Consider the following 72,089-nt stretch of genomic DNA (forward strand, 5'->3'; position numbering starts at 1 on the left):
AGTGGTGCCCACTGACCCCCCCAGCTGGGGCCAGACCTTGCAGGTCACAGTCACTACCACAAATTCCACTTTTTGCTCAGTGTAGACACAGCCAGCAATGCAGACCAGGTGGTCTCGGGCTGAAGGAGGCCCCTGAGCACTGCTAAAGTCAGAAATAGAATGTTTGATCCTTCGATAAAGTCACACAGCAGCCAGCCAAAGGGACACGTGTAGCCCAGAGCAGCAGAAAAGAGCTATTAAAAGATAATTGCCTAATTAATTAATTGAAGACTTCTGGAACATATGAAGACATAAAATTGAAGACTTGAAGGTGCCCACTGAAGATCTGTAACCACTGTGGCTTTGCAGCTATGAAAGCAGAGCATCTCATACCCACATGAAGGAGCACATCCTGCTTCTTTCTGGCTGCTGGAATTCTCTGCTCCCGGAGGCCCTGCCACTGCTCACCCCTGGGAGCTCGTGATGAGCTCTGGCAGTTTCAATATTAGTCAAGCAGGATGTTCAAAGCCACATAAGGCATTTACAGGCCCAAATTCCATTAATTGTAGAAGGAACTGAATGCTCCAGAACCTTAGGGACCATCAAGCATTTTACCCTCATTTTCATGACTAAGCTTTCCTTTAAAGGAAAGCTTTTGGTAAGAGATGCCATGGGGAAAGCACTCATTTGCAGCTCTTGCTGAACTGATTACAACAAGCAATGAGTTGATGAGTTTTCTTTGTGGTTTCTTAGTCCTGTTCGCAGAGGTGATTTTTCTCAGCTCTCTGTTGGAGGTGACAGCTGCAAGGTGGAGTGAAGAAAGACGATCTGTGCAAAATGTGCTGGCAGAAGCTAACCCATAAAAGTTTTAAATCACTTGCTTATGACAAGCAGAAGGACTCTGTGGCTAAGGTTTACTGACTCTCTGACGCATCAGTTTATCACTCCTGGCCATTCAGTCTCTCTGCTTGCTTCTACCAGGTAAAGTGCTACTAGCAATGAAACAAATGACAGCACAAGCTCACACACATATTTTATTACTGATGGACCCAAGGCACTACCACAACCTTCACTTGTTTATCCTGATGATTCAAGGAACACAAACACTCAAGCCTCAGATTTTATTTCAGCTTGTTCTAAAGATGGCAATTAGCCAGGTAAGCATCATTTGCTGGGCCAGTCATAGGAGACTTCACAGGAATTTAGTCAGACTGTGATACTTCTGTCTGTCCCACTGCAGATGCAGAGAGATGACTCCTACACAAAGCAGGTCTTTCTGAATTGCTGTGCAGCCTGGCACACTACAGAGACCCACTGGAGGGCTCCTGCACTACAGCTCTGCTCAAAGTCTGAAGTACAAAGCTCTGTGCCTCCCCTCCAACCCTGTGGTCCCTCTCCAGGGTAATCTTCCCTCTGCCTGCAGGGATAGAGGATACTTTTGGTGCCAGCAGTCACAGGAGCTTGCTAAAGAACACAGCTTCCACAGGATTCAGCTAAGTGATTTTTAATATTCTACAGGAGACCAAACTTGGGATGTGGTTTGAAACATTTGTTATCCTTAGCAGACAGGTATTGAAAGGGCAGGAACCTCCTCCTGTCCCCTTCCTTATCCAGGTGACAAGAAATCTGCTCCCATGTCCTTCCTTTCAGGGTCATTTCCCTTGCTGCTTTCAGACAGTTTCATACATGGGCAATATTGAAAGGAAAGGAAAAAAAAGTAAAACTCCTTTCTTAAAGCATCTAAACAGGGATCTACTACAGAACAAAGTAACAAGAAAACTCCAGCTTTCTGCCACACAAGCTCTTTCTCAGGAAAAAGGATTCGAAGTACCTTCAGTGTCCTGGGTGGTTTTCAGAGTTCTCTACGTGAGAAATTACAGTCATTGACCATGTCAGTTCAGTGGTAAGGCCATGAAGTAACCCAAGAGCCTAATTCCTGAATGATGGGGAGAAAAATCTCTTCAAGGCTTTTAGGGCAGTGTTAAGATCAGCAAGAGGGATGCACTCACAGAGCTGTGGCCTGGCACCTGCAGAGATGAGACCCTGCAAGCCACACTGGCAGTCTGCTCTTGGGAAGGGGGAGCCTGCTAGGGCAGAGGGAAATAAAAGAATGAAACAGCAACCCTGTTTCTGAATTTTAGCTTTTATTTTTGAAGGAAAAGTCCTAATTTTGAAAGTCCTAACTTCTTCCCCAAGTCTGGCGGCAGCTTTATCAAAAATCAAAAGTGTAACACAGCCTGAGTTCATGGGGCCAGAGCACACCCTGCCAAGGAGGGGTTAGGAGGGACTCTCTGCTCCTGCACACACACAGACACCACAGGCTGGGCACATCCACCCTACCCAAATCTCACCAGGCAGCAGGAGCTGATTCCTGTTCTGTTTTCTTTGATTGGCTGAGTCCCACTCCCTACCCCTACTTACATCCTTCTCTGTTGTAGAAGTGAGGGATAATACTGACATTTGCTTAAAAATCATCCCAGTAGGAAAAATTATCCTGACACAGAGTGTGGTGCAGTGCCCCCCAGCTAAAAGGCAGCCTGTGAGCAGAACAGACCATCAGAAAAAATCAACTTTACAACATCATTCGGTATCAGAAACAATGAACAATAACTTCACATTTATACAGACCACCAAAGGGCCTATTCCATACTAAATATCACTTTCACATACACTGATGGACGCCCCAACATCTAATCCAAGTGATCAGCTGTGGAGCACGAACAGCAGGTTTAAGAGAAGAGGGGGAGATACAGTAGTAAAATATTGAGTGGGATATAGAAATAGAGCTCTCCTGCACATATCTTCATGAAAGGGAAGAGATAATCCAGTTAATGTGAGTTGGAAACCCTTTGCAAGCTGGTCAGAGGAAATGCCTGTGTGTGTGCAGGAGCAATTCATGCAAACACTGAGGAGCCTTTGAGACTCATTGATGCTGCCCCACTGAGGGACACAGGAGATCACACAGCAAAAGCTGTCCTGCATTTCAGCCTGGGCTCTCAGGCCTGAGCTTGGAGATCTGGAAATTAATTTTTAAGGTAAGTTATTTAACTGGGAGGGCTTTTTGACTTATGTCTTAGCCCATGCCCCAAGCTGCTGTCAGGGGCAGGATGACACAGACATGATTTTCTCACAGCAGGACAAATCCTGCATTTTGACACTCCACAGAAACTAAAGAGTCATGTTAAGGGTTGTGGTTATTAACTCTACAATATCACAGATAATTCACTTTATTTCAGCTCTGCTGAGCAAATGAAAATCCTGGGTTCTTCCCTTCTGGAAACCTAATTCCCTCAACCACTTTGGAGAGGCACTCTGCTGAATTAAAATCCTCCCCAGGGAGATTTTGTAGGTACAGTAACACTGTTTAAAGATTGCTGCCAGGCTGCCCATGCCATCCAAAATCCTTCCAGAACTATTTAAAACAAGCAGAGTGGAGAGGCTGAAGTGAGGGAAATGTGAGAGCTGTGCAAGCATGTGATAACTTTTCTGAGAGAAAAATGGTGGGGTGATTACCTGAGTCAAGAATCAATTTGTAAGACAGCAGTAAAAACAAGCTTGCTTTTTAATTTGTGATAGGAAGAAACAAAGCTATAAGGAAACTCTGATCACAATTTTATAATTGGATCTCTAAGAAATTCACTAATAAAAGTGTATTGAAAACACATTCTTAAAGTTTTGTGGTAGAGATTCAAGAGACTGAATCCAGGAGCTGGAGCAGAATCTAACACATTTTTATGAATTCATAAAATATTTTACAGCATCTCATGAACAAGACCCTGCAAATTTGGAGCCTGAAGCAAATTTTTTTACAGTTCACATGTATAAAAACATAACCAGAGGTTTTTAATGGCAGTGTTGACACATTGTTTACTATGCATAATGCTCAAAATATGAAAAACAGAGAGAGGAAAGAAATGAAAGAATTTCTGAGTACATCTCGGCTTTCTGTTATTTTACCTGGGAGCTAAACCATTAATTGAAACAAAGACAAATGGTAAGTCACTGCTGAAATCCTCCTTCATGTCACTGGAAATTTATAGTGCTCTTCACAAACTCCTTTGGATGAGGGCAAAGTTATAACCTGACTGAGCTGCTCCCAGCATTCTTTTGTTACCATTTGTTTCTTTGCAATGTACTGACATACTCCTTTTTTTCCTGACTGGAAAGGCAAGAGATTGGTGTTTATTAGATGTTATTTATGCAGCATTTCTTTAAAAAGTAAATTTTTTGTTTAAAGCCAAAAACTAAAAAAGGCATACAGATTCTATAGAGGAAGAAGACAGAGAAATCTACCTTATAATTAACTTTATTTTCATTTACTTAGGTTTTGTTAGTTTTCCTTTACAAATATTATGTGTAGGAAAACAACTGCTGTAAAATGAAATTACACATTAAAGTGGTGTCAATCCTTTTGTTTCACAGAGACAATCATGATTGGGTTATCGTGCTGAGAAGACAGAGAATTGATTGAACTGGGACCATTTAAATAAAAAAAAAATCACTTTCACCACCTTCCTCCTGCATCAGTCTTCATGTATTGTGCCTTGCCTGAGCTAATACCAGATTCATTGCAGCCATGCTGTAACTGATTGCTGTAACTTTGCATATTTTCCCAATGTGTATGTAGAAGCAGCACTGAGGCTTTCAGGATTAACAGATCTATGCCTTGAATTACTTCTCATTTCCATTCAAAGTCCATGCAATTCTTTACAAGGACTCTTCAAAAGAAGTTCAGGAAGTGCAGGAAACAAAGCCAGAAAATTCACAGTAGATTAAAACTCTGCAGGGGTGAATTCATATGTGGTGATGAAATGAAATACAATAAGAAAACTGATTTCACTTTTACATTTTTAAAAATGCAGAGCAATCACGACCTTACAGTGATCATAATTCTCACAGCAACACAAAATTAAGTGTCTCAAAGGCTGCCTGTGTCTCTTAATTTGTCTAAGGATGGCATGGAGATCTAAAACAGCGATTGCACAGGTCTGTTCCAGCTCCCAACAGGGGCAAAACAATGGAATCATTTAGGGTGAGAGGGACCACTGGAGTCAGGTGGTACCCTTGACAGAGGGCCAGCTCAGGCTGCTCAGACCTGGCCCAGTCTGGTGTTTGAGCCCTCCACAGGTGGAGATTCCCCAGCCTCTCTGTGGCCTTGCTGCAGCATTTCACTGCCCTCACTGGGCATGTTTTCCCTGGTCTCCCACAGGAATTTCCCTTGTTGCAGCTTGTGTCTGCTGCCTCTGTACTCACTGAAATTTTGGAAGTTTTCAAGATTGCCTTGGTGTATCTGGTATACTACAAAAAACAACAAAAAAAAGGATTTTCCAATACAATATTTTACTCTGTACTTCACTTTTATCCTGGTCTGTTGTTGTCTTCATAGAAACCATTTATCCAGGGTAGCTTTGGGAGACACAGCTGGAGATGTCCAGCTGAGGAAACAATCCAATACCTTTCTCAGGTATTTGAGAAAGAAAACAAGAATAATTACAGTAGGATATGAAAACTTGAGTAAAATCTGATGCCTCTCTGAATTCATTAAATGCCAGTCTGTACTGTGAGTTAAGTGCTTTAATTACCCAGAGTTCAAGCCCAAGTTCTTCAGCAGGCTGTGGTAATGATTGATCTAACGAATGGAATGTAATTGGCTGGCAGTTTGCTCTTAGCTCACCTCTTTGGGTGAGCCTCTGTGATTCTGAGGAATAATCTTGAAATTCCTTCCCAAAGGAGCATGCTGATATCAGGACTGGCAGTTCTTTAAACCCCTCTGTTCTGCTGTCTAAGAGGTTCACACACCAAGCCTGGCCTCACCATCCTGCTCCCAGCTCCACGCTGCTCCATGGAGTTCCCTCGACTCCTGCACTGCCCCAGCACCTCCACCCTCCTGGAGCAGCCCTCTCTTCCAGCAGCTCCTGCTGCCAGCCATCAATAACGTCCAGGAGAGAGAGGAGGGATGAAGATTTTATGAGCATTTTCCCTTTGGGTTCCTTCTTTTCTGAAACCCTGCCCTTAGATGAAGTTTACCCAGGGAGACAGGTTTTCCACAAAGCAAGAGGACAGACAGAAAGGGAGAGGAGAGGAGAGGAGAGGAGAGGAGAGGAGAGGAGAGGAGAGGAGAGGAGAGGAGAGGAGAGGAGAGGAGAGGAGAGGAGAGGAGAGGAGAGGAGAGGAGAGGAGAGGAGAGGAGAGGAGGAGAGGAGAGGAGAGGAGAGGAGAGGAGAGGAGAGGGAGAGGAGAGAGGAGGAGAGGAGAGGAGAGGAGAGGAGAGGAGAGGAGAGGAGAGGAGAGGAGGGAGGAGAGGGAGAGGAGAGGGAGGAGAGGAGAGGAGAGGAGAGGAGAGGAGAGGAGAGGAGAGGAGAGGAGGGAGAGGAGAGAGAGAGGAGAGAGAGAAGAGAAGAGAAGAGAAGAGAAGAGAAGAGAAGAGAAGAGAAGAGAAGAGAAGAGAAGAGAAGAGAAGAGAAGAGAAGAGAAGAGAAGAGAAGAGAAGAGAAGAGAAGAGAAGAGAAGAGAAGTCTTCATGTAGTCTTTCATGCCCCAACACTACTTTTTGCAAGAGTGGAAAGATATAGTCCAGTTGCCTGACATTTTCTCCTACCCAGAAGTTTCAAGTGGGTGTTAGGTTCTTATTCACTGAACTGGTGTCATTTAATGGTGTCTCAATTGTTAAGCAGTTTCTGAATCCTCTCTTCTGATGGATGAGGCAATTCTGTCTTTGCGTAATTCAGAGGAGCCACATGAGACAATTAATATTTATAAAGCATCCAGGATGCTCAGTTGAAAAGGGTGATGATATAAAAGCTCTATAAAAACACTCACAATTTTTCAAATTCTCTGATGTTGCAGGTCAAATTAAAGACTCGTTTTTCCCCTTCATTTTCCAGCAGCAATTGTGTCCCCTATGGGTTGTGGGGAAATAGTCAATGCCCAGAAGCCACTAACACAGGGAGTTTTAAAAAGTGGATAACCTATTTATACTTGCAAAGGATGGCAAGGCACAAACAGCAAAACCAATGAAATGTTGTTTCCTGTGAATTCATGTTCTGTCTTCTCTAGCCACCCCACCAGACATCTTCCCCCAGCCCTTTGCCATCGTGCCACAGGCACAGGGTGCTTCAGGCAGGAGCTGATGCGAGGGCACTGAGGGGCTGCTCAGGGTGGGCAGTTCAGCCTCTGCCTGCTGCATCCAGAGAGGGCTGAACTGCACTGTGGTGGCAGGAGAGCTCCTTAAAACAACTGCAAGCACCCAGGCTTCTGCAAGTTGCTTGGAAATTGTCTGGAAAAGAAGACAGACATCCCAGCTGTCTGAAGAACCTCATTCCTTAAAATTGCCAAGCACAGCCACAAGCAGATCAGAGCAGACTGAGGCTCTTGAGGCCTCTCAGTGATGTCAGGTTTCTACCTCTGCCTCGCTTGCAAACAGCTCCTGGTGCCAGCAGAGAAATGGAACACTGTTTAACTGAGGCTGGAGCAGAGTGGGAACAGTCCCACCCTGCTGCAGGGCACTACCAAAGAGATGCAGTTGGGGTCTCAGCAAAGGCACCAGACTGGAAGGGATGTGCTACAGCTGGCAAACACAAGCACCAGTCAGAGAAACATCCCAACCCACAGAGAAACGTGTTTATTTTTCAGGTCACATCCACCATGCAGAGGAAAATGATAGAGAGTGTGTTGTGTGTGTGTTTGCATCTCCATTCAGCTGTGCTGGAAAAGGGAAATCATCAAGCCCATGGATTTGTCTGATGTGGGATGATTCAATGGCATGTGGCATTATTCAGCAAGTAACCTGGGGCTTTCTGCCCCCATAGGCAGAGCTGACATCCTCCAGCCCCTCGGGAAAGGCTTCCTGAGCTCCTCAGGGCTCCTTGGGCTGTGGCTGCCTGTCCCCACAGCCTCCTGCTGCTGTGTGATCCCAGTGCTGCTCCCACCCCTCGTGAGGAGGAGATGAGAGGTGCATGAGCTGCTTCTGAGATGGAAATGTGGAAGTTGGTTTATTTCTTGACATACAGTGCCTACAGCTGCTTCCTGCAGACATTTGAATGATCTTGTCCCTGCTCTGTATCAAGTCAAGGGATCAGTGGACCAAGCTCCCAAACCACAGTGCCTTGGCAGCACACTCTGATTGAAGTGTGGAACACATGTGAGCCCATCCTGCCTTCATTTCCTCCCCTGGTGCCAGCTCCATGTTTCTGATCCAGAAACATGCTGCCAGTGACCAGAGATGCGTCGCAGGGAGCTGAGCTGGGACTTTGATGTGCCTGAAAAATAATCCATAAGCAAAGGGATGGAGGGGATAAAGGTGCAGAATTTCATCCAGCTGTGCTCCCAGTGAGGCCTCAAGCAGCTGCCCAGGAACACAGCACAGAAGGAGAAGGAAGTACGCGAGAGACAAGCACAATGGGACAATGAGCTCAGAGGGCTCAGCTCTTCCTTGCCCCATGAGTGAGATTCCCCTACCTGAGTTAAACCAGTGGGCTCCTTTTTATGGAGGGCAGTTTTTTAAGAGGGGCCTAGGAAAGGGGGGGCAACAAGTGCTTGTATGCTTTGCAATAATGTGAAGATGCTGTGATACTGTGATAACACCTTGTACCCATGCTCAGAAGTCTGGTCTCGTCAGAGGGGAACAAAGGGGGATAGTTTATTCCTTTAAAATGTGTTTGCACCAGTCAAGGTTAAAGGTAATCTACGGAAAGTGAAATTTCACATTTTCTTCAAGACTAGTAAACTCCATATGGTCTTTCAAGGTGGTGTTTGTGCACCTTGTCAAACACAGCCTGACTCCTGAGACTATAAAAATCAATCACAGCCACAGATAAAACCAGCTCCAAATGAAGTGCTTCCTATGTCCAGCAAATACTGCAGCTGGCTGCCAAGGAAATGATGTTTTGTTTCTAAGGGACAGCCCGGGGACTGAGGTTTGGGAATGTGGTGCCCGATCCCTCCAAGGGAACTGCAGCTGTAGATGAAGCTCCACCACCATCTGCTGGACACACTGGGGATGGAGCTGGGCTCATCCGTGTTTTGCTGTGAGCAAAATGACAATGCTTCTCTAAAGAAAAAAAGTTTAAAATTCAAAATCCTTAATCCTGTTTTACAGCCATCAGGAATTTTTACTACTCATGGACATACGTGGCAGCTACATATCTCCTTTGGAAAGCCTGGTTTTATTTAATTTTATGGTAGCTGTGCTAGATCTGAGATGCAATTTGTTAAAGTACAGCAGGAAAATGTAGCTGAATGTTAAAGCAGGAAAACAGTGGGGAAAAAGTGGTTTTTTTGGGAATTTAAAGAAAACCCTCTTATGTTGTTTACACAGCAGTGAGCAGCCAGACTCTGGGTTAACCCCTTGTGTGAGAATGAGCTGGGAGAAAGAAATCAGTGTACCAGGGAGGACAGAGGACATTGCTGCAGACACACAGGAGCAACAGGGAGAACTGAAGAAAGAGAGACTGTATTGAAGAAAATCACCCTGAGCTAGTTGGACCAGGAGTCTCACTGTGTCACTGTTACCTCCAGGAGGTCCTGCACACCCAAAATTTCCTGCACAAACCCACCTTAAGCTTAGTTGAATCTGCAGCCCAGCTCAGCACAGCAGGCAACTGCAGCAGCAACATCTCGGGCCTGCTGCATCATTTAGATCTGATTCTCGAATAGATGAAGAATTGTGGCTTTAATAAGAGATAAGGAAGCTCTGGACTGCTGTGCTCAGACTAATCTTTTAGTTGAAAGTGATAGAAAATCTGCTCCAGTTTCTTATCTAGCATTTTTCTTTGAATTATTAATAACCAATTTGTACTTAATTTACTTAGTTCAGAAAATTAACTACATGTGTCACTGATTCAAATATTTTTCATTTTTACTGCCATCTGCATTGACAAAGGGATAACTTCATATAAACCAGCTAAAAGACAAAGACACACACACACACAACCTCCTGCCCTGGTTTGCTCTCCCAGCTCTCAGGAGTATACCCAGAAATACCAGCTTCTAATATTTTCATGCTTCTTTGCTTCAAACTTCTGTGAACTACAACTTGGGTTAATGATTACAGCTGGTAAAGGGATGGAATTCTCCTAATGTGTAAACAAGCTTTCCTAGACTCTTGGACAAGAAGAAACATTTTGGAGCAAGAGGGACAGAATCTGCAGGTTTGAGGAAAGAAAGCAGGAGTTTTAAAACCCAGTACCAGAATTAACTCACATTACATCTAATGACTACAAAAATGTAAACACAAAACATGTTTAAACTTCCTCATCTCCTAGGAAAGGGAACATTCATTTTATTACACACAATGATTTATTTTGGGGAATTAAAAAACATTTTTTCAAGGATACACTAAGGAAATTGGAGGCTATAAATGGCCAGCCAGCCAGCAAGACAAAGTGAGAGATTTGCAGGCAAAGGTGGTGAACTATGGTAATTTAGTTTAATGAAGGGGGAAATACAAACACAGAAAAAGGCTTTTACTGCCTTCTGACAGGTAGTAGTTTAATTGGCCTTCTCCATCCTGCAGAGACAAGAGGAAGTCTGATTTTAAAAGAGCTAAACACTGTGGTTAAAATTAGGCTTCAGCTAAATCTAAAAATCTGCACATTAACACAGCTGTAAGGTGAGCTCCTGAAATCATCCACAGATAAGCAAAATGTTTAACTGGGAATAAAACCTCATCCCTTCCTCAGCCTAATCTGAAGAGGGACACCAAATCAAAGGTGAGACACTGGTTTTACAGACACGCCACAGTGAGCAGCCAACAAACCATCCCAGGTACCAATTAGACAGCACAGAGCTCTCTGAAAGAGGCTGCTTATGTACTTTTGGGGGGATCCTGGAAACTCTTCCAGTGAAAATGCATTAAAAGAGTGCCACTGTCAGTTCTGTGGCATTTATACATGTTGTTTTCTTTGTGTAGATACAATCACTAGAGCCTGAACTCCTGAGATAATGCAATAGTCAAGCCAGCAGTAAACCCAAAGCTCAGGAAATATCACTTGGCTTTCAGTATTTCCAAAGCAGTGCCAGAGTTAAACTGTAAACTGTTAACAGATTACAGGGTTAATTTGTAATTTATTATTGTTATCTGCCAGGAACACTCTGGAAGATGAAATGCCAGGGCCAGGACTCCTCACCCCTTTTCCAGTCACCAGGGATTTTACTACTGGCTGAGGCAGGAGACTCCTACACCTTTCTCTATGAAAAGGCTCACACAACACAGTAAGACAATGTGATGTCTGATTTCTTCCCCAGTCCTTGCCTGCTCCCTGCTGGCACTCCATTTGTTTTCTGACCAGCAGAAACATTAAGAAAACATTTTTACAGAACAACCTTAATAAAACCCTCATATATCTTACTCCTCAATGATTACAGGGACGAGAAGTATAATTCATACTACAGCTGCTCCTGATCTCAAACACAAAGAATCAGCCAGAGCACCAGCCAAAGCAGCCAGAACAAACTGCTTCTGCACAAACCCATTTCTACTTTGCCCAGGAAAGATGCCCAGACCAGGAAGGCATTTGTCTCAGCACTTCTCTTTGCTCACAGTAAAAAAAAAATTAAATTATCTATCCTGGTTATTTTCAGTGCAACTGAAGACTAAATTCACTACTTTTATCCAATAGCCAGGGTGTAATCCAGATTCTTTTTTTCTCTGTATAGGGGGCTGAAAGGGAAAACCTTTATTTCCCCTTCCATCTTGCCTGTAGCATCCTTCAAACAGAACTCCTCAAACAGAATATGGTATCCCAGCTGAGACCTTATGGCCTGCCAAGTTTTGCCTTGTGTTTGTCATTCATGTGCAGGAGTAAGGGTATCATTAAATGACATCTGCCCTTTCCACGGCAGCAGGACCCTTCTAAGTCACTTTCTGCTTGTGGTCTGTCAGTAAATTGGAGTTTTCTCCAAAGAATTGCTACACAGCTGGTTTATTTCCTCTCCTGTGCCTGTACATCAGCTAGTCCTTTCTCAGATGTAATGCACTGTACTTCCCTGGCTGGAATGGCTTTCTTCTTTTTGCCTTCAGATCTTTCCAAAACATATCATTATCCCTGGGATCATGATGTCCTCCACTGGACTACCTGGCTCTCCCAGCTCTTATTGCCTACAAGTGTAAAGAGCAAATTCTCTTCCATTCCCAAGGTCATTAATGAAGATACTGAACAGACCAGACTCAGAACAGATCTAAAATTGTGTCCACTTCTAATAGTAATCCTTCAACTCCAAAACTCTTTCATTCTGACTTGTGCTTCAAGGAGAGGAAAAAATCTACTTTGTACCTGTACACATGTAGTTCCTCAAATTACTTCCTGATGAAAATAGAAAACAGCATCAGAAGTGATGTGTCTAAGGCCATGCATGTGTTCAGTGAATATTTAATTTATATCATCTGATCTCCATATCTGGGTTTCCTCACATCTCAGGGACTGTCACTCTGGAAAACATTGCAAATACTATCAGCTTAAAAACCAACATAATTACTGTGCTGGAGAACAACCTTTTCATGCAAATTACACACAGCAATTATGCTATGTGTCTTTTACTGTAATTTTGCACTGCATAATTACATGCACATAGATTTATATAACTAATGGTTACTCAGCAATTAATTAAATAGCTTTTGTTTCTCTAACTGCCAGTGCTTTATGACAGATGAAAGCTGAAAATGTTTTTGGGGTTTATGGTCTCTCAGGCCTGAACTCTGGCACAACACACAGTGATGAACATTTCCTACATGTTTCTTCAGAAAAGACAGAAAGTCCCTTATTCTAAAGATGGCATCAACTATGATAATACCTTCTGGATAATTACATTAACAGGTTGGCCGACTTACAGGAGAATAAATAAGGACAATAATTCTTGCCCAGCAGTGCAAAACACAAGGAACATCTATAAATAAAGACTGAAAAGAAAATCTTTCAAGCAGCAGCTCAGATCAATGTGGATCTTACCTTGAAAACACAGGGCTACTCAAAACACAACGTACCATAAGAGAACAAAGCAGAGAGCTCAAAGCAATGATGCTTCTAAATAAGCCTGACAAGCTTTTATTATATAAAAACTGAATTAAGCAAAAACTAGAGATAAGTGCTTTATCTGACATTTGGGATTTCAAAAGACTGAGAAATAGGAAGACATTTACAGAAATAACATATAAGGTCATCACCAACAAGAATTGGGTTTAATTCAAGATACTGACAATAATTGAATTCTAAGTTTCCTGCTTCAGCCTAGAGTTGTCAATTAATTGAGCCTTGCTTGCATGTGAACATTGCTAGAGGCCTCTTACAGAATCAGCTGATTAGAACTTTTTTTTCATGACAAGTGAAGCAGCATCCCTCCTTCTCAATTTAGGTAATGATCATCTGTGCAGGTTTTATTCTATTAAAGCCCCATTCCAATTAATTCACATTTGCCAGATGCTGTCACGATTGCTGACAGGTGTTTATTGCACTCCAGGTCAGCATGAAGTCACCATAAGAAGGGAAGTCTGCAGCATCAGAGCCATCCCAGGCTGCTGAACACACAAACACCCCCACGAGGAGAAAGGAACTGCAAAAGAACTCCATGTGCAACAACCTTGTGGGGATGGGGAACAGAGAGGCAAAATGGCACCTCCACTTTGCAACAAAACACTGGCTCAGGAGTTGGGATGTCCTTTCAACCTGCTTTTTAAGTGTCTCTGCACCAGCTCATACACTGGTAGAAATACATCTACAATGAGGGATTTTAATGGTTTAATTTCAGAAACTACCTGCAGTGTAACAAAATTATTGAATGAATTATCTCAGAGAGTTATTTTTAAAAAAACACAACAACAAAAAATAAATCAAAAGAACACTAGAAGAGCTTGTTAAATGTCATATTAGCAAACAGTTTAATTTATTAAAATGACTCCAGTACACCTCTGTGCTTCTACAACAAACACTCATTACACATAACAGGTAAAACACAGTAATAACATTCTCCAGTCAGCAGTTCCCGGCTCTCAGCACAGAAACACAAAAACAACAGTATCTTACATCACCTCCCAGCTCAACCTTCTGCCACGTGGTGCTTGGGGCACTTCTCTGAGGAGCAGGCAGGCAGCTGAATGCAAGTGTGTGTCTATGCTTCCTGATCAGAGGTGGTGAGTGCAGCCCTGTGCTGCCCAGAGCACGGAGCCAATGCCCTGCCCAGGCTACAGGCAGTGAGCTCATGGAACACGGGGAGTGCCATCCCACAGTTCCATCTCTCTAAAAATGGGACATCTACAGGATGGACGTGGAGAGGTTAAATTTCTCATAGCATGAAAAGACACTGGCCCAAAAATGTTTGCACACCTGAGTATTATGCTCATAAGAATGACGAGAGTCATGTAAGTCTTTATAAAGTCTAAAAATGCAGTTGTGGTAATTCAGGGCCAGTCCTTTCTCTTTTACTGGTTAACTTTACTGAAATCAACTCGACCTGGAATTTTAACAGCAAAGCAAACATGAAAAGTTAATAAAATCAGAAGACACTGAAGGTGTAAATACAGTGCAAGTGTTGGTTTTAGTCTTCTTTGACTGTTACAGCCTGATAATTTTACATTCTGTGCTTTAATTTTAGGGAAAAGCATAGATGTCGTGTTTCAGAACATACATACTAGCATATATACATGTATACATCATACACACTTGCTGCAGAATGCAAGGGCTTCCAGTGGCATATGATTCATAGTACCAATCTATCACATGCAGGTTTGTTTTTTTTTTCATACAAAACCAAAACAGTTCTAGAGGTGGCCCTCCCCCTGCATACATAAGTATCCATTAATGTGTATTCACATGCATTATTACCAACTCATTGATTTATGTTAACCAGATTTATTTAATTTTTTTAATGTAAGCTATAAATTATTTTAGTTGCAACACCTAGCCAGAACACTCCAGTGACCACAGTACTCCTGGGTTTTATGGTAACTAATACCTCCGTTGGCAAAACATTCTTAATAAAATGACTCAAGTTTTGTTTGCTTCATATTGCTTCATTTTAAAAAAAATGTTACGTACAAACATTGCTGTTAGTACACTTCAGATCTGCTGAAGTGCAGTAAACTATGAGAGCTCGTTATTCAGAAGCACCTAGACTTTTTTTGATATTAAATGGAAGCCATCAGCAACAAACATTGTATGGAGAATTCATCAGGTGGATGAACAGTGCACATCAGTGAGTATGAGATTAAACTGTTTTCTAAACAGCTGGTAGTCTTCACAAAACAAATTATGTGTGATGTAGTCAGTCCTGCTGAGACAGCAGAAGGACATAAGAACACAAGCGACTCAAGGGTCAGTGTTTATCCATATTAATGTAGCTTTGGTTCAGAAATTCTTTAAGTGTTGTAGAGCACCTGGTTTAGTGACAAAACACATGCATCTCACAGTGCTAACAGTATAATGCTAATAAACTGCAGCTTTCAAATATTAATAGCATTTAATAAAAAAATTTACAGAAATATTCTTGTTGACAAATGTGCAGTACAAATGCAAGCTCCTTGGCCACAAACTCTAATTGTTTGCATCAGTTTTGTGCTGGCATAACAGTGCAAGTGCTGGGATTCAAGTATGATTTTCCATGTTTATGTTAAGCAACAGAGATTACATGATGAAGTTTGGGGGATTTTCTGCTCACAAGGCCAGGATGTGAGAATCAAGCAAAGCAATGCAGCAAAGGAAATGTTTAATTTCCCTCACCTAGAAGGCATAAAGGAGGGAAAACACATTTCACAAGCAAACCAAGTTATTGCTTCAGCTAAATCAGCTGTACTAAAATACAGGACTACAGGTTGCAATGTAATCTGCCCTCACATGAAGAGAAGATGAAATCTACAGTGCAAGTCCTCCATGAAAAAGGATCAAATTGCAACACCAGAGTCCTGTTTCATAGGACAGAATTTATTCATCATTCAGTTTTGCTTGTGAATTGATTTTATTTGTAAGTCAGCTAGATCACAGTCTAAAGTACATTGTTTATATTTCTGTGTTTCTAGAGGTACTACTTCATACCAATTTAGGTCTGCTCAACAGAATATAATATGAACACTTGTTTCCAAAGAACTGACAAAATTATTGCTGAAATTTTTAAGGTCAAAATTAAAACTTATTTCACCAAATCAAGACTTTACTCCACTTAAAAAAAATCTGACATCCTATTAATTAAAAAAACCAACCCAAAACAAAACAAAAAATAAACCCTGAACTTATTAGGTTTTTTTTTCAATTAAATAATAATCTAAGATTTTACAAGATATTCACATTCAGGCAACTGTCTCCTGACTCATCTGGCTGAATGACAGATGCCATAACAAATGCAAGAACACTACTCACATTCTTCCTGACAGCAGTGATTAGTGCAATTTACCACTGCACTACACAGTTTTAATAGTGCAAGGTGTGCCTGCTGACATTTCTCACAATCACCTGCTACATGATCACTATTCTCAGGTGTCTGTACCTGTAATTTTCATTAGAATGTTGGCATTTATGTTAACACTTATGAAAAACTATGGCTTTATCCATGAAATATATAGCTTGCCTAAGGAAAATTTTTGAGCCATTTATTAAAACAATAAAACTGAATTGGAATGAAAGTTACTTGGTTAAGCCATAAGCTGTGTTGCCACTAAACTCAAGATCTCAGGGTTAGCTACAGAACACCAATATGTGTACTTGTGCATCTGTTACAGTCTTTAAAAGTTTATTTAAAATGTAACACTGATAAAATTTTTTTTACATCTAAGTCTAATAATTTATCTTATTTTTTGCAATATGTTAAATTGCTTGTATCGAAAGTGTCATCTGAGTACAGCCGTATTACAACAGGACTGGGACTGTAAGAAACCCATAAATGCACACGAAAGAAGGCACTTGTCTTCCAGTAGTTCAAGTCAGAGAAGGCCTTACCCAGACAGCGGCACCTTACAGTTTGAAGGATTAGCAAATGTCCCCAGGCTTTGCCACAGTCTCAAAACCTGTCCGCGTGTCCCTGGACAAAGGTGCTGTATGTGGTCTATAACACCATGAAGCTCATGACGAATTCCAGCAGTTTCTGCCTGTTGCTCTGAGGTAGGAACGTAGTGCCAAGTTCCAAAATGGTGTCTTTCCTCTGCTGAGTCTGCTTGAAAACCTGAAGCACAGCATGAACATATGTAAGCATCACCCTGTTAAAGGAATCTTCTTTCTTCTGAGATTAAAATGTTATGGTCTATACTATGTTTTCCCTCATTTACAAGACTTCTTCCTTTTCATTTCTTAAAGGCTTAGATGGCAATGCCTTGAGGTATTATTATAATTCACTCAAGGTTGAAGCCCTTCAGGGGTTATGGAAGAAAAGAAATTGAGAAATAAATACAGCATGTGATAAACAGCCAAATCTTAACAGTGAGGGACAAAACAACCAATCAAAGGCATCTGATTGAAAGTGGAAGTACTGTAAAAACAAGAATTCAGATGCTGTGCTGTAAAAGATGCTCAGCAAACACTATCTAGTTCCACTTCTCATTCTAGTTCATCTTGCTGTTGGAAAATGATGGATTCAGTATGTGCTTTCCTCACAGCTATTCAGTCTACAGAAAGATAGCTTTACTTGGCCAACTATTGTTGGATTATTCAATACATTAGAATTTAAAGGCAAAAACTTCAAAACCCACACCCAGCAACATTTTGCCTAAATGTCAATACTTCCCAAATTATAATGCTGTATCTTATGTGGCATTCAGGAATCCATGCCAGTCTGATGAAAGAAAAACAATTCACTTGCAAAATCTAGATGGGTGATTTATGATTTGAAATACTAGTAGTAAAGTACAATACTGAATATCTTAAAGAAGACCTGTAACCTCATGGTGAACACTGAAGGTGTATAAGGATGGTTCTTCTGCAGCATCAATCACTGCTAAGCCATAATTCAATAACTAATGTTTTTTTAAAGATTTAAGTAGACTTCAAAATTAAATTTAGCTGTTACTGAGCACAGAACATGCTCTCAGCCTTTCAATATTGTTCAATAGGACACAGAGTAGAACAGAAGAACTTCATTTGCTGTGAATAAAAATGTCTAGTCACCCATCCATCCAGACAGACCTTCCCAGGGGCAAGAAGTGCCCTGTTCTGCAGCTGGTGGTCTCTGTTACAGCCCTTAGCCTAAAGGAAACCAAAAGGCTCCAAATCCACAATACACTTCCATGGATACAATCACTGATTTTAAAATGACACTGAACAGATTCCATGAAATGTCCAAATTGTACTCATTATTGAAATGAAACTCAACAGTCCCCAGCTCTGAGCACCAAACACTTACTCCAATTTCCTTGAAGACTTTCACTGCATTTTTCACATGACTGTAGGTAGCACTCTCAGCTGCAAGAGAGAAAATCCAGAGATAAACAAACTGAAATTCAGTTAGGGCTACCTTGTGGTAGAAAGAACAGAATGAATCAAAGCCAGTCCCAAAACCAGTTTAACATACCATACACAGCAACATTCCTCTCTGTCCTGCTTATTAAGTGCCTGTGTAGCTTCTGAATATATTCAGACTCTAAAACAGGACCACTAAAATTGTGCACAAAGATGACAGCAGAGCTGTATGCCTCCAGTAGTGGTCCCAGTAACCTCTGCAGGAAAGTGATGTACTGCTGGTGCTCTTGAGACTGGCTCACCTAAGAAAAGGCAACAAAAGCTTCAGTGACAGAGACCAGTGGAAACCAGAAATGACCTGTAAGGCATTAACATGTTGAAACAGCAACCAAAATGAAAACAAAAGAACAAAAACCTGTACAAAAATAAGTGTAGGGGCACAGCACAAAATGGGAACATAGCAGAAAAAAGAGGTTTATCACAAGGGACAAACAGGCACTGAACATCACAGACCAACGCTATTTTTTCCTCCTCCAGGGTATTACTATTTTCCCAAGATAAAATTAAAGACATCATGCTGTTCTGCAGCCAACAGCAGGGCTGCCCTACATTCACAGAGACAGACAGAAGTTTTCATGTTTTAACAAGATATCCTAAGGTGTTTGAGTCAGCTCTGAGAAAACTAGTAATATATCTAAAATCAACATAAGCAATCTATGAAGTGAAACACAGGCTGAACATAAATACCAGCTGGATGTGCCTCTTTTAGGCTGCATGTAAAGAATAAACCCAAGGTACTTGAGTCTTTATCAGTTTTCAGGACTCTAACCCTTTGCTCCTCCACCTCCCTGTAAAGACTGTTTATGTTTCTTTAGCTATTTTCCTCATGTGAAGGAGACAAATGGACTGTACAAAAATACTAACATTGCAAACCAACAAAAACCCACCCACCAAAAAACTTATCAGTACCTGTCCTGAATAAGCAAAGTAATTTATAACTCTCACAAGAGGGTTCAACATTACAAGGAAAATACTACCTTCAGGTAGCAATCTCTCTGCTCCTCTCCAAAATCACTGTCTTCATCTTCCTCATCACTTCTCCAAGATAATGGCTCAGGGAGTTTTTTATTCCACTGCTGTTCTGTAAGACTTGGGCTAATATCCTCCTGATCATCCTGCTTAAATTTCAAAAACAAGGTGGTAAATAGGTAAAACTCCAAATCCAGGCAAGCAATAGGTTTATTTTATAATCTCATCTGACTTAATGCATTTATTAACCACCATTTAATGGATGCAGGTGAGACTCAATTATAGGCAGCACTGAGAAAAGGAGAGAGAAGAGACATTTGGTGAAAAAGACTGGGTTTTTTTCTTGCTTCTTCCTGGGTGCCAAGGTTTGTTTACTGTGCACAAAAAGTTTATGAAGCAAATATATGCTGAATCAGCTGCCTCCACTCCTAAGGTTTTCTTTGCACTGTGCACCTCTGGCAAACTGCACCCTACAGCCCTGAAACTGCAAGCTGAGGAGTTTTACAGTAATTCTGAGATCAATGCAAAGGAATTAAAGAATGACAAAAGGTCTGAACTCCTGACTCCTGCAGAGTGGAAAGTAAAAAATCCATGTAGCTATGCTACATTTGAAAGAGCTGCAATAATAAAATAAAACCCAAGTTTGAAGATACTACAAAAATAGGTGTTTTCCTTAGTAGCCTTACTGGTAAAATGAAATTACACAAAGAGCCATGAAGCACCACAGGCTGACTGTACCCAACTGTCTGACACTTAGGAACAGAGGAGTGAAGCAGTCTCAGTCCTGGGCACGTTGTACAAGCTTTCAGTAACAACATATACTTGGAACAAGTTTCACAACTAAGGAGCATAAACCACCCATAGTACAGTACACCATCCTATAGCATCTCTGCCACTTTACCTCAGCCACCAGGAGAATGCCATACTGGATCAGCCTTTCCACAGACTCGTGGCAAACTTGATAAATCACCTGGCAAGGCTGCACAACATAAAAGGAATGCAGTGAAAAAGTCACATCCATTACACCCATTACAGCAACATTATTCCCTGTTCAGTATGAATGTTTTAGATATAGCAGTATTATTTCTTATATGCAAGCTGTTAAACTTTTATCAGCATAATCCCACTGCACCACTTTTGTGTTTATCCTGGCAGACATTAAAAAAAAATTATAGCGAAATAGGATATTTAAAACATGTCCAAGATTTTTTCCAAAATGCCTTACCACTGGTAGAAAGCCACATTAAATATTCTCTCTTTTTAATAGCCCCTAAGCAAATCTGAGTTTGTTAACAGTTCTGGAATAAAATCATCGTAAAGTTAAAATTATTGAAACTCATAACAGTGATCTATTTGGAATTTAAAGGAAACTACACTTCCAAGAAATTCTCTTATGTGTTTTGAAACGGAATAAAAAACCCCAACTTCTTTTACGTAACTCATAATAATTTAGGAAATATTTTCTTAGTTAAAAAATATTAATCAATTATTAATTCTGAAAGCAGAAGGATAATACTACTGAAGAACTCCAGTATATGAGCTAACATTATTACCTAGACAAAAACACTAAATTTGGCTTATGCTTCTGTAAAAATGCACAAGTCAAATATGAGTACAAATGTAAGAACTAATTGAAGAATCTCTAGAATTTTAAGTAACTTCTACACAGAAGAAAAAATAACATCTAGCACTTAAAATTGGAAGTATGCAGTTTCTGAAAAGTGAGATAACATCAACTCTCGTCAGTGTTTTGTAACAACAAAAACTGAAGTCAGGCCATGTTTAAAATTTCCACTAAAGACCAGGTGTGGCACAACATGAGAACTGCACTCCTGTGCAAATAAGGGATATCTTTAGAATGTGGAGCCTTACTTCCAACACAATTTCAATCACCTGTGCAAACTCACATGAGCTGGGTACTCACAACGACTTTTGATTCTTCAGGTAAGAAAATAAATTAATAAATAGTTTGGGCAGAATGCAAATACAGCTAGTGACAGTGGACAGTGTACAGTGATGAGCTAATGACAGGAATGATACATAATATGTTAGAGAAGCTGCTCTCTTAGCTTCCCACAACACAAGGTGGGCTTCTTAATGCTGCCTTGCTCAGGAAAGGCCTAAAGCACAGCAGAAATGTCCCAGGCCCAGCCCAGCATCTCCCACTTCAGCACTGGCAGTAGCAGTAGGTGGCACTCAGTGTGTGACAGTGTGTGACAGCCACTGATACCCATCACCATCACACTGAACTGACAGTGAACAGACCAGAGCTGTGACACTTGTAGAAAGCATCCTGTAATTTTAAAGTAACAAGCAGAACAAAAACTGGACAATTAATGCAATTACTTACCAAAGACACAGTGAATTCATTGGAAAGCAAGTAGCACAAGCTGGCAGCTTTTCTGACCAGGTGCTCTTGACTGATTAAACTGGGAGAAGCACCACTGGTACCATTTCTGTACCTCCTGCTCTGAATCGCGTGAAGACTGCAGGCTGGAGCAGAAACAAACACAGGCAAAGTTTAATTTTCCAAAGAGCTTTATGGCAAAGGAAACATCAAACTTCTGTTTCATCCACTTCTAGGGCTAAAAGCAGTCAAATATTACCCATGCCATTCAAGAATAAAGACAGACTTAACCACTATTTTGTGTCCAGTAATGTCAGATCAAAACAAAATCTCATTAAAATACTGCTCACCAAAACACAGGTTTTGCCATGTTGGCTCAGAACTCTGATAATGCCTTGCCTATGGCAGTGACCAGTACACAAATACTTCCAATAAAGATAAAGGATGAGGGGAAAAAAGAATGGAAACGTTCCTCAAACAAAATACAAGTTTGCTTTAAAATTGTTTGTTAGGGTAAACATGAGCTGAAACAGGAAGTGAAAATTTGTATTAAGGTAAATAACATGAGAAGCTGATGGGGATTTTTCTGCAGATACTCTGACTTCAAGGGTTACAAGCAAGTCTTTCCCTGATAAACCCCAAAACATACCAATAACAGCCTCTTTAATGAATACATGAAGTATTCCATTGCTGTAGAAGTTGAGCTCAAAGACAGCAGGTATTGTGATGCTGGGAGTGACGAAGAACTCATTGTTTCTGCTTGTGTTCGTGATATTTACACAGTTCCCCAACAAGTGGATGGCATGCATGACAACATCATCTGAGTTCCCTGAAAATCCCAAGTCAAAGTCACGGGCTAGGACCTCCTCCTTCATAGAGAAGAAATCTTCTACCAGTCTGGAAAGATCAGTTCCCTACAAATAAACACAGAATCACAGAGTTAAACAATTTTTTTGCACAGGAATCTATCAGTAAACCACATAATCAGGTATATATCAAACACAATACACTAACTGCCAATAATCCAAAGCACAACAGTTGTATCAGAAAAACTGATTTTCACTGAGGTTTTGATGAAGTAGTTCCACATGTTTTGAATTACATGCAATTATATATTTTACCGCCATGGAACTATTTAGGAATGCAAGGTTTTTCTTTACTTCTTGGTTTATTTCACAGCCTGCAGAGACCTGAATACCTCAATATCATGTTAGAAGCATCATGATTCCATTACCTATGCTTTTAAGTGAATGATTAATTAGTTGGGAATATTGCACTTAACAGAATGGAACAACTGGTGTGGAACATGAGGAAAAGACTTTCCTCAGGCACCTCCTCTTCTTGTTTTCTCTCAAGATGGAGGCAGATCACATTATAAAATGCTTATTTGATTCCACTATTTTAGGAAATTTGAAAGACTAGACTGATGAGAATGGTAACACTTCCTCCACAAGCAGGATCATACAAGTGACCAATATTTTTCCATTTGTTCTCAATTTACGAGCAATAAAATCTTCAGACTTGAAGGACTTTTAGAAAAAATACAAAACAAACTTGTAGGAGGAAAAAAAAATTCTTCAAACTTTCATGCACAAGACTTCAGGTAAACATTAGTTTCATTCTGCTATTGTGATAGATTACTTTAGTATTGAGGAACAGTAAAATCAGTTTGGAAATTAATAGAACAGTTTCTAGAGTATTCAGTAGTGAATGTATTTTGAGATCTAAAAACCAACCCTAATACAATAAATGAAAGCCATGTAATCTTTAAAAAAAGGATAACATTTTGAATTACAAAGATCTATTTCCACATGAGCATTTATTATCATCCCATCAATAATGGCTTGTGTTCAAGCACCCACTGCTAACTCAAATATCAGCACTCAGACTACCTGAAATCCACTTTAATTTAAATGCATCTTTCTTTTTTTAATCAGTATCATGCAATAGTAAAATCTATACTTTTTTTTTTTTTAAATAAGTTAACAAGGCCAAAGCAATGTTTGGCTATTTAAGCAACACAGAAGCCTTACCTGCCTGTGTCTGTACAGCAACAAACAGGCAACAATGTGGGTAGACATCACAGCACAGGACTTGTCAGCAGCTAGAGGTGAACAAGATAAACTCGTTGAGCATCTGAGACATTCCAAACACCATTACAAATGAAAGAATACCCACTATTTAAAAAATAGTCACATGGATGTGGGCACAGAACTGTACCCACTGAATAAAATACAAAGTGTATTATGTGTATCTAGAGACAATATTAAAGTAATCAAAGTAACTTGGACCAAGAAGGCCAAATAAAGCTTAAATATTTACTAAGGTAAGCACTGCTTCCTGTGTATCTCTGGTACCACAAGCCATAGACCTACTGACTGAAGCATACATCACATAACCTGTAAAACCTGGCAACACTGGTCCATGCAGCTAGATGAGTTCATGTATGATCTTAAATAATGCCATTAAGACTCTCCAATAGATCCTTACATGAAGAGACAAGCAATGAGTGCATCAATATGACAATCAAGCACTTCGAAGTACAGAAAGTTTAGCGTACGAGTCCAACAAAAATAATAAAAAATCTTCTAATTGATCAGGAAAACAGTTTATTAAACTTTGAAGAGAATGGAGGGAGACAAAGGATGGACAATTGTCAACATTATGTAAACCATGAAATGATCACCTGGATGGAGACAATAAGGAAGTGAGAGATTACCACACAGAAATTCATGCTGTCAGCAAAACCAAACAGGCAGCTGACAGCAACCTGCTCCAGTGGAAGGTGTCACTGCCCATGGCAGGAGGGCTGAAATGAGATGATCTTTAAGGTCCCTTCCTATCCTCATCACCCTATGATTCTGTGGTGGTGATCCTCTTCAACACTTACTGAACAGAATGTGCTCAGCCAAGTTGGATATCAGCTCTCTTCTGAAGGGTTCACTGGTGATATCCCTGGAGTTGGGCAGAGAGGCTTCTGCACCTTCATCCACAGTATCATTAGGTCTGGATACAGAATAAAAATTAACATGATGACCTTTGGATTCTGATCAAAATGTAAAATAATATAAACTGATTTTTTTTAATGTACACTTAACTGAACTACAGCACAAAATACCACTACAGTCTGGTAAGGGCAGAAAATGTTACCAGCAAAAAGCTCTACCAACTTTTCCTGATTATTTCTTTGCACTGCACAACAATCCATGATAAGACTACCAGAAGAAAAATTGCAAGCTTCTTCTATGGCTACTCATGACTTTGCTGTAACACCAATTGCTCTTTTTTCTTCAACGAATATGGACAACAGTAAAAAAAACAAATTTGCCTGAAAGACAGAGTCCAGCTTCTCTACAAACTAGAAATGGTCTTTTGTATGGACTTACAGCTTTCTAAAGGTACAGGACTGACTTTGCCCCCACCAGGTTTGTATAACTTTGCCCCCATAGGTTTGTACAACTCCTAAAAAAACCAGCTAAAATGTCTATCTATGTAACAAATGCAGAACTAACCCTTGAGCAGTGTTCTGACAGTCACCTCCTTGAAAACAAGGAGTACTCTCTCACAGGTCCTATTTGCTTTGGAATTATTCCAAAAACCTTGTGAAATGTTTGTGAGGTTTAAAAACAAATCCTTTACTTTTCCATAAGCATGGCATTTTCCCCCCTAAATTATTGCATAAAATTTATAAACAAATCAACAGAGGTTACTAAAAAAAGACAAAAAAAGGGGAAAAGTCTACCTGAATTTATTTGAACAGAGCTCATCAGGAAGAATGTAACTCTTATAATAAATTGCAGTTAGAATTGCCTAAGTTTTGCACTTTTCTATAAACAATTACATTATCCATGGGGAGTTCAAGCACTGCTTGGAATGTAATGCAGAACACTAAGATAAACAAACAAACAAATCCCAGCCTGTCCTCCCTTTCAACACCACCCCAAAAAAATCTCTACCTTGATGGAAGTATAGCTGGTAACAAAGCTTGTTCCAAAGAAAAAGGAGCAGGCACAGGTTTTTGGCTTTGGCTGTTTACATATTCCTGTTAAAAAAAGGCTCATTATTTTTTGTACTTTTTCCACCTTATTCTTGCATTCAACTGATAATGCTGTTACAGGAAAAAGGCAATTATTCAAAAATATAACTGATTAAAAATAGCTCACACTAAAAAAGCAGTAATAAGGTCAGAGATATTAAAAGTTTTCAACAGCTTATTCACTTTTGACTTTATTTTATGCAAAAAGTAGACTTCCCACAGCAAGGAATCTGTACTTCATAAAAAAACTTGCAATTAAAACAACACATAACCTCTGTCAGCACCCTGCTGTGAACAACTCCTTTGAGATGAGTTCCACGATTAAATTAATGAGAACTGGCTCATTAACATGAATGAGAACAAAACCTAGCACCCATTTAGAACCAGCATGGAGACTGTAATTATTGCTTACTCCTGCCTTCCTCAAACACCATGAGAGAGGGAAACACTGCTGTACAAAACTCCAGTTGCAAGACAAAAACTAAACCCCCCAGGAAGCAGGCAGGGTACTGCATGCTTGGAATTCCTGAATCCCAAATTTCTCAAAAGCCTAACTCCTCTCCTTATAGGTTAAAATTTACACTATTCTGTTTTCAGGACACTGTGTTCCCTCAGTTTCTGTAAAGAATGGGAAACTAAAGAGCCACTTAACCTGCTGGTCAGGAAAACAGCTCCCTCCCAGGAAAGCTGCTTAAAAGACTTCCACAGCCTCTTTCACACACTCTTCTGCTTCCAAGCCTGTGCTCATAGAACTGCAGATGCCCAAAATTAACCCTCAAAGCTCACGTGCTTTAGAAAAACCTGCAGTGACACAACTACAATTACACTTCTGCAAATGTGAGCCAAGGCACACTTTAAGGATTTTTGTCATTTATCACCATTCTAAGGCACAATAAGGAACACAGGTACAAATGAGACCTGTCAGAGGCTGCTGGGAAGGTACAGAGTGATTAGCATTTTACTAGATTAAGAGGGCAGATAACCCACTTTTCCTTACACTGATCCAAGAAGAGTTGTTAACTCCCTACCAAGAATAGCCCAAGCCTTCTCCTTTGGAAGTGAATTAGTATCTTTCCCTACTGCACTAATTATAATGCAGTGCAGCCGGTCACAATAATTTCATGCTGTGGTAACTGAACCCTCCAAAGCTCTCCAACCCTACTGCTTTTTCTGAGAGAAGTAGGGCAGAAAGAAGAACACCTAATTAATTTGAATAATGTTCTAGTAAGTTGCTGTTGCAGTGCTTAATCTTATTAAAGTCACACTAAAAATAAGGTATACTGTGGCAGAATACAGATTAGTGAAATGGAGATTAGTACCAGCAGATTCTGCAAAGAGATCTGAGAAAATTTAGAGTAAAGACAGATACTGCCACAATACCCCATTCCCTGAGAAACTATAGAACAGTATACAGTAAAGTGCTGTACATAACAGTTGTGAACTAATAATGAATGATGACTTTCAAAGAATACACAGATTTTCATGATATATTACTCATGACACTTTTATAGCTACTAATTTGCTTAGCAATTTTAAAAATCCAGAGAGATAAATGCCCTTCCTCAACCATTGCAGATGTCATTAAATTCAACTGGAAAAAAGTATTCAGCTTCCTTCAACTCCAAATGTCTCTACCATGTAAAGAATTACTAGATAGTATAAGGATCATTTTAAAGATCGCTTGTTAAACAAATAACCCCATCAGTAAGAATACTTAAGACTGTTTCAAAACTAATATATCAACTCTGAGACTATTTCAGCTTAATACAGATGTGTTCAAAGACTCAAACACTCATCAGAAACAGGGATACTTTTGTTCTGCCAGAATAGACTGCAGCAGATAATGTTAGTGACGTTAACCCACAATGAGAAAATCGAAATAAATGTCCCCCCCTATTGAAACACCAAAAATGTCAAACTTTCAAAAAGACCTTCAAGGTGCCGAACTTACTCTTAAGGAAAATGGTTGTGCAAAATCTACTCTGACACACCCATAATTCTTCCGCAGCATTCTGAAGACTCCTCTAGCTATACTCCAAAGACTTTCATTCTTCTTAGGCTTGCCCTAGAAAACATAGGTGGTTGTTTTGCTTTCCTTCCACTTTGCAATTAAAAGGTTATGTGTAAAATTAAAATGCATGCAACAGCAGACAAAGCAAGCCCAAAGCTTTTGACACACCTTATAACTTCAAGTACATCTAGAGAACTATTTTTCTCTGTAGATATCCCCTGGAACATATTACTTGTCATGTCATGAATTTGCATTTAGAAGTGTGTCACCTGTACCTCAGCATCCCCTGTCAGAGACATTTTGTGATTCATGGCTCAACTGGAACCCTGAGTCCATGAACAGAAGACTAGCAGAACCTTTAACTACGTAACACGTTTTCCTGCACATCAGCAGAAAATCCCCTAGCCAAAACAAGTTGTTTGATTGCTCTTACCAGCTGCTCACTGTTATAGTGACCTTCAATTATGCGATCATAGGAGATTCCCACAGGTATAATTAGGACATCAGGAGTAGCATTTGAGAAGAGAGCATCCACCACCACCGACAGAAGACCTGCTCTAGCTCCAGATGTCTTTCCACTTCGAGACCGCGTGCCTTCCAAGAATATTTCTAGAAACTGCTGCTGTCTCAACAGTTCTTCTATGTGCTGAATACAAAAAGATTGGAAAAGAGAAAAAATAAGTATCTAATGATACTGGCATGCATATATATATAATAACATACAATTATATTTCAGGTGTATTGTTGGCAACCATTTCCTTTTAAAAGCAATGAAAGATCATGACTTGGCATGAGTACTTGTGGGAAAAAACCCCAGTAATTTATGCCTGACACAAGCCCAGACCTATGTGCAACTGAATTTGCATGAATATACAAGCAGTATAATGACATTTGTTCAAAAAGCATCTCTAGCAATGGTTGATGCAGTTGATTCACATTCATCTTTCCTTCTGGTTCCCCAGCACATCCCATCTTCCAAGATGCAAATACAGCTACTACACTGAATGGCACAAAGGATTACATCAACCCATCACGAACAGAGACTTTCATTGTGCTAAGTGAATCAGTGTAGAGATGCTTCACAACAAAAGACATCAGTGAAACAAGCATAAGTTAACTCAGAGAGCATTAATTCCACATTCTTTAATAAGGATTATGCAAGGTGGCTATCTGCTCATCCTCAAAAGAGCTGAGCATGCAGTTTTCTTTATTCTATAAATTCAAACCTTCGTACAAAAATGAATCCCCTTTTACAGCATAAAACTTAAGACAAATTTAAAGCAATAAATGCATCTCCAGAGTGATGGAAGCCACTTTTCCCACTTGCCACCCAAGTGAAATGCTACCTACAGAAAGAAAGACAAGAAATACACACCACATAGAGCAAAGCTCTGTACAGGAAATCCTTGCGACCGTCAGGGTTCTGATCCAACTTCCGACGAATGAAAAATCCTCCCAGCTTGCGGATCAATGTGCTACACACCAAAGAAGGATTATACTCATTGATTTCAGCTTGCAGGAAACTACTACATCTCCAACAAATAATTTCTTGCCCACAACAGGGATTCAAATTACTGAAATTCTTAAAGACTAAACTTAAAGTATTACACTACTTGCACATGATGGGACTGTACAAATATTTCTCTATTTCACCTATGAACAGGCTTCTTTGCACTGTCTTGCTTCACTTCACTGCTCTGACAGGTCACTGACCAGGAGATTCTTGCACACTGAGATGCTGGTGACCCATGTAAGAGTTCACCTGAGCTGGCTCCAGTCCATGCTGTGCTGTACAGACTGCACAGCCTGTATGCCCGTGGTGTGACGCACACTCCCCTCAGCTGCAGAATCAGCTCACACAGCTGATTTTAACAGAGCAATCTGCAGGCAGCTCCCACTTGGCACCAGCAATTACACCACCTGCATGGTCCTGCATTTATCTCACAGTGTAGCAAGAAGTTCTCATGAGGATATCCCTTCTGCTTGACAGAAGCAATGATGAATAGGGTTGTTTTCTTGAAACAAAATCCTTTACTGGCTCAAAAGACCGAAGAGGAGTACACCCTTCTGCAGACAGGATACTATGTGTGGATCATGGGCCTGCTGAATGCTGCAGAACTCGGGGTGCCCAGGGCCTAAAGTAATGTTAGATTATTTATGCTAAACTTTCTTTATTCTGTTGGCACTAAATTAGCATTTCAATTGCTAATTTATAGGAATGCCTTTTTCACTGGGATTATTACAGACCAGCACCTACAGGGTGTAAAACATCCTTGATGTCAAGGCATTCCCCATCTTTCCTCACCATTTTCTATACTATCCAGTCGTTCTTTAGATAGTAAATATGCCCAAATTCTGTCTCAGTGGCAAAACATGACCTAAAATACCTCAGGTTCTTCAGTCACCAGAAATATAATTTAAACACAGACTCAACTGGAATACTTTTCCACAAAGTATTATTCAACTAGTACTGTTGCTGCTTGTTAGCCAGCTCACTAAACTGCATGAAGAGCTGTCCATTCACAACTCTTTCTCCCATATCATCTTCCCTTAGTCATCTAACCACTTTGAGGCTCCAAAAAAGGAATATCCTTTCTACGTACCCTACTAAGGTTGTAACATAGCATCTCAGAAGGATGTTGTGATACTAACTCTCTGAACAAGTCATAGGAACCAAAGAAGTTATACATGATGGCCCAATAACAGTCAGATAATTTTACACTGAGACATTTTGTGGGATAGATCAGATCCCACCACCTCAGTCTTATTTCAAACAAGGAGAGGTTATTACCTGAAGATGGGGATGTTGAGATTGTTCCCTGCAGCTATGTAGGGTGCTTTGATGTTATGGCAGAAAAGAATGAATGTAAGCAGCAGATAGTCAATGTGGGATTTGTGAACAGGCAAAAAGATAAGCGGCAAATTCATCTGTGGTGGGGAGAGAAGGAAATAAGAAACAAGTCAGTTGGTAAGAAACATGGAATATTACTCCTTTTCTTAAATCCACTGTTGGGATTGCTAGCATCATCTTATCTAAACTGATGGTATTTTCCAGTTACCATAATTCAGTTTGTATACTTCTGATTTTTCTTCAGCTGGGACAATGAGAACATTTTAGTCAACTTGTCTTTAGTATTAGTTTTCATGGACTGTATTTTTCAATTGTATCCATTGCATTAACAATGTAATCATTGTTAATATAATGGATACAAATACTCCCAGTTTCTTCAGACTCCCAGCCCTGAGACACCAATCAAACAATTAAAGTGATGTGGTAAATCCTCACTGTCACCAAAGTACTGGTATTTCTATTAGATATAAACAAGGATGTTTGAATAGTGAGTTTCCCAAACACAATATTCAGAAAAACCCAGAAAAGAACAGGAACTTTTTTATTTGTTTCATTTATCTAATCAATATTGCTAAGGTAAATCCTGCAAGACAAGTTAATTCATTTGAGTATAAAGAAAATCGTAGCATTCAGGAGGTTGTTTGACCAATTTCAATAAATACTGAGAAACTGGAAACAGATTGCTAGTAAGAAATGGGAAAATGGGAGAAGATTTTTCTTGAAAGTTTTTATTCCAAATGAAAGTAAAAGTGAAAAATCCTGACTAGATCCACTAATTTATTGCTGGCTGCCTCAGCTCAAAAAGCAGAAATGATGTTGGATGCAAGGTCATCTGAGATAATCATTCAGCCTAATAGTTAAAATTTGATCCTGAATCAAAGGTAAACCCAGAGTTCACATAGTATTTTAGGTTGCACAACTCTAGGAGCATATATTTAATTAAGAACACTATTTTACAGTGTTCTTATTGTATTTCAGATACAATACAATTCTAAATGCAATTGCTTTTCATACTGACTTTAGCAGAACTCTCACAAAAGAGAAGTGCTGTAAATATTATTAGAAACTACTTCAGAAATCTACCTTACTGGATTTTCCCACCCTCCCTTACCTCTGTTGCTGCTTTGACCATTTCTATTTGACCTCTGTGGATCTGGATATTCCAGAAGAAGCTGTTAAACAACTTCAGTAACACCCAGCCAGTCAACCTAAGGGAAAAAACAAACACAACTCAAAAAACTTCATTTATTTCTGCCTCTTTTTTATATTGCTTCTGTATGACTAAAGGCAAAGCCAGTTAATCTGATAATTTATATTCAAACAAAAGTACTATAAAATCCAATTGCTAAACAAGGTTTTGCCTATAGTTAGTAGCCTCATTTCAGCCTCCTGCAGTTATGACAGATCTCGTATCAACCTCAGTGAAGGCTGTGAACTAGGAACATGACAAAATCATCCTTAGTAGTAAATGTAGACACCACAGGAGAAGATTTTATCTAAAATAAGACTCTCCCTGGGATATTTATATCTACAAATTATAGCACTGAATAGGCTAATGGAAAAATTATCTTTTGGTGTGTGATGCTGCAGATAGCTGTTCTTGCCCATATGAGCCTGAAATAACAAATGATGCCAATACTGGTCCAAGCATTAGCACCAAAACTAAGTTTGTGAGAGAAGGAAAAGTTTGTATTTAATCTTATCAAAAAATAGATTCCTTGTAAAGGCAGAGGACTTCTGCTGCATCTGAAAATGAAGAACAACTACTATTTTTGCTGGTATTATGCAGAAAGAGCTTGTCCATTCTTCCACTCACTGATAATATTGATGAGACATTCTTCTTACCTGATTAAAGCAGGTGATACATTTGCTACCATCTCCTGAAGAATTTTCCTAGCTTTTTTCTTCACTTTGTTGATAGCTTTAGGATCTGTCTGAACAAAAGTGCCTGGAGTACTTGGCTCAGAAGCTTCATCTACAATGGCCTTCTGGACTCTAACATTAAAAAGTAAAGATCATGAGACAGCCCCACAACAGAAGAGTCCAAAACACAGACAACAGCTAGGAATGAGCTACATATTATTACAGGAGTAACTTGCAAACATAAAAAGCATCCACACTAAACTATTGTGTACTCCAAATGCATTAAACTTGATTCAGTTTTATAAGCTCTAATTTAAGAGGCAGGTGATGATTGAATGTGCTCAAAGGTGACTACATGAAACAACACATACACAATTCACAGGTACTAATATTAAAATATTAAGGACTGCCAATTTTATGAAATGGTTAATAAAGTTAAAAATTCAGGGGGAACAGGTGCAGTCTCATTTTTGTTAATGCTTTCTTTTTCCTGCCACAGCAATTTCACATACCTCGTTAGACAGATTTATGCAGTTGCTATTTTGAACTTCTAGTTTATTTTTGCCCTTGAATTCTCAGTTTTACCAAGTCTTACAGAATTTTATAAGGGCTATTTTCCCCCTTTAAAACATACCCAAGAGACAGTAAGTGGCTTTAGACACCCTGACTGTAGCACAACACAGTCTGCTTTACTTTTCAAAAGTAACACTATCATCTTCAGATGTGACTCAAGCTTTAAAAATTCAGGAGAATTAGGAATGTTAATGTAGGCAGTGTGTGCCCTCTGACAAAAGTAGCCTCAAGGAGCAAGCAGGTAAGCAGGTGGTTGAATTTCTTTGTGTCCAAAGAAAACCGACACCTGAACAGCTGATCAGGGGCTCAAGATGTCATTTAAAGTGAACCATATGAAACAGAAAACAAGCTCCACAAAATTAAGGCTGGGTACTCCATCCTACAGACTTTTTCCATTTTTTGCTGCACTCTCCAGGTGTACAATCAGGGTACTCCAAAATGCTGCTTTCCTATTACTTCTGAAATATTGACAATTGCTGATGACTGCAGTGGTAATGACTTACATGAATTAGATAAACAGAAGTTCAAAGAGCTCTCATGTAGCAATTTATTTTTCTGCATACTGTCTGCTGCTCCCCAATATACACCATTCATTTAAAGACCTGTAATCCTTAAACCCTCCTCTTTTACAATTCCAACAGAAACTGCAAGCTACATTCCTGAATAACTGTGCTAAAGATTCTGCATCTACTAGTATTTTAAATAGTCTGATTTTCGAAACTTGCAGTTTCTAAATTAAGGTATATTTTAATGTACTAGAAATTTTTAAAAAAATTAATTTTGTGTTATCTTACCTGCTGCTATTCAGCACATTTTCTGTCAGATTCTTGGCAAACATACCCTTATGAACATCCCTCTCTTGCACAAAAAGGATGTAGCAAAAGCGTCTCGCAAGCCATCCTCTGTACCTACAAAAATATGAATGGTATTTCAGTATGATCCTCAAAATATTTTGCTTCCAAAAACAATAGCATTAAAAACAACTAAAATACAATTAAGAAGCAAAAGTAAGTAAAATTTTATAAATGGTTGTCTAAAACCTTCTGTATCTTCCAGTAAATTGCCAATATCTTCATGTTATAGACGAAACAACTGATGAATAGCACAAAACATCTGAGCCAACATCTGCACCCCGTCAACTCAGGGTGACACTGGCCTTGAAACACCCACAGAATCACAGGAGTACAGTGACCAAACCAGCATATACATTTTGTCTGTCCCCTGGAACCAACTCGCCAGCTCAGCGAGGCCAAAAGAAGTGATAGTGTTGATTTCCAATTTGGTGCCCCTTTCCACCAAGGAAAGTAAATGCCCAGCTAAGAGGTTTGTCAACTTCTTCAAGGAACACCAAGTCCTCTTGGGAAAGCTGCTCACGTAAGCACAGGGTAAACTCTCACAAACACTTTTGAAAATATGTTTGCATTAGCCATCAAAACTAAACCCACTTTTTCAGTTAGCTTTTCTTCCTTCACAGTGTCTTCAAACACCCAGTCCTATGTGTCTTCTCCATTACTTCTCCTAGCAAAGTTTTAGCAAGAGTATAAGGACAAAATAATCAATAAATCTCACTACACATTCAAGTGTTTAAGGTAACTTATGAAGACAGTCCCTTGTTTTTTAATTAACCTTGTCCTCTACTCTCTCAGTCATACAAGCAGAAATCACTTGAGAAAATGTTATTTGGAATATCAAACATCACAGAAGATGCCTGTGACACAGGAATGGCTTACACCCCTTCCCCCACAGGGGATATTCATCACTATTTCTCTCCTCACCTCTCTCATTCATCAGGCCAGCAGTGGACAAGCCACCACTTACACAAACCCAACACCTGGGACCCCCAAACAGCAGAGCTGATGTGATGGGGCAGAATTAACAGCTGGATGAAAAATTAAATTCTGGCAATTTCTAAGCCCAGAGCAGTAAGTATTATGCAAAACTCCTGTCCTGAGGTCTGCTGGTGCAATGCCTGGCTGCTGTTCCAGTGAGTGTCCCAAACTGAACCATGAGTGACAAAGCTCATGGTAGTTTCCATGCTGGAGCCCTGCCAATGTCTCACCCGTTGTCATCACTCGAGTTACTGATCTTGGCTGTTAAACCTCCCCACCACACTTCAGTAAATTTATACATGTGTTAAAAACAGCGAGGAAAGATGAGACAGAACTTTTACACTGCAAAAGGCCAAAGCCTTAGAGTGAACTGTAATTAAGCTGGGTGCATATGCACGAGCCATGGGCACAGAGTGGCATGGAATGATCACACAACTTTCAGACTAGCTATTTGTGCTGTCAGAGAAGAAGACTGGTGACCCTATTTGAATTGCTTTTTTCCTTTATCCTCCTTCTCTTTAAAGTTTGAGAGCCTTACTGATTTTTCTAGAAAGCAAAGGACATGCTTTCTGACAACAATATTTTTTGGTAACTATGAACGTATCGGAACAGCACACAGCTATTGCAGGGATCTGTCAAAGTGTGAAAGATTCTACATTCATTTTACAGCTTAGACATAATGTAGTTTAATTGGAAAAATCTGGTTTCTGATCATGTAGCAATAAGAGAAGACAAAAATGACACAGAATGGACCAGTCAAGAGACATTTAAAACTGGCAGTCGTACCTCAGATAAAGGCTGTCAGTACAGTTACAGCCTGCTGGCAAGTTAGAGAACCCCTCTTGCTTTCTAAAGCCAGGAAACTGTGACTATGTAGCCCCATGAGACATCAGAACTTCATTAAAATTGTCCATTTTCACTCTATAATGACACTATATTTCTCACTATTCTGAGCTAGATGTGTTTATTTCAGAATAATTCATTAACCCATATTTTTTTCTCCTAATATTTCCAATTCAAGTAACTTGGACCATTCAAAAACATTCAAGCATTAGACTTTTGAAGCTGATTTTTAAAAATTAAACAGTATTTCTGTTATTTTTCTGTATTCAAAACTACAAGCTCAACTCTTAAAAACCTATAATTAATACAAATTTAATTAACAACAGCTTCTAACATTAGCTTTCTCCCTCTCAAGCACACACAATGCTGCCTTTCTTTCCCTCAGACACTTTGGCTCATTTCTTTCAGGCTGCTGGCCTCTCTTTGTTTGCTCTGACTCTACAACAAACACTTCAGGACCTACTTATGCTAATGATTGCTGCAAGAAAAACTTAGCAAGCATTATTAACTTTCCAAAGAACAGAATATTTTTGTGCAATTCCAGTATCTTCATCCCAGAACACAAGATATGATTCCAATAGCGCAAAGACCCATCTTCATTTTTTAGATTTTTTTCATTTATACCACACTTTTCAGAAGCTGCACTCTGCCACTGAGGCAGAGAAGAGACAGATTCATAAGACATATTCAGGTTAATTGCCATAAGTGGTAATAGTCAACACCTAACTTGTGAGCCAGATCTGCTCAGTAAATTAAAGGGCAGCCTGAAGTCATTCTGCATAAGAGAATAAATTGGGTGCCCTCAATATTATGCTAGAGATGCTGCTGCCACTGGCATGAAAGGAAAAAAATCTTTTTTTGTGAAAAAATTCCAGGTTTTTTGTGAAACAGGTTTGACCCCTACACTCCCTGTCTATAACCCCAAAGGACTTTGCCCAGTTCCCAAATACACACAGCCAGATTTAACAAGCATGTTACTGAAGTCAGCACCAAATCTCTGCATTTTAGGACCACAATATATATCAACTCATTCCAGATCATAATAAGGATTTCTCTGTCATAAAATCAGAGCACATTGAATTTTAAAAGCAAAAGAAACACTTGTTACAATACCTGGTATGTGTTTCATTGATATATATGACATTACGTAGACCCAAAGAAGGAATACTAGAATTGAAGAAGTTATCCTGTAAAACCAAGAAAAAAAAAGATTGATGGATTATTTCATTACATAAAAATAGCTTTGTCTGTTACATTCATCATAACATTTAAGATAATACAATGTTTTTCATTTGTACTATAAGCAAAGCCAAAAGCAGAGAAGTGTTGAACCTGCCCATACAGCACACAAACTTCTAAAATGAAAATGGAATTCTAATCACTATTCCCAAGTCCAATACTTTCAAAGCATTCTCTAGACTTTACTGTGTGGTTGTACTTGTTACACTCTCCAAGCCACAACACTTCAGCATATTCTGATGTAATATAAACCAGGACTTGTCATAATACAGAACTCATGTTTGAGACCGAACTTTATTAAGCCACACTGGGCATTACTGTGACCATGAACATTTGATGCTCAGTCTGTAGCATCCAGTTTGTCAACAAGAACAGCCCAAGGGTCAGGATATCCATCCATGGTTAGGTGGCAAATCTCCACATTCCTGCTCTGCCTGAACAACAAACTCAGTTCAGCCTTGTAGAGCCTTGTTACAGACTCCACATGCCAAGGCATTAATTGGGATGAGTTTAGGAGCACTTCCACAACAAATATTCCTCAGCAGGAAGACCTAAATTCTACTCTTCCATAGTCCAAGTGAATACCTTAGCCAAGAGGCTGATTTCTTTCTACCCAAATGATACAGAATTATAAAACTGGTACCTTGCTAGCAGTGAACTACAGCTAAAACTACTGGAACTGTACATGCCACAGAAGACAAAAAAAGGAGAGCAAAGGAGAAAGATGGTCACCAGCAACAGCAGAGCTCCAAAACAGCCTCACCACCAATTCTGCAATGGAAGTCAGGTAAGAATCATTTGTTTGTATTTTGTTTAGGACACACCATTTACCACAAAATTAAAATATATGACTATTAATTAATATATATGTCCTATGTCATTTGCAAATGAGGTAGAAATTATGTGATACAGTGAGAGCAGAGTCTTCTGCTCCCTGCTAAAGTACAACTGTGCTGTACAATCAACCAATTGTTGCTCTAAGGCCTTAAGAGGAAACTCAAATGTTATGCTAATTTCTTTGACTACACACTGGTGACTTTTTGTGGATGTGTTCTGGCAAAGAGAAGATGACTTGTTCTTTGTCTCCCAAACAATCAGCAACAAAGTACAGTACCACTGAATGCCAGTCTATACCTGTCCATACCAGTGCTCCAAGTGTCAGGTTAAACCTCACTATGAAACTCGTCCTCCAGCAGTACTGTTACACTTTAGGTTTTCCGTATTTAACTCCTCTCCAATCCTGTGTCAGGCAGAGCATGTGGTTCTGTGAAACCAACTGAGCCAATACAGGATCTCCCTGCTGGCACAAAGAAGAAGCCCAGCCCCCACCATCACACCCTGGCCTTTCCTGCTGATCTCTACGTCTCACCCCTCAGAACACCTCTAGCATTCATTACACCTTTAACATCCCAACTTCATGCAGACAAGACAAAAAACTAAGATAGACAGACTAAATTAATAAAGCAGGTAGTTTTCTGCTTGGTTAGTGAACTTGATCAGCCCTCAGGAGAGCAGGAAGGAAAACGAGAGGGAGAAGCAAGAGTTTCCACTCTCAGCATTGGCAAGTTGTTAGTATGGTCAGCACACTTAAGGAAATTTGCCTCATTTATTTATTTTCTTAAGAAAAATAATGAAAAAGGCAGCTCCAAAAAAAAGTATTTAGAATCTAATGAGATTATTATCTTTGTTACTGTCTGTGCAAGGATGGTATTTTCCCTTACAGCAGAAAGCAACAAAAGGCTTAATAGGTCATGCTCCTTTCTTAACTGGGATCTCAGGACAGTTAATTAGTCTCTTACTAAATGCACAAAATACAGAACCAGATTTTTAAAGCATAATTCCCAGTTTGAGAGGAACAGCCTAATTACTAACAGGCTAATTACTAAATGCATAAAGCCCTAAGCTGAGGATTCACACACACCTTTTTGTGAGTCAAAACACTTGACTTGTCTGTTTGAAGTAGTCTCAGTTTATCTAATTGTTTGTCTTGTTGCCCATATCATACACAGTACACTTGGATTTCTATATTTCTATATCACATTTGTATGTCAATGCTGCAATTTTCTGTTCTGGCAGAGGAACAGAGTGAAATAACTTTTCTTTGGTCAAGGAGTGAAGCAAATTTTCCCTCTAGCCCAGCCAATGAAGGTGTAACTGAGTGCAATCTAAAGCCTAGGGTGTACACATAGCCAAATTACATGATGAACTGGTTGCAAACTGTATTGTGTCATTTATCAGCATTTTGCATCTCGAGCTTACAGAAAGCCTGCCCAATGCCGTTCAATAAAGTTCACATTTTAAATCAGCTTGCACAACCTCTCTAGAGTCACCATCCTGACACTGTTCCCAGCAGACAAATATCACAACTGGCAGTCCTTGTTTCCAGGCTGGGCAGAGAGGCAGGTCCAGAAAATCAGCCAGGTGTAGAAAATTAACTTGTTCTCTCAAGTACAGGACTAAGCAAGTTGGAAAGGAAGCATACTGCTTAGCTTCCAAACTGTATTTATTCTGTGGATAGAAAATTAAAGTGTCCTAAAAGCAAACTTTCACACTTTTATATGCTCCAAATTCCCATTATTAATCTAACACACCAGATAATTTTGCTATCCCATTTCCTAGTAGTAATTCTGAGGGGCTGGAGAGTTTTGTGCAAGGAGTAAGTCTGCACTGAGAGGTGGGAGACTAAGCATCAAACCAGGTGTGTGCCATCCTTTAATTCCATGACAAATTAAATGTAACCACAGTGAAAAGAATGAAAACAACAGTGAAAAACTATAGCACTTCATGAAGTAAAAACATTGTGACCTTAATTCTGAAAGTAAGGAAACTACTGCAACTTCATTACGCTGCAACTATGCATTATTGTCAAACATAATCCATCCCATAATCTTCTTACCCGGCTCTGGGGAGTGCATACATAGCAACATCGTCCCACAAACGGCCTTTTCCTGCTCAGCAGAGCCTCCTTCCATCTCAAAGTGGCAGATCGGAACAGAGTGGGGCGAGAGTTGCACTCTCCCTGCAGAACAAAAGATCACTGTGTAAATATGCAGAAATATGTGTTCTGCTGTGTATGGGAAAGCTTCGAGGAAGAGGAGCTGCCAGACACACACAAAAAATTACCCCTCAATTATGTAAAGTATACTTTTTCCAACATTTCTCTAAGACTTAAAAAAATAAAAGCAAAATCTCAGTGTTGTACTTATGTAAGCACTACTGTATGGGTTGACATACAAAATTTTAAAAGGAATGATAACTGTAATTAAGAAGCACCAAAGAAACTGCCAGCTGAGAAAACAGAAAGATATTAACAGCACACTACATTCTCAATAATGTAAAGGTGCTTGCAATATGAACAATGTATTTTAAAGTTCAACTGAGTATCACCCTGTAAAGCTGCAAGAAGACTCAATGTACCAAAAATATTAACTCCATGGACACTGTAGGCACTTTCAGCAGTTTCAAGCAGAGTGATACAAAAAAGGAACTCCTGCGCCTTCTCCAAAGTTACACTGTCTATCTGAAGATTACAGAACAAAAAAAATCCAGAGTGACTGCATTCACAGAACTCATTCTCTATGTTAGGACATAATGCAAAAATTGTAGTTAAGTATTATTATTTCCATTAAAGTCTACTGAACTATTGCTTGACTGATAATGAGAACTGGGTCCCCATTTTTAAACCACATATTTTATTGAGAAGAAAGTTACTTCCAGCATTAAATGAGAAGTTACAGAAACAAACCAAACCAAAGCCAAAATGTTGTTTAAAACAGAACTTTTAAGTGGCAGACCAATAGGGTAGAACCAAGACTGAAGACACAAATGCAGATCATCACATACTCAGCCCAGTGAGAAAATTCCAGAAAGTCAAAAGCAACGCTGAAGATGCTTAAAAACTAAATTATACATGTATCATATTTGGCAAGCAGCACAAACTGGCAAATACTCCAAGGCTAACTCTTCCATCTGAAATAAACAAGTACCAAGATGCTAAGCCTGCCATGATCTCCCCTCTACCACCTCCTTTAATGCTAACTCCAAAACAAACCAACTTTCTAACAATGTCATCTTCCTTCTACTTGCCTCCAACCCCTGACATACCTCTCCAGCATTTTCTTACAAAACCTCTTTTCTATCTTTTCTGACTTGCCTGCCCTGACCCCACTTTCTCACAGACCACCTGATTACTGCAGCTTGCTGTTCCATGGAACTTAGATCTAGCTAGACAGAAATCCCAGCTGCCAAGACATCTGCCCTTTCCCTCAACTCTGACCATGTCTCCAATTCTTCTTCTGTATCAAGTTGAAGCTCCTCCTCTCTGGTTCCATGTCTACTTCCTCTTGACCTATGCTGCTAAACCATCTACCACCACTCCAGTCCCCATGTGGCTCTTCTGGCTCCACCCAGAGCACTCTGATGTCTCCTTTGTCCCCTCCAAATCCCAAGACTCACTCAATGGAGGACACAAACTTTTAATAGGCTCCTTATTTATATCCACCAATTTTTTCTGCCTCCTGGACTGCACTCCTGCTCCAGCTTCAATGCCTATATGACTGTGCAACTTCAGCATCAAGCTCCTTTTCATCTCCACACTTTAAACTACATCACCCAGAAGGGAAACAAGCTTCCTGTTTGACTTTGGCTACTCCAGAATGGGATTCTCTACATTTACTGCTATAAAATGATTAGCAGCATCACACCAGACGACTGTAAGACTATCAGTAGAGTTTGGCAGGATTTTTCTTTTCTACCAACATTGTTCTTTGGCACAGAATTGAACTGTTGGTTCCTCCTCATTTTTCAAGCTAAATTAAAACCAAATTTTATCATGCATTAGAGACATAATTCCTTATCTTCATTCTTCATAACAATAAAAAGTCCACTTTCAAGTTGAAGAAACAATAAGATAAATAGGGCCAGTAACATTCCCAATTTTTACTTACCCACTCTTCAGTGGAATGCTTACATCTACTGATGCTGCAGTCTGCTGAGGTGGATAAATAGGAAACATCTATTGTTCCAAGGGACAAAGCAGTTTCATCCATGACACAGGAATTGAACTGAAGATCACAAACTGCAAAATAATAACATGTGCATACACATATTCTTTTTATCTGTATATTCATATATTTATATGCATGCACAGAAACACACACCTAATTTCAGTGCCAGGCATCTAGCAATAAATTAGCAAACTGGTATTTTTTCACCCTTCAGTAAAAGTTCAGTTCCAAAGACACTTCCTCACAGCTAGAAATTGGTATGATTTTAATATGCTAAAAACTCCAGCACATTTGACTTCCAAAAACACAGCACACCAACCAGCTTCCTGCACGCTTTTCTCTCCCTGCTCTTCTTCCCATAACAGGTCACTATAGTCCCCTTGTAATTTTCCACTGTTCTTTACTGCATGGTTTAAACCCTGCAGCCATAAGGATACGCAGGTCAGACACTTTCATAAGTTTACTATTCTCTTGCACTCTGACCTTGCTCTTTCATAATTTGCTTCTCAAGGACACCTATGATCTACAAAAACTGTCATTAATGTTCTCACCTAATCCTATCTCACAGTATATTTTGTGTGTCTGGTCTAGCTGTAGTCAAACCAGTTTGCAAATTCCTTGGGAAGAAGGAGTGCTCAATAAAAAAGCACACATCTAAATGTGAACATGCTGCTGACAAGTGACATTTCAGTCTTGTGGGATTAAAGAGCAGTAAGGAAATCTCAACCTGATTAATTATTTTGAAATGGAAGTTCTGTAGCTCGTATAACGAGCAATGTAAATAATTCTCCCTTGGCCAAAGAAAAAAGGAACAGCAAACATACTAAAACAACTTACTGTTGTACACTGTATTTGCAAAAGACTACAAATAAAAGACTACAAATGACCGCTTTGCTATTGAGAACAACTGAAATAAGAATCCCAGCATTTTAAAGAGGCAAAACTCCTCTTCCATCTGTCACTGCAAGGAAACTTCTATCATGGCCAAGCTGTGGGCTATCAGGAAAGTGATTGTTCCCACCCAGAATGCTAAGCTAACATCTGCAACAGCAAGACCTAAAACTTTAGTCCAACATTTTTGCTTTTCCTAGTGCCCTCCCCAAGTTGCCACAAACCCATCCCGTAACACGCACGCAGAGAGCTCCCACTACAAGCTGGAGTCCGAGCCAGTATAACCATGCAGACCATGCATATCCTTGCACAGCCTAAGTACCGAATTCATCCCTTTATCTTTGCTGGCTCTTACATTCAATCCGCCTTTTATTTAAATTAGTCCTCAGGCAAATTACTATGTAACCCTCCCAATAAATACCAAAAGAAATGCCTGGAGACCTCAAATGCTGGAACCGAAATGCGTCCCGCTCGTGCTCAAGGTGACCTTGGCTGCACCGGTATACACAAAAGATAAACTTAAAAAAATACGCAATTAAAAGCCCGTTTGAGCAGCAGCAGCAGCCGCCGCATACGTACCTATGAGCCAACCCGCCCCCCGAGCGCCCGCTGCCCGCTGCGGCGCTGGCGCTGTTCACCTGCCGGCCACCGCCATCCCCGCGGGCTCCAGCAGCGCTCCGGGCTCACCAGGGCTCCCTCAGCAGCGCTCCGGGCTCCAGCCCCGCCGCTCACCAGACCTGCTATAAATAAAACAGCGGCGCTGAGCGCGGTGGGGGTGCGCAGCGCCCCGGGCACCGCCGCTGCCAAGGGGCCGCCCCGCGCCTCCCCGGCCGCCGCGAGGGGCGGGCGCCGGCCGCGGGCAGCCGCCGGCACCGGCGCCGGGAGTCCCGCGGGCACGGCCGAGGCTCCCCTCGCCCACCTGGCCCCGCGCCCGCCGCCCGGCCCGCGCCGCCCCTCAGCCGGCCCGCGCCCTCCGCACCGCCGCTGCCGCCGCTCCGCACCGCTCCGCCGGCTGCCCCTTGCTGCCCCGGCCGCACCGCCCCTCCCGCCACGCGGCAGCCGCTGCGCTGCCCCGCCCCGCCGCCGGGGGCAGCACCGCCCGCGCGGCTCGGCCTGCGCCGCCCTCGGCTGCCGCCCGGCCCGTGCGTGCCGCCCGCTCCGCACCGCTCCGCTCCGCCGCCGGCCCCGGGCCCGCACTCACCGCGGACTCCGCTGCTGCCCCAGCCCTCCCGCCGGGCCCGCGGCGGCTCGTGCCTGACGCGACTTCCTGAGCGCCCGGCCCGCAGCGCGGCCCTGCCCAGCCCCGGGCCCCGGCGCTGCCCTCCCGCCCTCACAGCCCTCGCCCCACGGCCGTGCCCAGCGCTGCCCGGGGCCGCCCCGGCCCTGGTGCAGCCGCCTCATGGTTCATCATTCGCTTCCACCGCCCCTCTCCCCCAGCCCAGAGAGAGCAGCGACTCACGGCTGTTTAGCTCTCAAATCTGAGCTGCTGAACAGGAAAACGCTGGAAAAGTGATGTGAAGTGGTCTTTAAATGGATTTGCAGCGACTCAGACTTACCGCTGCGAGCAATCGCAGAAATTTCGGGCCAGGTATCGATCTGCCCGCCCGGCCTTGCAGCAGTGCCAGTTTGCCTTTTACTGAGCGCAAAAGTAAATGTTGATTGAGATTGCTGCATGTAACCAGACAAGGGCGAGAGTATTTTTTGGCTTTGGCATTCCTGGGCTATTTAAAGACAGTGTCTCTGTGGCTTGAGTTACAGCTCAGCAGGAAGGCTCGTGCCTACACTTCTTTGAGTGTCCAAATCACAGCAGTGCAATACAGGAATAAAGTGACAAAATAAAAGATACTGTTTATACGAATGCAAATATTCTGCTTAAAGTAGCACAAGGTGTTAATTTTCCCCTTGAGGTCTTCCTTCTAGATGTTGTTTTGAAATTATTACAAATGAGAATTGTAAGAATTACAACTGCCTTTCACACATAAAAGAAAATGTGTAAGATGTGATAGACAGAAACCTAACTGCTGCATGCATAGGAAAACTGCCCTAGTTCCCACAACTGAGTGCCTCCAGGGAATACCACTGGAGTATTAGAGCTGGTAGTTTACGAAGAGCACTCTGCAGTTTGTGGGTCAGAAGGGATTTTGAGTCTGAATTTTCCTCCTTTAGAAAGGGAAAATACTTTATTTTGTTGCAACATGGCTGTTGGAATAAAAGACACCTACTTTTCAAATTAAAAAATACAATAAGATATCAGCGACAAATGTACAATTGTGAGCGAGAAATGTACAACTATGAAGTGTACAAATATGAAATGTACAACTCATATAGTTTGTGTTTCTGGCAATAAGCAGTCCAGTATTTGTGTCTTTGATCTGGTGATTGGCAGCAGGGCCACATCCCACACTCAGGGTTTGACCCAGGAGTGTTGGAAGCATCGAAAGGGGAAGCTCTGAATTCCACTCAGAAAAGTGAAATCCAGTGTTACATCCTGTGCTTTTGTAACTCTCTTTGTATAAGGAGCAGATCACAGAAGCAAGTCCCAATAAAATGCTGCAGCCCACATCTTGATCATTGCTTCCAGCATGAGTCTGTGCAGTGAGGGGAGTCAGAGCTTGAATCATCTTAGAAATCACATTGGAGGAGATGATTCAAGAGCTGGATTACATGAAAACTGAATATAACAGAGATGGAAATTAAATATCAAGTCTAAGAAAATGCAGGAAACATGAGGTCCTTTAAAATTCTTACTGATGTTGAATAATTTGTTTCACTTCATTTGTGCTGTTATTTGTGAGCTTTTTAGTAGGTACTTTATAAAAGACCCTCAATACTGCTTACACACAACCTTCTCTAGGTGTGGAATCACACTGATTTTTTCCCCTTCCACTCATAAAAATAGGGGCTCAAAGAGGGGACTTGTTTTCAGTGTGCTACGGTGTAACTCAGAGCAAACTCTCAACCACTGAGTGTAAAGGCAGCTTGTCTGCTTTGCTTCTCTCTATAAAAGATGAACTATAGTGCATTTAAAACCTAACATGGAGCTTTTGGCATATTTTTTCATTGTACACTTTTACACTGGTATATTTTTTCTGGTTGCAAAAGAGTTATTTCTGTGATATAAGTAACACAAAAATCAGAAGAAAAGCCTTAATGGCTTTGTTGTAATTTTGTGCAGTCTCTAGAGTCTGATTTTAGTATAATTTATGAGAAAACTGCTTAGGCTATTCTTTTGACTGTTTTGAAAAGGATAGTAAATAGATACAGTGTTTTACTTAAACATAGTGATTCTGTGTAATAATGAAAGAATGTTTCTTGTATGATTGTAGAGCAATTTTCCCATTTTTCTAACCTTAAAAAAATTTTGGCTGATTGTAAAATAAATCCAGTGATAATTTTGTCACTCATTTGAAAAGGATCCTGAATTAGTCTAATGGGAATTGCAGCTTAGCAAGATCTTTTTACACTTGTATAAATCCTCAGGCTTAGTAGTAAAATCTCATTTCAGTATTGAAAGCGTGATGGTGATGTTGTGTTGCCATGGAATCAAGCAAATGGGAAAAATTTTGGAATGCCCCAAAGAAACAGACTTTCAGAGCTGCATGTGCTCCAAAAAGCCCAAATACCACTGGGTTTTCACTTCCAGAAAAGGGAGATTCTCTCCTGCTTCCATTGAAGTCAATGGGAGGCTTGCCACTGATCTCAGTAGGAGCAGGAGCATGCCTGAGTTTTGCAACTCATCTTTTTAAAGTCCTTAAACTGAAGTGTTTGCCGTGCCAATGAGTCCAGGGAGGTGATTTGCATATGATGGCAAATGAGCAGGACCCTGGCTTTGTGTGAATAAGCTGCTGACCACATTCGTGCATAGCAGCCTGCAGAGGAGAAAGAGCTGGCAGGACTCTTTTTTTCTAAAATAATGATTAGTCCTTCCTATGTTTAAATTCCTCATGAAGCTTCCAGCAGAGTTCAACAAAGTACCTGTTTGCTGGACAATTCTGTGCAGAGGAGGAGGGAGCAGGGACAAGGGGACTTCTTTTTACATCGGCTCTGCCCTGGCTCTGTTCTCTGAGCTCATTTCCAGCGATTCCCATGATGTCACTTTTAGTAATGGAGACATGTTTACAAAAGAGTACACAGCATTCTCTTTAAAAAATAAACTTTCAACTTGAGGAGCATTACAAAAGTTAGGAAACCAAAAACTGTGTGAGAAGGGAGTAAAGATCCAGACAAAGGTTCTTTGTTTGCAGTGACTGAACTTGACCTCACATGACTATGAACAATAATGAATATGCAGTTTGGCAGTGGCAGAACTCAGTGGCAGCACTATTGCCTTTGGTATACAATATATTAAGAGCATCTGAGAGTGGCAAGTGGCCACAAAATGGGCTGATAAGATTGTATGTAAAAATGCTTTGGGTATACTTAATATCTCCTTTCAAGACAAATGATTTTTTCTTTTCTATTTCATCCCCCTTATCTTGAGAACAAATACAAAATTCATTAGGAGTACAGTGACTCTCTCCTATGAAATATATTGTGTTTCTGTAATTTTGAAAAGATAAGGGCATTTTAGCCCAAGCTGCTCCTAGGTTTTCCCTTGAACTTGTTACTCACATTAGTACAAAAAAGGCTTTTGTTCTAAAAAAAAGATCCAGTATAACTAACTGGGTTAAAACCAGTATAACTAACTTTTACACTTCCAAACTTAGCACCATTTTTCTGTCAATAAATTACACACATACTTGCATTTTGTACAAATCAGAAAATCCTAACTATCCAAAAGAATTTGGCAGCATTTTAAATTTAGCAATGAGGAATGGCAGAATTTGGAACAAGACTCTCCCAAACTTGTGCCGTGAGCAATTATCTGCCATAACAATGCAGGCTTCCCCCTGCATGCTGTGAGCAAGGGGGATGTGTTATGAGGTTGATTGCACTTTTCCACTTTTGTTTCTTGAGGGTATTTGCAAAGCTGACATTCTATCCAAGAGCTGATTTTATGTCAAGCCAAAATAAACTTGTTCTTGTTGTCAATTTCTCTGCAAAAAGCAAAGACTTTCTTTTCATCTAGTTCCCTCTCCAGGAATCCAGAACTGCTTTCTACCCTTCCAAAAAAGAAAGCAAGGAATATAATAGAAACCAGAGAAATCTAAGAGCTAAGGGCAGTATGGGCCATTTTGGAAAAAATGGCATTTCATAGAAAAATCACAAAATCATGATCTTACCAAATTTGCTGTGACTTATCCTTGAGTCACAAGACAGTGAATTTTTCTAGAATAACACAACCCTTAATTAATATGAGGTTCTAGGCAAGTGTTTCATCAGTATCTGAAAAGGAGGCACTTTTCACTACTCAGGGTTGCTCCATTGTGCAGCTGTTGGCTTTAGAAGGACTTGTCACATCTTGTAAAATACTGTAGATACTGGAAGCTGGGATCACAGACAGCTCTTTCAACAACAGTGCACAAGAGGCTTTGCAACAGATTGTGTGACCCAGGTGTTGAATCACATATCCAACCCCTCCCCTCCTTTTCAGGTATTTGGGACCTTAATCAAGGCACTGCTGGGGGGACACTGGAAGAGTCTTAATGCCTTTCCTGTGAAAGACACAAGATCTGATGGTTGGGAAATTTCCACAGAATTTTGGGGACATCTTCTGAAACAACCTGGGAGAGTTATGAAAGTGTCTGGGCATCATTTCTGCTCTGATGCAATGGTCCTGATGCAGTCTGCCATATATTCCACTGAAGGCTTTACACTCCCAATCCCTTATGTGATTATCTCATATAGATGAACAGAGAGACACCTACAAAGCAACACTCCCTGCTCCCCAGTTTATTTAAGCAAACAAAATAGATTTGCTGATTTTGGCTTTGCAAAAAGCACAAAGAAACTAAAAATCCCTATAGATGTCTCGATATATTTTCTTTGTGTAAGTCAGTTTCACTAAAAAATAGAAGGTCTCCAGGCTTTAGTTTACCATATTTATACATAACTATTTTTATGTAACTAAAATTTTATCTATGAACACAATCAACAAAAAGCAAACTATAAATGTTTTCTCAGCACAACAAAATTAACTGAGAACCCTGACAAAAAGCAGTTTTTTGCTTCTGGCCTTCTCTCTGCACTAATCTGGCTACACCAGTTGTTACATTCCAATTCTGACACTCAAATCATGTTGAGCAATTTTCCCACAGTGTGTTTTCTAAACAAAGGCATTTTTCCCACTCCCACTTATGTGTCTCTTGCATCTGGGAACTGCAGAAAAATGTCCTTAAGTCCTAAGATCCAGCCAACCATTGAACTTGTATTACAATGATATATTTCAAAAACTGTGCGTGATCATTTGACCAAAACTATACCAACTGACCCATCAAAAGTATACTTTTTCAGTTACTAAATTACAGATATTCAACTCATATCATGATAAAATCTTACACAGGTTATTTTTTTCACTGTTTGAAGCATAACCTAATACTTTCCTAAGTACCTTATACCTTCATGAGAACAGAAATCTTTTGATTTGTGTACCCTAAACTCTTAAATTGCCTAGTTATTTCAGGATATTCACCTGAAGTAGCAGAGGCCTTGAAAAGATTAGAATCTCTTTCTAGATGATGTTTTTGCAGGTCCTGTCTTTCCCTTTATAAAACAACAGAACATATTACTAACTTGGTATTTCACACATGACCAGCCATTGCTTCAGGAAACTTGCATGGGTCACAGCCGGACAGGCTGGATGCATAAAGCTGCTTGTGGGCTAAGTCACCCCACAGCTCTTTCAGATTTAGGATAATGGAGGATCATACATGCTGACTTTATTCTTACTACCTTTCGTCTTTCTTTATTTCCACAGCATGAATAAAGCAAGAGTGGTTTCTGGAGGGTTTTGGTTTATTTTACCTTTACCTACGAAGAGAGACTAAATATTTCCGGAAGCAAAGTACCCCAGGCTGTAGGACAGGGATGATTTGAGCCAGGTCTTTTGAGGGAGAGAAGTGACTGGTGCCTTTGTAATCAACTTAATGTCTCAACTTAACCTGAGGTACAAGCAAGGATTATATGAGATTTTGGCTTTAAAAGCCCTGTCTTTCAGAGACACAAAGTTACAAAGAAAAAACATTTCATCCAGCATAAAAAAATTGAGCAAATTTGAGCACCTGTTTATCAGCATAATTTACTGAAAGCATCACAGTAGTTCAGGTAAACTAGAATTGCTGTTAACAGGCAATAGAACTCAGGCTGAAAGGCAAGAAGAAGAGCCTCCTGAAGCCAGTGTCTTATTTCTTCTGAGGAAAAACATTAGCAAACTGCAGATAACCACCTCTGCATTTTGTGACTGAACTTTTTAATTAATGTTTTGGATTGACTATACTGGTATGATAGAATCACAGAATCTTAAGGGTTAGGAAGGAACCGTAAAGGTTTTCTAGTCCCAAGCCCCCCTACCATGGGCAGGGACATGTCCCAGTAGACCAGATTGCTCAAGGCCTTATCCAACCTGGCCTTGAACACTTCCAGGATTGGGGCATCCACAACCTCCCTTAGCATCCTGTTCCAGTATCTCACCACCCTCCCAGTGAAGAACATTCTCCTAATATCTAACCAAAGTTTCCCCTCTTTTGGTTTGTAGATATTATTATAATTATAATTATTATATATTATATAATTATTATAATAATAATTAGTAATAAATGTTATATTTATATTATGAAATACAAAAAGTAATGAGCAGACCAGTGCACTTTGAATGTGCATTCAGAAATCTGCTTTAGTGGTCAAAATATACGGGGCATGCATTTGCCTATGGCTCTTCCTTGCAAAAAGTTTTCTTCTCATCCTGAGCTACTGCAGTGTCTCTGAGATTAAACTGAACTTCCTCAATCAAGCTCAGTTGTTTCCCCACCAGCTTTTTTCACAAAAGAACTTTCTGTGCATTTTCACCTGTGACATTGCTCAGATACATTTTTGTGAATAGTTAGTGTTTAGTATTTATTACATGACATGTGCTTACAATGTGCTAATTAAATTAATGCATAAAAAATACTTGGGAAGCACCAGCCAGATCAGAAAATGGAGAAGGTTCCTGTGCACTTAGCAAGTTATTTCTGGAACAGCCTTCCAAGAGAGGTATGTTGCAAATATCAGCCCCAAGTCCAACCTACACTGTGGCATCATCTGACATTTTTGACCATTCCTCACTCAGTTTCAGCTCTTCTGGTAGATCATTAGTATGTATGGACCAGGAGGTACCATCAGCAATCCTACCCAGTATGATGAAACATGAAGCAAAATTTCATAGCTTGTTTACCCAAGCAATACCTGCTACTAAAAATAACTTGGTTACTATATTTTAACTAATACTTCAAGGACTGGCATAGATACCTTATCTACTTCTGATCAGCCCTCAAAATAAGAGCCAATGTATTTTGAAATATTATTTATTTTCTACTCTAGGCATTTTTTAATCTTGTAAAAAGGCAGATGTGGAGAAAAAGTCATCCATGTCTGTACTTAGAATATTTGGAAGCAGAACAATGCACAGTTAAAGAGTCTGCCATTTTGCAACTTTATGGTCAGTAACATGATCCACTGTGTCTTTGCTTCTCTGCTTTTTCTATTCCTCTGGGGACCCTATGTAGATGTTTCCTGACCATATGAACATGGTCAGGATATCCCTGTGATATGTGATATCCCTGTAGTCAGTTAATTTTCAGAATTTTAAGAGGACCACACTAGAAAATATATCCTGGCGGAGCCCTCCAGTGAAGAAGTGCCTTAAATTTAACTTGTGTTTGCTATGGGCATTCAACTGAATTATGTAGAAAGGTGTTAAATTAAGGATAGAGAAGGAAAGGAAGTAATGTTATAGCTAAAACATTTTAAATTCCAACTGTGTCTACAATCCTTCTGATTTAAACTTTCCTTTTTGCTAAACCTTCTGATTTAAACTTTCCTTTTTGCTAAACTGAGATTTCTTTTCTCATCTGCATTCTCTTCAATTTCTTTCATTTTATACTTCATTCTGTATTTAGTGCAGTGTCCAAGATATCTTTACTCTTTTTCCTCAGTACAGATCCTGACTTAGCCTAATTAAAATTAAAACAAGAAAAAGGGCTAAAACAGTAAACTTAGTATATTTAAAAAAAAAAAATCCTCTTTTGAATGTTGTATGAATGTTGTATGTTGTCTGATCTCTTCTCTAGCTACATGTTATTTTTATTTCAGCTTGTATAGCCTGAGATCCTTGGGATAAAATCAGAGCATGGCAAAAGCCAATAGCAAATCTCCCCCTTGACCAGGAAAGCTGCATCACAGTGGGGTATGGTACAAATATCACAAAACTTATATACTCTATTACAAGACAACCAGAGGCGCTTTCTGAGCCCTACTTGAGCTTATACTCCACACTTGTGTATTAACCAAGCACGTAACTTATGCAGGGAGCACTTAACTAATGTAAAATTAATTCAGCCGAGAGTAACCTTTGAAAGCAGGCTCACACTATCAGCTGTGGCTTGTGCAGGACACCTGAGGGAGCTGCAATCTATGCATCCTTACGTAACAGGCATTAAGGAGCAGTTACACAACTTAATGCAAACACCACCGGCAGATGAAAATCCATGGCACACACAGGATCTTGAGTAATCATCAAAGCAGTGCCAGAAAGTAAATTCTACCTGCAGAAAACAGGGTTTTGTGTTAAATCCATTTCCTGGGATGCTCTGTAGTTCTGTTGCTGGTGGCCTTAATAGTCTGCCACAAAATGGATTTTCATTGTGAAGTTTTTATCCTTCAAAACCTGTTAATACAAACTTCGACCAACGCTGCCAGAAAATGTGTGTGCAATTCAACTCATATCTTTACTGACTGCAATAATAAACTTTTGGTCTAAAACAAACAGTTCATTAGCAAACAGATACTTTTGTGCACTGAGGTTACTTGGGCCTCTCTTCTCCTGTCATCCCATTTTTCACTCACTGGTCAGACACTTACGAGTTTGATGTCTGAGTGTGTCTTCATGATGCCAGGGCACTGCAACTTTCTCAAATTTAGTACAGGGGTAGAACGTACTCCATTTTTTAGTGCAATTTATTAGTGTCCTTTAATTAAAACTATTAATTCAGGCAATACTTTAATCTCAGAGGTTAATTTAGGTTGCAGGGCATGCCTAAAGTCAGGCAGTTATGGCTATCCCCACCTCTATTCTAAACTCAAGAAATGGTATCTGTTATCTTTGCACGACCTTCAGAATATTTTCTAAAGTTGATGTAATTTCTTCATAAATATGTTTTATTTTTAATGAAAGGAGCATTCCAAGCCCCACTTTAGATACTCCACAGTGCAGAAGTTGAAGTGCTATACAAAGTATTATATGGGACAAGACTCTGTTCCCTTTTACATCAATAGAGATGGGATGACTCCAGATTTCCACTGATATAACAAAGTAGATTTTTTTTCCTCAGCCAAGAAGAACAGGGGTGGCAAGACATAACTGTGGTCAGAAATTCTAATTGAAAGATGAGTAGTTTATCACAGTTTAACTAGGTGACATCTTTAGAAAACACTCAAGTTTTTAACACCATCAGGCCTCAGATAAGACACAGGTGGTGTTTTTTAGTCTATGGCATTGCTTGCTTCCTTGACTGATGTGTTCATAATGGATAAAGAGATGATCTTTTTGAATCAAATGTATTTAAACAGCAATAAAATAATAATACTGAATAACTAAGGCAGACAGGGTTGGACTGCATTAAGGGAGATAGAAGTTTGGGGGTTACCTTTTTCACAGCCTGATAAAAATCCACCCATCCAACTTTTCTTCTAACCCACCAGCCCTGTCAAGTATGCTGTTTTAGTCTTCCATCTCTCCAAACACAATCACTTGGAAATGCTGAAATAAATACCTTCAGTCCCTGAAAAGCCTACCCAACAAAGCCCAAAGACCAGGTTTAAGAAGACCTGAGCATTTCTTGTTCATATTTTCAATTTTATTCCCACCTCTCAAGAACATACACCATTCCTTTGGGATTTTTTGATTAAAACATGCTGGTGGCAAAATATATCCCTCTCATCAGGGAGGTGTGCAGTGATCTAGAGAGGGGAAATGATCTACCTGAAGGAGAAGTCCTCATCAACCAGCACACTGGAACAACTGCAGTGGCAGTGGGAGGGTGTGAGGAGTAACTGAGGGAGGGGCAGGAGCTGTGCAGAGTAGCAGAGCCATTAGAAGCAGTGTCTGAGCTGTGCTCAGACAGTCACATCCCATTGCTTGTGAGGAGTAGCATTGTTTCCTGTTATTGAAAGAGAACATAAGTATGGAGGAGGGAGAGCCCCAGAATGAAAACAGACTTCATGGAGAATGATGTCAAATTGTGGCTTCAAAAAATGCATCTTTCACATGATTATCTAAGTTGGGGTTTAATTTTGTTTTCTGGGAGTAAAAAAAGGAAAATAGCTTAAATACTGATAACATATTTTTCTGTCATTTAAATTCCCAGTTAAAAAATAAATAAATAAAACCAGTTTGTTTTCATGCCAACAATTCAATTTATCAGAATATATTTGTATTAATTCCCTAATTAAAATTGCATTGCATTTGTCAGAGCCCTTTAGGCAACAGTAATGTCAGTGGGATTAATCACCAAAGCATTCTTTTCTTGATCAAGGTGTTTTCCTGAAGTATTGCTACAAGGTACATCCAATTCAGCCATGCTTGAGAACACTATAATTGTGTTTGACAGGAACATCATTCTTTCTTTAATGAAATAGGTTTCCAAAGTGGTTTCTACCACCTACAGTTTGGAAACCATTGTGCTGCCATATAGGATGGCTTCTTTCCTTGCCTACTATTGGCAAACTGCCATTTTATCTCTATATGCTCAGTTAAACCTCTACTTACAAACTAAAGGATCTATTAGTACAGAAAAAATCTGGGAAATGTGATGAGGCATTTATGTATCATCTTCTGACCTTCATATCTTAGTTTTTTAAGTGTTCTTTGTACTGGTTATTCCAGAACTGTCATCTACAACATCCTAATTGTATTGTTTTAACTGACAGGTACATACAAACATCATTCCACAGAGTTATTTTTAATCAGGGATTTCTCATGTTCAATTAAAAAATAGTAAAGAAGGAACACATAAAAAGATAACTGTAAAACAGGCAGTGATTCAGAAAAAAATTAGGCTGCTCTGCTTCACATATTTCTCCATTCTAAGACACCTGAGAAACATTTATTTTCTCATTTATTTTCTGCAAGTATCCTGAGCACTGTATGGAACCTCTAATTGTATTTTCTTTTATGCAAAAAATACAGCAAAATAACCAGTGCATTACCATGGCCTGCCAATCCAGCCACATATGTATGTAGTCATGAGAAAGGACATATATAAAATCTGCCTGGATAAAGAATGATTCATCCATAGAGAGGAGGTACCCAGTAGAGGTGCCAGGGATGATCTCGGTCCTCTGCTATTTTATCTGTCTTGCTGAGCCAGTTACAGCTCCCATTACTGTGATACCAGAATATATAAGGGCATACAGCTGTTCTTACAACACTCAAATGGGATGGACAGATAACATGGGTTATCCTGGGTCAGAAGCTTGAAGAAGATCATTGCACAAGCTTCACATGCTCTTGGTGGGTAGAAGGTGTTTATTGACCATTCCTATATAAATCATCACCTAACCTCATTCCCAAAGCATCCAATTGTTTCTCAAGCATTCATGCTAAAATAGTCCAGAGGTCCCATCTTGGAAGTGTTACTGGACATGAATGAACCAACGGCTGAAATGACTTGTAGCAACTTCTTTCAGTGCACAACAACTGCTCTTCCATTATGGTTGTCAAGATAAATATATTCCATAACAAGGCTTCTAAATGTCCATTCCAGTCAATCATTTTAATCACAGAGTGCTAAGACTGTATTTCCCCCATTGTCCATGTGGTCATAAAATTCTAATTTCTAATTAGATGAAGATGTTGTTAAGCTACTCATGCCTCTAGGTTTTCACAGTTTGATTATCAGATCATGCTTTAAGGCAACATTATACCTGAAACTGATTTGGAAGCAAAACATCCCTGTTTACATGCATGAAGAAGTCATCCCCAAACTATAAATATATGAATATGATCTTGTTAATTTACTGAAGCCAGCAGTGACATTTCTGGATGGGACACTGGCATGGTACCATCTACTCTGAGTGATGTAAGTTGAGTTTGATGACTAGATGTCACCTGGTAGCTTCTCCTGTAGAGGTACCCAATGCTGCTGGGCTGAGTAACACAGTAGTCCATAAATTCTATACAGGTGCTTTACCACAAGTAGAGGAAAAATGTTCTTTATGCAATTTTTTATGATTCCCAGTCAGAAATTTTTAGTATTTTTATACTTATCTTTATCTGTAAATTGGCAGAATACTTACCAACCTGGTAGAATGTTGGGTAGGATAATTAGCTGTTATTTTGAGATGCTCTTAGACTGATGATTGTTAAGTCCTACAAGAGAGAGAAGTATGTGATCCACTGACACTTGATTAAAACACACCTATGTCATCACCTCTGCAGCCCTTACAGCAAGAAACAAGTGAGGCTGGATTGCTCAATTAATAACAGGTTTGGATAACACCTGTCAATGAAAAGTAATGTGTCCCATATGTTGACATATTTTCCATTAAAACACCTCATTTTACAGTCCCATCCAAACATTTTTCATCCAGTACCATCTTTCTAACACAGTGGATTACTATATTGCCCATCTTTTGGAAGCTGGACTAGATGACCTCTAAAGGTCCCTTCCAACCTCAACTATTCTCTGATGCCAATTCAAGTTCATACTCAATAAGCTTAGGCAGCATTAATTTGCTTCAGACTTCATGATAGTACTTTTAAAATAATTTCACTAAGACAAATTGTATTTTTTATTCTTGATTCTAAAGTCACAAGGGTATGTTGTATCTACCTAGACAAAATCCTCATGACAGAAAACCTGCAACCAATAAAGGTACCAAGGAAAAAGCATACAAGAACGAATATCATGAAGTTCCAGAGCACCAAATGTGTCAAAGACAAATTCTGCAGCAGCACCATTGCAGCAATGTAGTGAAGGATGTTTTTTTCATGTATTTAATACATTTTAACTTTTATTAGTGACAATCCATGGTTAATGAAAATCAGAGGGGTTGGACTGGAACTGATTTCAACAATGCTGGAGAGTTTCATACAATGCACCCGCTCAGGTGACTTTGGAAATCTTCCACCTTTCATATCTTCATTCTGAAATATCTTGGCTATTTCAGCTGTAACCAATATGAGCTGTAAGACTAATTTAATGCATTAACCTTAGTATGGTGCAGTCAGATGTAGAAGCCAATCAAATCAAAATTGTTTTAAACAGCTTTTAGTAGTGTCTTGCACTAGAGATGGTTGGATATTTTTGCATGAAAGAATGGATGAAATTCTTGCAAAAAGTTAATCTTTATGGGGAATTCTTGTTGTTAATCATCTCTCATTTAAATCTAAAAATAAGAGCAATTTTGTCCCAATCATTTACTGAAAAATGAAGATGTCAGCTCAGAAATACTGCAACACTTATGGAGAAAAAGGATGAGCTCACAGTTTAATAGTGTTAGCTTGATATCAACAATACTATTGTGTTTCAGGAGAGATGCAGTCCGAAGGCAGCATCCTGCCTTCATTCTCCTCTCCATGCCAGGACCCTTGTCATATGTTCTGCAACATCTGCCCTGGTATAATGCACCTGGAGAGATTTTGTCTGAGATAGGAGTCCATGCACTTAAATGCATGTCCCAAGGTCTCTGCAGCGAAATTTCTGAACAGAAAAGCTTTTCAGTTTTCTCTCTTTGAAATCTGTGGACAAGTCTGTGATCACAGACAAACTTTTCTCTGTTCTGCTTACATAGACACCATTGCACACACACAGAGCAATATTTCCAATAAGTTTGGACGTGCAGGGAAGTTTGAGGCAGAAAAGCACTAATAGATTATATTAATACAAATTAAAGTCCTGACTCTCAAACACTTGTTGAGCTGAATGGTTCCCTCTCAGGAGAGGAATTTCAGTGATGCTGAAGAGGCCTGTGACATATGCATTACTCACAGGAGCCATGGTGTAAGGCTGGAAATCCACTTCCAGCTCATGATGCATGTGTGGTTTCAGCTGTCCTAATTGCAGGCTCACACAGACACACACATTTTAGCTATCCAGCAGAGGGGGTAACAAAAACCTATAGCCATTCAGCACCAGTGTAACAGCAATGTACTGCAGCAGACACCTCTCCACATCAACTGGGATGAGCTGGTGGCTGCTGCTGTGTCATACTTCAAACCAGCACTTTCCATGAAGAGGAAACAAGGCAGAATGAAAGCTATGAGGAGTTCTCACGTTTTTACATCAGCATGCCTTAGTGTTCAGAACACGCCTTCGAAATTTCCATTTCTGGATATTCATTTTGGAAAGAACAATTTGAATTGTCATTGAAAATGCAATGGCAATAAAAGACAAGATAGGAGGATAGACACAGCTCACTCCAACTCAGAAGATTCATTATTTAGTCTTCTTAAATTTATCCCTATAAGAAATTAGATTATTATATATTACCTAGGAAAATCCAGTTGCTGATATATCTAGTAGATACTCAGATGAGTGAAAACACACATGGTGCTAATCAAGTGGGAAAGTCTGAAATAGCAACACAGAAAACCATTATGGGTTTTTAATCCAGAAGAGTTAACCATCTGGGGCAGTATTGCATACCTTGTGGCCACAATGGTAGCCCCAGCTCTAGCCTGAGAGGAGCTGTGATTCTGCCTCCCTGGGCATCTGTGAGACCTACAAGGTCTGCAAGGCAGCAGGTGGTGGTCTAGTACAGTCAGAAGGGGTGATAATTTTGAAGTTTTTTTTAAAAAAGCATTATTAGCACAAAAGTGGAGTGGACTTAGAGGTCTGAATGATATAAATGATTTGCCACACCTTGCTCTTTCATCTGTTTTGTCTGTGCCTCCTACAGCCTAGAAAAATTGTCCTAAGTCCTGCTGAATCCTGCTAATACTGAGGGATTACTGAGAGGCTGAGGAAAAGTTGAACTGGACTGGAGGACCAGTGCATTGGATGAGCTTCACCCAGCTAAGCCTAGATGTTTTTATCTGTCTCTCACACCAGGAAGAAACATTCATTCTAGGGCACAGACCTTCTGATCCCAGAGCAGATGCCTCAAACATCCAGATGCATCACTCATAACAGGCTTTGAAGGACCCAGTTTCTCTGCACTGAATATAAAATTTAAGTTGACTATTCCAAACATAGACAAACCATTGACTTCTAATCATGCCAAACCTCATCCCAGCTGACCACCCTGACAGTCTGGTATTAGAGCAAATCAAGGAAGAGCTTATCTAGATGCACAGGACTGATAGGAAACCCTGGGATATTTGTAGTTACCCAGTGCTACAGCTCAAGGAAGTCAAAGCCTGGACTTTGAAATACAAACAATTTCAGATTGATCATCAAAGGCTTTAACCAGCTCACATCTCTGCCAGCAGAACCTTGCAGCTCCATCTTCCCTGCAGAGTTGCTTCTGTCCTTGGAGAAGACTAATCCTCCCAATGAGGATATCCAAGGCTCTCACTGTGATGGAGTTAATTATAGTTAACCTGCTGATGTACAATATGTAAATATGCTCACCAGCACAATTTGTGAGGTGCATGGTATGCTTTGCTATGCCAAGTAAAAGGATCTGAGAGTGGACAGGAATAAATACCAGCTTGTACTGCAGGAGATTAGTGATCTGAAGCACCTGCTGTGTGACAGAGACATTCAAGTTTAGATGCCAGTTCAAACAAAGTCCTTTAAACAAGGATGTTTTGTCATGCAGTGTTAGGAAGTACAATTCTTCCTTAATCAAAATTAAGGAGTCATTTTTGAATATTTGCTTTTTACTAGAGACCAGAGGAGGAGTGAGCAGAACTGCTAATCCACCCAGTGTGCTACAAATATTGCAAGAAGAGACAATTCTCCTGGTAAGAGGACTGATAGCTAAAAATATAAGGCAGAGGCTGAAGGGCAGCCAAAGGCACCGAGTGATATTCCATGTCTGTGGTCACACAGCTGGCCTGTGCCCAGGGCCTCTAGAGGTTGTAGGGAAAAGAAGTGTTGCATGGAATGATGTCTTTCACTGTCCTAAATTAGCATGAAGCCAAAGTTCACCATCAGTTTAAGGGCGCAGCTGGCAGAATCTGCTGCTGAATGACTGATCCCACCACCACCAATGGAACCAGCAGTGGGAGTGGATTTGGAGCAGTCTCCAGTTGGATCAGAAAGCTGTTTTACAGAAACCATTGCAGAAATCAGGAGAGATCCAAGGAAAAGCACCAGTCCTTCCTGAACTGGACACACAGATCTGGAAAGGGGCTTTGTACTACCCCAAAGTTCCCCAATTTCTTGCAGACTGAACACAAGGAGATGTAAAAAACAGAAATATGTTCTACATAATATGACTGAGTCTTTCTGTCTTCCACACCTAACAAAACCAATACGAAAAACCAATACAAACAAACATACCTGAGCTGAAGAAACTTGATGGGAAAGTCAAGGGGCAATTACGTCCTCCCAAAAGTTTCTGGAGCTGTCAAAGATACCCAGAGGCTGAAAATACATGAGATACCCTCAGTGAGCACTGCGAGTTTCAGAAAAAAGTCCAAAATATTTTGTTCAAGTAATTTCTTCAAAGTTAGGATCAAAAATGAAGTAGCCAAATGAAAACAAAACAAAACAAAACCTCAAAGTACTATGAATAGAACATGAAAAATCCAAGGAAACTGCACAATGTATGTGATTCCCTGTGCAGGGCTAGCACCTGGCATGTACGTACTTGAACATACCAAGATTTATTCCCATCCATGGACTGCACAATGTATTTATGTTTGCAATTGATGTATTGCACAATGTAATGAATAGCAAAATAATAACAGAGAATAAGTCAGTTTCCTTGGCACTGGGTTCTGGATAGTACTAATCTGCAAATAGCACATGACTCATTGGCAATTCCCTTTCTTATGCCAATTTAAAGGGAATTATATAGAAGTTCACATTCTGCCCATAAAGATATCATCCTGTTCAGATAACCAGTTTATATAGGTGTTGGCTGTGATGTGTACTGTCTACTAACCAGTCCTGAGCCAAAGATTATTAACCAAAAGCAGTTACCAGAGAAGGATGAGCATGGCATAAGTAAAACCATATCTTTAGGCCATTACATCTAAGAAAAACTATCATCACATAAAAGCAGACTATAACCTTTAGGTCAATTTGCAGCTACCTGTTCTACACGTGGGAGAGAATTTTTTCCAAAAAGTAGGTAGCAGGCAATTTGTTTTGGAACAGCTGAATGCCCTCGGTGTTAAGATCCTAGGACTTAAGCTACCACTGTGGGTTGTTTCAAAAACAGCACAAGACGTTCCAACACATCACAGGAGGATTCCTGGCCTCCATGGCATTCAATCAAGAAATGTCTCTGTTCCAAGCCTTGCTTTTCATTACTCTTTGTAAGAACAACACAGGGAGTAGAAATTTACCACAGGACAGGCAGGTGGTGGATGCAACACACTTCCAGACACTGCCTAGTTAATTACAGCTGTGGAATCGTACTCAATTGTAGTGTGAGTCAAATAGATTCCAGGTTTTAAAAATTACTTGTTGCTCTATTAATGTTACTTCTATATTGGTTCGAAAAGCTGTGACTCAGAAAAGAGCCACCACAAGAATGACAAGTATTTCAAACTGCAAAGAAACGCACTGGTCTTTCCTGATGCAGATCCACTAAGTGGTAAGGTGGTGCAAATAAAAGGGAATCTTAGAGCAGATAAAAGAATATTCTACTTAACTCGTGCATGTTATTAAATACCTATTAAGACATGAGTGGCAGAGAATCTTGTCGGGGGGCAAATTTGCTGAAGTCAGATCTGCCGTGCAAGTGGTTCAGGAATACCAGACCCTTCTAAGCTGGGAACTGGAGTAAGTAAATCTCCACTGTCTCTACATGGTTGATTCCTGTATCCCAGGTGGGTGCTTAGCTAAGGGTGTATCACACTCACAGCTCAACACACACACACACACACACACACACACACACACACTCACACTCACACCAGGCTGTACTTCTGACTCTGCTCAGGACAATGTGCCTGGGCAGCCATACACACACTGAAGAAGTGCCTGCACCCCCTATCTGGTCTGCCCTAAGAGCAGATACCCCCCTGCCTTGTGCTCACTTGGCTTCCCATCTTATTTCTTTTTTTCTCATTTACTTATCTGGTTGCATTTCTTTTGCCTTTCAATGTTTTTCAAAATCAAATGAATACTATGCAAAAGCTGTGTCAGTGCAATGTTTACCCAGCAGTGTCGGGAAGATGGCAAAAGCCATCTGGCTTACAAGGATGAGGAAGAAGTGCAAACAAGAACAGTTATGTCAGACACTTTCAGAAGCACAGACAAGGCAGGTTAAAGAGACACCAGAACAGTTAAAATCACTCATGTCCTATCCTAAGCACTGCAGTAAGGCTCAAGAAATACTCTTGTAAATCATTCTGAATCTCAGGAGACTAAAAATGTATTTAAATTTTCCCTTGCATTGTGTAAGAAAAGGATTTTCACCTGAGAAGCAGATATAGAAGACTTTTGACCACAAAACACTGTCTGTATCTCCTAAAGGTATCTCTCATTTTAGGGCAGAAATAAAAGCAGGATGCAGAGGCTGAGTATTCTTCCGATCCCTATCAGCTGCTCGTTAGCTATTTAGAAACTCATTAACTTCCAAAAGAGACCTTGGCCCTAATTAATGCCTGGACTGATCAGCCTGCCCCTTTCTCCTTTACCTCTGCCTCTCAGAGCCTTCTATAATGATTAAAGGAAGCCACACTTCTTTTGTATAATTTTAAAAATGGCATTTTTTGATCTATCAGGATCTGCACACAGCTGTTGAATTCAGTTCTGTCTTGGAGCTTACCAGACCACTCCGGAATTCTCCAGCTTGCTTTGGCACCCTAGTTCTTCATGCATACGTGTATCACTCTTAAATCCTTCACTAAACCAGGCTCTGCAATTTCCTTTCCTTGGCCTTTCCTGCAACAGAATCTGTTTTCACTGTGATTGAAGTCCCACCAAGGCCATTCAATCAACTGTAATGTTGGTGCTAATGCTGCAGTCTTTTTAACACTATCAATAAGAGGGAAATGAATAAAAAATGAATTGATTTCATCTTCCAAAATTCTGTATGTAGATATGTATGTAGATTCTGTATGTATTCTGTATGTAGATATGTACCCTCCATCACAGTGACAAAAAGAACTTATCAATATAATAGAAAAATAAGAGAACTCTTCATTTTAATTTCTGTCTAAATGGATGCAGTTAACACTCCCAAGTTCAATAAGTATGAGCACTAAAAGATAAACTGGAAAAAAAGAAAAATGGGAAAAGCTACAATTGCAAATCACAAACACAGTCTTACTTGGGGTCTTACGCAGTTTAATGTCTCTGGCCAATACGTGCAAATTATTTTTTATTTCTTGAATTTCCTCCAGTTCCTCAGAAATATATTTCACATTCATCATGTCTGCAGAAGAAAGTAAAGGCTGCCATGCCCTGAAACTGGTCATTTTGGATGACTGGACATGGGGTGCTGCACAGCCACAGGTGCACTCACAGTCCTCTTCCCAGGTCACTGTGATAGTCCTTATTCACCAAAATTAGACGAAGCAATGCTCTTGCACATGGGCTATCAAAAGAGTGAGTACAAGGGCTATAAAGTAGTAATACTACCCTAACAACTCTCTAATTTATATAATTAATGTAAATGTTACCTAAAGGCTCTTACCTTATTGTAGCTATGCCCACAGTGTTACAGGAAGGCAACTGAAGCTATTGTAATTCATTATCATAATTATATATTAATGATAACCCTAGATTTCTTTTTCCAAAACAATGTTTGGAAAACATCATCACTACAGCAACAGGAATTCCAGCAACAATGAGGATAGTAAACTCCTGAAGGGTATTCTACTAGTAGCATTTAAATTGTATTAAATTAAATTGCAATCAAAAGATTTGTCAGCCTGGTAAACATAACAAAATATTTCAACAGAACAGGATGCCATTCCACACAAGGAATTTCTTAACATTTATATCTAAGGGAGCCATGAAGCTAGGAGCCCATTTAAAATAACAGTCAGTGACCTGTTAAAAATGTTCTTGCTCTGGCATCCTTACCTTGAGTAGTCACATATTTACCAAGCTTGAGCCAAAGGTATGGTCAAACCCCTGATTAAATATTTCCTGAATTCTCCTGCTGTTTTCATTAGGATTCCATATATGTGTGTACCCTGACCACATGTGCCTATTTTCTGCTTCTTTACATTCTCATACACAAATTTCCAATTTTGTATTCACTTTGTATTAACCAGTTCTTTGTATTCAAACACAATTTTGTGCACACACTCAGGCATTTTCAATTTCTTGAAGAGCAATCTTTAAAAAGGAACACACTAAATAAGTGTGTTTTCCCTAAGTAAAAATTTCAGTCTGTATTACTCTTGGGAGAAAAGGCTTCTGCTTCAGAGAATTCTGTGACAGAGAAAACTTTCCCAAACAAGAAGTGCTTTCCCAAACAAGAAGATTCATAAGCACAACTGATCAAATACCAGCCTTTCAATCCTGAAGAGCACTGTAATATTTCCACATTCATTCTCTATAGAATTTGGTTTAAAAATGGAAATATTAATTCTATGGAAATATAAATATATCCTAAAGATATACTTTCCTGATGGGATGGAGCATTATCTCCTTATCAGTTCCCAGTTTCAAGTAACTTAAGGGCAACAGACCCTTTTGAGAGTGAACACTGCTTTTCCGAATGGGCCTCTCTGCCAATATTCTCAGGGCAATAACTCTAAGCTGCCCTTAGTTGTGCTGGAGGCTCCTGTACTTGCAGGATAAAGACCAATCTGAAGAATACATGGTGGCCTCAGCAGCCTCGTTGTAAAGTGTCACTGCAGACAAAGCAGTGTCATTGGAAAAGGTACTTGGTGAAAGATAGGAGTTAATTTTTAAAAGGCTTTAGTGCATGACACTCAAAATTCAACAAATCTATTTGGCAAATATAGAGGAAGACACTTTTCCAGCGCTAATAATAGTGGAGAAAAGTCCATCAGTTTTGCAATCCTGAAAATAACTAGATTTAGATTCCTAACTAACTTTTTTTAAAAATATGAGTTAGTCATCTAAATCTCTTAGATCAATTTTTAAAAGGTATTTAGGTGCCAAGCTCCCTAGACCTAAGATATTTGCTCATAAACAGAAAATCTTGCAGAGAATATCACATAATTTAAAATTTAAAAAAAGCATACTTGCCAAGCAGAAAACTCACAATTGTCAAGCACTTAAATAAATCATCAGCATGATTGAGCTCAGTGACCTTTAATCCTAATGGCTCTTTTCCCAAGGCATCCAGGACACTCTGTTCAGTATGTTACATCTAAAAGATAATAACCATTGTAGATAAGATGGCTATATACAGCATTTAGATACAAATACCAGGGCTTGTCCCTTCACCGGAGCTACATTGCCCACTAGTCAGGATGCCCCCAACTTTGGCATGGACAGGCAAATAAGAGATAAGAGAACCAGAGTAACTGCCCCTTCTGTGTGCAAATTGAGAGGAAAGGACAGTCCATGCCTCAGGGAAGGCAGGGGCAGGTTCCCTTTGCAAAGTGAGCTTCAGAAACCTCCCTGAGGAAGGCAGAGAAATGAACTATCAAAGTAGTTTCCCTCTTCATGCTTTGAGCTCCTGGGGCCAGGCTGTGCCTGGCCTCCTCACTTCACTTCAAGAGAACCTGGTTAGACTGAGACTAAAGGGTCCAGGCTGGCTGTGACTGTGCAGCAAAGCAGGAAGCACAAGAGCCTTTATTTCCTTCTCTTTGGATAGTCATGATTAAAATAGCTTTAAAAAGTGCAAACCCTTGCATGTATAACCTGAGATCACAGCAGCAGCCTGCTGCCAAGGAATCATGTTAGCTGATCACCACTGTCTGCCCAACACCAGCTCCTGCCTGCAGAGCCATTTCTGGCCAATGTCACACTGCTGGTGAGAGGAGCAGAGGTGAAAAGCCAGCAGGAAACCACCATGGAAACCCTGCACAAAGCAAAGGACTCTTGGAAGGAAAGGTTTACAACCAAAATTTCACACACAAGCAAATTTAAGTAGCACGGGCAAAGTTATGAAATGAAGGAGATTGATGGAGCAGCAGTGTTTGCTGAGCTCAGTGGAAGGTGTAGTGCAGAGAGGTGGTGGGACGGGAAACATGGGAAGAGGTGGGAAGGTGAGAATACCAGAAGGTGACATTACATAGTAACACCTTCAGACATTGTGGGTTTAGTGGCATATTGGACAGACCATAAGGGTTGCAACTACATGAGGAAAATGAAGACTGGGAAGTGGAGAAATGAACTGGTACAGGAATTCACAAAGCTGACTGAAAGGCTTGAGGTCACCCTGCAGCTGGGGATCAGCTGAGTTGGCTCCTGACAGGAGGTGCAGAAGGAAAGGAATATACAGCATTTGTTGTCCTTGAGAGGAACATCTTTCCAGACTATTTGTTACTAGCCACAAGATTAAGGCTTGGAAGAGAAGTTAAAAAGGTCTGGATGATTGAACTTATTTCATTCCCTTCTGGTATTCCTGAATGATGTAGACTTTGATCTATTTTTACTTATCTGTTAATAAATCATCTACATTATTGGTTAATTAATGTATTGACAAAGATACAAGAAAATTATGTTTGCCCTCATATCATTGCTTGTTTGCCATATTGAAACAGCAACACTGAATAATAATTATTATAGACAATGAAAATAATCAGAACAGACCAAGGAAGGCTCCAAAAGATGGGCACCATTCAGAGGAGGGTGAGATGTCTTTACCAGATTTCATGAGTCACTTTGCCTTTCTGTGCCACATCTGTCTGTTTATAGTACATCACTAACACCATCTCCTGGCCAGTTGGTGTCTGGACTAAAATCTTTATGAAGGTCTCAGAGAGCCTGAAATGAATGGTATTGCAAACATAGAAAATGCCATTGTTGCCATATCTTCTCTACATTCATATCCACTGATTTCACCTATGCCAAAATAATACCATACCCACCCCCAGAATTAGATATAGAGAGTGGGAATTCCAACTACATTCTTTTTTCCCAAAGGGGTTCCAGAAAGATGTATCAGAATACTCTCAAATCAGCTTACTTACATTTTCAGAACTGACTATTGATTGATGTATTTAGGTACACTTTGTTTTGGAGCCCACTGAGAAAAAAAAACAAAACTGATATTAAGAAAAAGGCTGTGAAAACAGATCCTTTCCCAGTATTTCAAGTTCAGCACTTTAAGGCTTACACAATTTCTGAAGCATCAATAATGTATCTTACAGCCTATTGCTGTAAAAGATTCAGTATTCCCTGCTCTTCTTATTCTTTTTTTTTTTTAAGATATCAAGACCATCCAGAGATTCAAAGAGTAACTCCTCAACTTCAAGTGCTTTTGGTATATCCAAGCAGCCAGCAGTTCAAGGTCTGTCTATTCACTGAATTTATCCAGCTGTTTTCAAGCATTTAAAACAAGGATTTTATATCCTCTAGATCTTTCAAAATCTTACATATCTGTAGATGCCCAGTACACATGTAAAGGCATTACCTTGGAGACTGCTCAGGGTTTATTGCTCCTATATATCAATGGGCCAGACACCTTTCATTTCAAAATCACTTCCGACCTGACTCACAGCTCAAGGAGCTTTGGTTTTCAAGATCATATTTCCAGAAAAGAAATCATCAGAATCAGTAATTTGAATTTTTGTATTTAAATTAATTCAGGAACATAAGGTCAACTTCTAATTTTAGCTAATCTTAGAATAAACAAACAACAGCAGAGCTTCCTGCGTCATTAACAGCATAATCAATCTGGAGTCTTGAGCACAGTCTGTCCTGGAGGATTGAGTACTTGGAGCTGTGGTGGGTTATGGAGGAGAACAACTCTATGAATCCCTTGGAAGGTAATCACATTATTGTATTCCTGAGGGGTTTTCATAAAAGGGAACTACACTGTCATACTTTCTGGAATAGCTTGTAGGAAATACTACATGAATGCCACTGGTATCATAATTGCAAACATTTTTATGACCACAATGCTCTGTTCAGCCAGCTTAGATTGAAATGATGGTTTGCTGCAGACTGAGTATTTCCTCCAATTACATTACTGGAAGCTACATCAGAAGAGAGAAACTGTCATTTTAAAAGCTAGCAAATAGTACTTTTGCCCAGGATGGTTGAATTGATTTTGAGTGATCAATACAACACCAGCTACAGCTCAGCAGAAGAAAACACAAAGATCTCAGCTTTCTCAAACCTGACTTTTAAAGGGAGCCCATGAAAATCTCTGAAGAAATGGACATGGACCACAGCCACCTCTTGCATTTGGTGTTTAAGTGAATTCTACAAGAAGTAATTAAAATTAATAATAATATAAAATTTTAATAATAATTAAAATTAATGATCCAGCCAATTTAAAAAGTAAGGTCTGGATTTTATTTGGTATTGGTCGAGTCATAATGCAACAAGGAAATGAAAACCCACCTGAGTGCCTGAAACTTGAAGATCAATTGCTCTGCTCCATTCCACTGCATGAAGCTGTTACATTTCTCTGCTACTATGAAACATGGTGAATGGAAAGAACCAAATCAGTGGATGACATCAATAGTGTGTTGGTGCAATTTGAAGAAAACAATACCCTTTAACTGATCTGAAAATTGATCTGTTATCTGTGGGAAGTCTCAGAAAGTGACCTTTTTGGAGGCTGAATGCTAAAGAATGTGTCTTGACTAAGTGAGAAGCTTTGTTTATAACAAATCCACTGAAACACTCAACTGGTAATCAAGTGACCAAATCATTGTCAAAAAGCCATAAAGGCCAGTGGAAATCGTAAACTGACAAGCAAGGGGGAGTTTACTACTTTAGGTGGCAAAAGAGCCTCTCACGTGTGAGTCCTCTGTTCCAGAAGACATAGTCTGGAACTCCAAACAATTGTTCCACAGCTTCCCAGAAAGCTTTTCTCATTCACAGACAAACCCATCCAGAGTTTGCTTGGACACTTCCTGCTCCAAGCTGCTTATTCTTTCCGTGGCAAAGTAAGAGCAGGATGGGCAGCTCAAGAGCCCTACACTGAGCTTTGCCATTCTGTGGCTCAGTTCCACTATCTGCAAAGCAGAGATAATGGTACTAAGATTGTGATAAGCATTATTATGATCAGTTTACAAGCACAGCACCAGCTAATTAATGCAGCTAAGTTTGATACATGTAGCTCTCAGAGCCACATAACTCTTTACAACAAACAGATCCCTTTCACAGCAAAAGAGACTTGTCTCCAAGGATGATGCTATCAGACTGCCAAAACCCACAAACTTTCAAAAATTAGGACAACACTGGTATAATGGACACAGTGTGCTGAGAAAAGTAGGTCTAAGATTGAACTAGCAGGATTATGTAGCTTGGGAAACCAAAACTGTGATTTTAATCAGCAGCTGCCACTGATAGAAGTGCAAAGGGTTGTGTTGGATTTGAGACTGCAGCACTACAGATACTGAAAATTTATTTCATAGGAAAAACAAATGGATCTTAACTCTTCAAAGGATATGAATTTATGGAGAGCATTTCAAGAACATGATTTTTACCAGTCCTTCATGTGTGCATTCCTATCTGGATCCCACAAAGCAGGTTTATAATTCATCTGGATCAGAGCATGGAGAACTAAGGAAGCTGGAGAAGGGCTCTGTAGTTCAGGTAAGGGTAGAGAGGTTAAAGAGGGAGCAGGAGCACTCTAGGCTCCCAGGGCAATACAGATTGCAAGTCTGAGGAAAGGTTTCCAGGCTTGGGAATATGAGGCACTTCCAAGCTACATGGCAATCAAGTCCTTTACTGTAATTCAGCATTCCTCCTGCTTCTGAAATTTCTTTATCAGTTTGCCCCTTCATTTGTCTTTGTTTTGTTTTTTTCTTCCTTAATCATATTTTTTAAATGAGCAGCATACATTTAGGATCAGTTTCTCAACAGTCAATGCAATTGCCACTGAGGGACCCCAGAGGATAAATTTGCCTTTAGTATACTTTTTATGTTTCACTGCACTGCAGTCCTGTTTTTGTCAGGTTTTCAGTAGCAAAGCATGCAGGCTGGGTGAACAGCATTATTTACGGCCAGCACACATGGCCAGGAATGAGGCAGAAGATCAGACATCTGCTGCAGACTCTTTTTAAAAGTTGTGGTGACATACCCCAACCCAAACTGAGAAACAGCATATTTCAGTAACCTTCCCAGCACCAGTGGGATAATGCTCAGAAAAGAGAGCATTACTGGAGCAAGAAGAGAATGGTCACTGTGTCAGAGCCAGCTGCCAAACTGAGAAGATTAAACTAATGAATGACACAAAGAGTCCATTCTTCCTTTTTTCTCACCTTCCTCTTAAAATCCTCCCCCACACTGAGGTGAGATCCTCACCCACACTGCCAAGAGATCAAGACCTGTTGTTGAGATAACAAGAGCTAAAAGGTTTACAAGATGTTATACAGGATGGCATGATTGAGATCCAGAAAAACACTTATGTACCTCAGAAGCCATTCAGGCCACATTCAGGTGATTACAGAATGCTATTCCACAGCAGTAACCAGCCATTACAAAATACTTAATCCCTGTGTTCTCAGCAGAAAATCCGTGCAGTTCTGCTCTGACAGATCCCAGATGGGACAGCAGCTGTGGAGCCCAGCAGCCACAGCCACACCCTCTTCAAAGAACAGCTGGAGCAGACTGGTGGTCAGAGCCCTCGCCCAGGATTACAGGAGACCCAGTTCTTGCTTGTTGAGGTGAAAGCTATCTTTCCCCTGAAGTGCTCCAGCTTCTGCCTTGAAGCTGTCCTTGGGCACTCAGTGAGTAATTGGAGGGTGCTGGAGCAGGCTCAGGCATGTGTGCTGCTGAGTTTGCAGAGCTGCTCAGGCTCCCAAGGCGAGCAAAAATGAATGCCAAGCCAGCCAGAGCACTGTGTCTGGCTGGTCTCCACTCAGCTGCCCACACACAGACATCCAGTGTCATTTAAGATGTCTTGACTATCCTTGGCTTCCAGTTCCTGCTCCAGAAGTGCCCGAGTGTTCCAGAGGTCTTGTGTCACAGGATATCTTGGGCACCTTACAGATATCTGTGCAGATATCTTGGGCCCCTTACAGCACTTGCTAACGCAATACATGCCTCATTTAGACAAATTAATTAAGTACATGGCAAGTTTAGGCATCTCCAACTAGAGGCAGTCCAAGGACTGAGGTCTCACATGACTGGTGTTAGTCATCGGTTCTGGTCTCGCATGTCCTGTTTTACATGTCTCATACACTCATTAAATCAAGCACCATGGCTTTATTAAATCAAGCTCCAAAGTCTTATCCTTCATAACCAGCTAGCTCCAAGACATTCCCTAAAAAATTACAACAAATAAAGCACTTACCCACACAAAGGCTTCAAGGAAACTCAGCTGCAAACTGATGTTCTGTTCCAACAGTAGCAAACTGCAAAACAGGCAGGATTTTGCTGGAGAAGCATCCAAATAACATTAAATATGCTGGCAAAGCTAAACAGCAATAGAATCAGGCATTCAAATGAACATGAAATATGAATATTGACTTCAGCCACAAATTTGTGTTCAGCAAGATTTGCTGTTGTAAATATCTGTCTTAAGCAGCAGAATTATCAAGGCTTCTTCAGCTGAGAGACTGTCCTCTCTCACACCCTCTCTCACAGGAGTGCATGTACCAGCAGCAGCACTGTCTCACCAAGCTCATGGCTGCAGGTGATTGCTGAAAAACTATGATTCAGTGTTGCGTAGTTACACAGACAGGCAGCTAACACATGAGTAAGTCAACAGCAGAACACTGTCTCTTCCAGTAGCCTGAACATCCATCTCTGGTTTTTATGTGGCTCTTCCACAATGACAGTTTCCTCTGATTTCCCCTTCTTCTGATAGGTCTTGTGCAGTTACTGAAGAGTATCAGCCACCTGGGGACTTGGGGTGCAGGACATCTGCATGTCCCAGGCTCTCTGTACGTACATGCATTGCTCTATAA

The 72,089-nt window shown here is 40.1% G+C and overlaps 1 protein-coding gene across 5 annotated transcripts; it reads right to left on the bottom strand.

Moving 5' to 3' along the window:
• Positions 1 to 13,825: 13,825 nt before the first annotated feature.
• Positions 13,826 to 44,049, bottom strand: GPAM (glycerol-3-phosphate acyltransferase, mitochondrial). 5 transcript variants are annotated; one of them, XM_030951439.1, is made up of 22 exons: positions 44,030 to 44,049; positions 43,445 to 43,605; positions 41,915 to 42,045; positions 39,865 to 39,987; positions 36,843 to 36,916; positions 33,852 to 33,965; positions 32,467 to 32,616; positions 31,733 to 31,829; positions 30,562 to 30,698; positions 29,146 to 29,245; positions 28,204 to 28,416; positions 27,711 to 27,824; positions 25,680 to 25,765; positions 24,614 to 24,729; positions 23,757 to 23,827; positions 22,373 to 22,637; positions 21,727 to 21,869; positions 20,278 to 20,355; positions 19,385 to 19,525; positions 18,460 to 18,649; positions 18,292 to 18,350; positions 13,826 to 17,118 (listed from the first exon to the last, which is right to left on the bottom strand). In XM_030951439.1, exons 3-22 carry the CDS (start codon positions 42,014 to 42,016, stop codon positions 17,002 to 17,004), a joined length of 2,490 nt encoding a protein of 829 aa, XP_030807299.1. In that variant the 5' UTR covers positions 42,017 to 42,045; positions 43,445 to 43,605; positions 44,030 to 44,049; the 3' UTR covers positions 13,826 to 17,001. The 5 variants fall into 5 exon arrangements, with proteins under 5 accessions (XP_030807299.1, XP_030807302.1, XP_030807298.1 ...); XM_030951442.1 differs by lacking the exon at positions 44,030 to 44,049 and adding an exon at positions 43,845 to 43,878 and having other exon boundaries at positions 19,385 to 19,522; XM_030951438.1 differs by lacking the exon at positions 44,030 to 44,049 and adding an exon at positions 43,845 to 43,878.
• Between the last annotated feature and the right edge of the window lie 28,040 nt (positions 44,050 to 72,089).

This window comes from Camarhynchus parvulus, chromosome 6, assembly GCF_901933205.1.
Source record: "Camarhynchus parvulus chromosome 6, STF_HiC, whole genome shotgun sequence".
NCBI classification, from domain to species: domain Eukaryota; kingdom Metazoa; phylum Chordata; class Aves; order Passeriformes; family Thraupidae; genus Camarhynchus; species Camarhynchus parvulus.

What these genes read in the sequence shown, in the direction of transcription:
- GPAM (XM_030951439.1), bottom strand. Translation starts at nt 42,016, where the DNA reads ATGGATGAAACTGCTTTGTCCCTTGGAACAATAGATGTTTCCTATTTA. An exon ending in CTCAACATCCCCATCTTCAG is followed by an intron (nt 29,246 to 30,561) that starts GTAATAACCTCT and finishes TTTGGTGTGTAG; the next exon opens with CACATTGATCCGCAAGCTGG. An exon ending in GCATTCTCCTGGTGGCTGAG is followed by an intron (nt 19,526 to 20,277) that starts GTAAAGTGGCAG and finishes TTGAAATTTAAG; the next exon opens with CAGGATGATCAGGAGGATAT.